A 63,575-nucleotide genomic window follows, 5' to 3' on the forward strand; every position below is an offset into this window, starting at 1 on the left:
ATTTATTGCATTTATACAGTGCATTTCATGGGATTTACAGTACTTAACAGTTACATGAGGTGATTTCCCTGAAACACGAGTAACATGTTACACCCAACTGGGTGATGCACGGCAGCTCCTGCATGCTCAGCTCCCATTATATGCATATGCAGTTACTGTAGCTAGACTTACCAGCACTGGGTCTATCATCTGACTAATTTCATGGCAGCATGCCCTCCTGGGCCCAAACATCTCATCCATTCCAGCTAACACTGGAAAACAGGTTTTATGACAAAAGTAGTTGAATGATAATACAGAAATAGTTTGGCAAAGATTATGGGACTTGGAACATATTCCATGGCTTGTTTTCTTTTTTAAACAATAATATAAAAGATATTTGTTGATGATGATGACTGATTATTTAAAGCACAAGTTTTGATCGGGAAAAGCGGCAGACATACAATGCTGGAGTCGGATGAGTCAGTGTATTACTGTCTGATTGGCCTGTCATACAAAATGAACCCATGTTTGTATTCCAAGGCAGCAAGAATATTCAGTGGAATTCACAGTGAGTAAATGTTACCATTACATCATCAGTCGGCTTCTTCATTCCCTTCACTCAGGCCGTGTTTTTAATTAACATTTTACAGTTAGCTTCTTAAATTGTGAATAAAAACTGCAGGGTTAATTGTTGCTACCTTGCATATGAGATAGCTAACTAGCTACCCAGCTGGCTATGTGACTTTTTTTTTCTTTATTTCACCTTTATTTCACCAGGTTTGTCCCATTGAGATTAAAATCTCTTTTACAAGAGAGACCTGGCCAAGAAAAGCAGCACATCAAGTTTCATACAAAACAAAACATCATAAGCATAAAAAATACACAAAAAGACGGAGGACAATTAGAAAGTGCAGAGTACAAGTGCAAAATTTTCAGCAAAAAACATCTGCAATTCCCAATAGACTCTGCTTCCAAACTCTTAACAATAGCTTTAAATTCGCTGAGCGTAACCAAGTCCTGAAGTTTCAACTCTTTTTTTCAGGCTATTCCAGGCAGAGGGTGCAGAATACATGAAGGCCTTCTTGCCAAACTCAGTGCGAACTTTAGGAGCAGCCAAAGGCAAAGAAGCTTCAGACCTTAACCTATAAGTGCCGTCACATTTTTGTGACATAAAACTACATAAATAAGAGGTACTGTAAGTTTTCCTAAAATGGTGTTATAGATAAAAACATTATAGATAAACCTCATAGATAAAAACATGCCAACTGCATAGCTAGCTGCAGTTTTGTAGCCATAACTCCACTGAGATATTGGTTTTTCACTTGGTCCAGAGGAATGTGGGCCTTCTGGCCCACTAACACCTCCAGCTGCAACCCAGCTTTCCCAAGAGGTCTTTTTACCGTTATTACTATTTTTTAAAGCACACATTTGAGAAAAGAAAGCAATATAAAAGACATACCAAAATCAGGTAAAACATGGTAAGCATTATTTGCTCAGTATTTGATATTTGTTCAAAATGGCTACAATTGCACAAATGTGAGTGGCACATAAACACAATGAAACATGGCACAACAAAATGTACTTAAATACAATTAGTAAAAACATTGGCATCAATTTACAAAGAATTATACACTGTAAACACACACATGCCAGTATGTATACTCTAAGAATAAAGTGCTGAAATGCTGGAGTATTAATTACTGCAGTGCTACAGTACAGAGTGGGAGTGCAAACAGGAAGTACAGTGGATATAAAAAGTCTACACACCCTTATGAAATTGCAGATTTTTGAAATGTAAAGACAGAAATAACAACATAAATGTACGACTCTTTCCATCTTTAATGTGACCTTCTGACAAACAAAAATCCAGAGAAAGAAAGAAGAGTTAATTATTAGGAAAAATAAAAAAAAAAACAAAAAACTACAACATCCTGATTGCATAAGTCTGCACACCCCGCCATACTAATACTTTGTGGGAGCAGGTTTTGCACTTAGCTATTACAGCAGCAAATTTTTGTGAATACGTCTCTATTATCTTCACACATCTAGACTTTGGGATTTTATCCCGCTCTCCTTTGCAAAAAAGTTCAAGTTCCTTCAAATTGCGAGGGGATCTCCTGTGTAAAGCTCTCTTTAGGTCATTCCACAGGTTTTCGATGAGGTCTGGGCTCTGACTGGGCCATTCCAAGACTTTGATTTTCCTTTTCTGAAGCCATGCCTTGGTCGACTTGGATGTGCGCTTTGGGTCATTGTCATGTTGGAATGTGAAATTCCTCTTCATCTTCAGCTTCCTGACAGAGGCCAGCAGGTTTTGTGCCAAAATATGTTGATATTTGGAGTTATTCATTATCCCATCTATCTTGACATGAGCCCCTGACCCAGCTGAAGAGAAGCAGCCCCAAAGCACGATACTACCACTATGCTTCAAAGTCGGTATGGTGTTCCTTGGATGACAAGCTTTATTGGCTTTGCGCCAAACATATCTTTAAGATTTAGGCCGAAAGGTTCAACCTTTGTCTCATCAGACCATAGCACATTTTCCCACATGGTTTGTGGTGACTGAATGAATCTTTGGCATAATTTAGACGGGCTTGGATGTTCCTTTTTGTAAGAAAGGGTTTCCGTCTTGCCACCTTACCCCATAGCCCAGCCATGTGCAGAATATGAAAGATGGTGGTCACATCCAGGGAGTGTCCGGTACCTGCCAGAAATTCCTGTAGCTCCTTCAGTGTTGCTGTTGGCCTCTTGGTAGCCTCCCTGATAGGTTTTCTCCTTGTCCCCTTCATCAGCTTTGGAGGGTCGTCCTGATCTTTGCAATGTCTCTGTGGTACCACATCTTCTCCACTTATTGATGATGGTTTTGACAGTGGTCTATGGTACATCCAGTTTCTTTGGCAACTCTTTACGGACCCAGTAGGATGCAACTCCAAACATTCAAGCAAATCCTACAGCAACAGCTGACTTTAATCTGGGTTTAACCAGAATCACTTTCATTGATGGCAGGTGTATGCTATTTACCTACAGGCATGATTTTGAATGTAACTTGTTAACTCTGAACACAGCTAGAGCCCCCATTATGAAAGGGTGTGCAGACTTATGCAGTCAGGGTGTTGTAGTTTTTTTTTTTTAAATGTTCCTAATAATTAACTATTTGTTTTTTTACAACAAACTTTTTGTTTGTTGTAAGATCACATTACAGATGGAAAAAGTCTGACATTTACATTGTTGTTACTTCTGTCTTTACATTTCAAAAACCTGAAATATCATAAGGGTGTGTAGACTTTTTATATCCACTGTATGTTCATTGAAGAATTTTAGGAGAACGGACTGGTGTATCCTGTATTAAATGACTGGAAAAGTGGAAATTGCTGGAACATTTTGGAATTTTTCCATCCTAAAAACTGCTTAATTTCCTCACAACCCAGGAGCATGATTGTATGCCATACATACACTTCTTTTATTAGGTTGGGTAAACTGAGAACTAGTTCTCTTTTACAGTGACAGCCTTGGGGAGGGAATTACTTTATCCGTTAACCTGAGTAATTATTAGATCGCCAAACTGAAAGAGCTTGAGGATGTTTTTGTGTGTCACGTTTTTTCTCCTAAGCACATGACATCAGGACTCTCTCAGGCCCTGTTTACACTTGGTTTTAAAATGCGTCTTGGGCGATCGGATCACAATTTGAAAGCCGAGACACATCGCCGTTTACACCTGTGTCTAACATGCATCTCCAAGGGGTCACCCTGCCTACGTCAGTCTCTGTCGCCAGATTTGCTTAGTACGGCCTAGCTAAGAAAACAAACATGTTTCAAAAACTAATATACATGTACAGGCTATTCCAACTGTTGACATTATCAGGACAAAGTCATTTGTGACTTGCAAAAGAGTGCAGGACAAGATGAAAAAGGAAGAATGTTAGAAAAGCATTTTTTCGAGCGTTGGCGTGCTGTCACCAAAACAACCACCACGTCCTGCATTGATGACGTATTTTCCTGTTACGTCCTTGTCGGGGACGCATTCAGGACGCAAAGATATGTGGTCAAATGAGTCCCAGACCACCTCAGAAAGTGGTTTGAGTGATCGGATCACAATGCGTCTTGGTGGTCATTTACTCTTTTATTTAGCGCTGTCCAGTTGCGATCCAATCGCATTCTAAAACCAAGTGTAAACGGGGCCTCAGTCTCTGTTTGTGGTCAGACCATACAAGCCATGAGGAGAAAAACCAAATAACTGAAATTTAGACTTCAAAGTTGCATCACTCTGACAGATGTGCATACAGTCAGAGTCACAAAACAGCAAAATGTAAAACAAATGTTTTCTCCTTGGGGATTTTCACATGCCAATATTAATATTTACCGTGGAACAAAGAAATGTTTACCTCTTTGACTAATCACATGAGGTTCTGAAATGGCTGGGGCAGGATTCATCTATAAACATGTCATCTGAGATATGTTCAAAGCAACGCCTGTGACCTTTAGAAGAAACTATTACATTTCCACTGACACTAACTAATTAGAATCTCCTAACAGCTGTTATAAAATGAGATTTCCTCTGATAGCAAACAGTTTCTGTGTACAGAGAGCTCATGAAAACACAGCTTGAAATGGTCTGATCCTTCATCTGGTTAAACCCATCTCAGCAGTCTGAGCTAACTGCACTGAAACCCAGTGCATTTGGCCGCAAATGGTACAGAGGAACACTATCGAACCAGTGACACTGCATGGCATGGTCATCAAGATGTCACAGTGATGGGTTTACACCTGAATTTCTGAACCAAAAGTTCCATCAGCAGAACCCTTAACTTTACATACTTACTTTTACGTACTTACATTTTAAATGACAAGATCTGCATAGCTGGACCAGGAAGGAGCTCAAAGGACATGGTCTCCATAGATTCCGGTAGGACTGGGTACCATTGAACACTGACAGCAGTGAATGTCAGTATGGCGGCTTCTTAGCCAGCTTTGTTTTCGTTGTCCATGTGCTCATGTTTACTGTTTTCCCCTGTGTTCCAGCCCTGCCCTGTTCTCTGCCCTGTCTCCGCCCACCTGTGCCTGATCACCTGCCTGCCTGCACACCTGCATCTCATCCCTTCATCTGACTCGCCCTATATATTCACTGTCTGCATGCTCTTTGCTAGTTCGTATCAGTCCTCCTGTTTCGCTACCAGCTGTTCTGTGTTCTGTTTTGCCTGCCCGTTTTGCGACCCTGCTTGTTTTTTTTCTTTACCTCGATTTTTGGATTCTGCTTTCGGATTGTTGTTCGCCGTGATTTCCCTGGTTTTTGACTTTGCCTGTTCTGACCTCGTTTTTGGACATTGATTTGGATTCATTAAACCCGTTTTTTCATCGTGCCTTCCTGTCTGCGCCTGAGTCTTTGCCTGAGCTCTGTGACAGTGAAATGCTACACACTCAGAGCAGAGCAGAATAGGGAGAGCTTGTAAATGGAGATCAGTGGAACGTGTTGCAGCAAACCGAGCATGGAGCATGCAAGCTATCAGGCAGACCCATATGGAGCTCCACCGCGCAGCGTCTGTGCCAGACCACAGACGCAGTGTGAAGAGCTGCAGTCGGCACCAAGCCTCATCTCACACCAGCTCTTCACACATGACCACATGGTAACAGTACAGCTGGGAGGGTGGGAGAGGGAGGCCTTGGGCAGTCAATGACTCACTAGTTCAAACTAATCATAGTGTTTCGCCAAGGAAGGCAAAGTATTGATTGGGTCGCATGAATCAGTGTTGGACAGCGCATGGTGGACACAGCCATTATGGGGTTCATGAAGCCTCACTTTCCTGTTTTTACAGGGAGGGGTTTCGTATTGAACTGAAACGGTCTTTGCTATTATCTTAAAGGTTTTTGTTTTTCTACAATAGCATTTGAACGCTGTTGGTAAGATCATGGTTCCTATTTGTGAAAAGAACAGTATTTCACAGAAACACAGGAACCAAGCGGTACAGGTACAGCTTTGTGTGTAAAATTCTGGATGGAACTGTGTTTTCAGGGTTCTTTAGCTGGTTACATTTTACATCTACATTTATTCATTTGACAGACGCTTTTATCCAAAGAGACTTACGGGTGAGGTACAATACAACACAAGCAAAAAACCATAGAGAGTCATATTAGAAGCACTGCATGACCATGTTTCAAAGTTTGGCCAGACAAGGTACAAACTAGCAGGTAAAGCTAACGAGTGCAGCAGGTAAAGCTAACGAGTCCCACTGGGCCTGGCCTGAGAAGGTCTTTCTGTTTCAATAAGCCTTCCAAACCTTTTTCAAAAAACAAGTTGCCTTTTAGAACATGTATTCTTAATATGTTTTTCACAATTCATTATGATTATAGTTTAAAGTGAAAATAAACACAAACTGATTAACTGTAAGAAGGAAATGACAAAAGACTGCATAAATCCAAAAATGAAAGTAAAGACTCACTTATGAAGAAGCTGAGGTTGGGGGTGTCCATGTGTATCTGTGGGATGGCTCTGTGGACTCAGTCATGGTGCAGCAGCAGGTTGTTGGACCGGCCTGTCCCCGGTGCCACTTGTGCAGTCTGATGGGCAGGGCCTTTCGCTGTCCCTGCCCGACTACATAAGGATCGGAGCAGCTGACGGGACCAGCCCTGGGGAAGGAGGCAGAGTGTGCATGCCACATCAAACGCCTCCACCTGATAGTTCAGCAGGTCCACCATCACCCCCACCCTCCTCACCCTCCTCCATCTTCCTGTGCATTATGGAGCCCTTCAGTAGCAGATGTTTGCCCTGAATTTTACCTGTAGGAAGTGCAGCATGCTATCAAGGTACAGAATACACTGTAAGAACTGTTCATTCTGGGTTTAAAGCATTTGAAGTCGAAATAGCTAATGAAAACCACACTTCACCTGACCTCCTCTTGCCATATAAAATCAGGAATCACAAGACATAAATCATGCAACTGATTTTAAGTAAGATGAAGGTTTTGACAACAAATCCATATTGCTGAGATGTATGCCCTTCTTTCTTGAATATGATTGCCTCCTTTTGTATAACTGTGTAGTCTGTATAATTGTATAATAATACTGTAATAATGGCATTACAATAAATGATATTAAGATTGCAAACTCTTGGGATGAAATTGCTATTGGGTCATTTGTTGTTCCAGGATTATTTTGGCCCCGTAAACAGGAAACATCATCTTCGTGCATTTAGTGAAAAGGATCTCTGTTATATCAGAAATACAATATCTATTCTAAATTCAATGTCCCATAAAATGGTGCTTCAAAAATGGTTACACCTAATGTAAAAAAATATAAATTCACATAAAATTTAGTATGAGGTAGTAAAGAAAACCCACGTCCACATGAGGCTGGCTGCATATGTAGTGTGACCTGCGCAGGGGGTTTTTACCTTGAGGGGGGAGACTTTACCTTGAGGGGGGAGAACGCTGAAAATGGCTCCTGCCTTTGGGGTGATGTTACAACACCCCCATTCTCTGCACCTGCGGCACAAACGCAAAGCTACAGCTGTTTGCGTTCGGCGGCCGGGAGATAAAAGGCAGCGCGGCGCCCACATGAACTCACCCACTGAGTCACAGACGGTAAAGACAAGCGCGAGGTGATCCGCAAATATTTGCATTTCGTCACCAATGAACTACAGTAGCACACAATCGGTGCTAATGCAATCTGACACTCTGTTCTCTGCCAGGGAAATGAAACCAAACTGACGTTGGAGCTTTTTACTCTCTGTCTCCCCCTACAGGAGAACACATATAACACACTAATAGACAGTATTCCCATACTGTATGCACCCTTTGCAGAAAGACATACAGTATCTGTGTCATATTTCTTGCTTAAGTGAATCTGATACACATGGACTGAACAGCCAAATGGCTGTTAAAAAACATCAAGCTGAAAAACAGAGGTAAAATAAAAACACACAGGAAAACACAGTGTCTGGTACCTATTCTTAAGAGCAACATTTTTTCATAATTTTAACTGAACCTAGAGCCTAAGAATGATCTATTAATGCAACATTACTTTAAACCATATTGTTTAAAGCATGACAAGCAATTGAAAAAGATAAATAAGTTGAAAAGTGCAGAATACCTACAATGGCACCTGAGACTATGTAGTTTTTTTTCTAACACCATTGCTAGACCACAACACACAACCACAGATATTCTATTAGGATTACATATTCAGCTCCTTCATTCAGTTCCATCCTCCATCTAGGAGCTTCCAGCTGGTAATGGGTGGTTTCCAGCGCTGCCTGCATTACTGTGCCCACTGTGGATGTTCTGTTTTGGACCACGCCGCATCAAGAATGTTCATAACCAACCAGCAAATCGGAACACTTGTAGCTTCAACAATGGCAGGAACAGAATTTTCAGTGAGATGTGCACCGAGTTGACTGTCAGGTCCATGAACACGGCTACATGAACAAGGAGACAGGAAGTCCAAAGATGGCACAGACATGCTGCCATGAACAAAAATCCCTCATTCTGTTCTGTTATGGTCACTGATACCTTCTATTCTATATACTGTTCTATACACCATGAGCCTTTGCCCCTCATATTTGATTGTCAAGGCTGGTGTGACGTCAGTCATGTTTTGTGATTTCTGCCCACCCAGGGTATGAACCCATCAGTAGCCACCTATAGTAACACCTTTTTCTGTGCAATTCTGGCATGGAAACACAATGTAACAACAGTCACCATCATCACCATGAACAAAATGTCGCAGGCTAAATCTGGTTTGTCAGCCATATCAAAGTGAAAATTATTGAAACCACATCATGATATCATGATCTGGCAGCCCTGAACTGTGTTAACTGAACCCACCCGTTCCTGGATCAGTCCATCTTGTCTCCATGTGAAGTCAGCTGACGGACACTCCTCTCCGCAGTCACCAGCTGAGGGACCACGCTTTACGGTGCTTGCAATGAGGGTGAAAACATGCGTCTGCAACTTCACACCCTGACAAATACCACAGCTGAGAGATTTCACATGGCAGATTCAGTTTTTACATGGTGAAATACAATGCTTCCATGCCGTCCCACAAATCAGCATGGCTAAGAGCCAGGTTAATACTATATTGTACCTTAAGTGGTGAACTTAAACACAGTTATTTAGTGTCTTGTTGTGGCATGACATCTCCTTAAAGGAATAGACTCCAAGGAAAAGCTTGCAGTGCATACAGAAGACATGTAGAAGAGAAAGGTACATTCTTATCAAGCAGAATGGAGTTGCATGAGGTTTCCCATCAAGGTACACTTAAATAACTGACCCAGGATCTGCTGACTCAATCTTAACCTTAACCCCAGTCCTAACGGGAAAAAAGCCAGAACTGATCTAGGGTCATTTCTTGGGGGCAGAGGTACACTAATCCATGTACGGGCCAAGCATTGTGTCTTTGCTGCTGGAACTGCACAGTTCATTTGACCCATTAGTTGAGCTTCACGTCCTTATCTCACCCTGATCAAACACAGCGTGGATTTAGACGGATTATTCTGTATCGATTTCCTTGTTCCACTTCGAGAAATCCCACGTCAGCATGGCTGCCACATCAATAATGTGACTTCCTTTGTCTTTCTCTTCCCTTTCTCTGTGTATATATTTGGAATTTTGAAAGGATAAGATGTGACATATTGTTTTCAAGGGAGTATTAATTGGGTAAGGGGCCATGCAGGTCGCTGGCTTGTTCCTCAAAGGGAACGGCTCTATTGCTCGAATATTGATATCAGAAAGAATGCCAATGAGCTTTAAAGCCCCCCTTTCTCTGACCCATGTCAAATCAAGAACATTCTCACAGGAAATGCCTGGTTTCAAAAAATAGCTGGATTTCAATAACGCCTGTGGTTGACGACTGACCTCAGCAGATCAGTCAATGGCAGCTATTGTTAAAGCCACCAGCTATTCAAAACAAACAGGCACTGTTACCTCTGGTGATTCTGTCAGCGCAGAGCGGCGTCTCGGCGCAGCTGTAACAACGGTGTCCTTGGAAGCCAGAATGCCTCCAAGTCTGAAAGGGACCTGGTTGAATGTGGAGTCAGAGAAAAGGCACTTCAATCCTTTAGACAAATAAGCATCTCAGAAACACTGGTAAATAGGGTAACATCCCAGGAGGGATAAGAGAGCCTTCCCCAAAGCACACAGCCACGGGTGCACTATATGGCCATACTTCTGATATTAGCTTATCAGACGTCCTTATGAAGGGTAGATTACATAGCGTACATTTCTGCATTTTATCCATTTATAGAGCTGGATATTTTACTGAGGCATTTTGGGTAAAACACCTTGCTTAGGGGTACAACAGCAGCACACCACCAGGTAATTGAACCTGCAAACTCTGGGTTTGAAGTCCAGCTTGCTAACAATCATGGCACATTGCTGACCTCAAAAACCTGTAAGATATGGTCATCTCAAAAGGCAGGAGTCCACTTGAGCTGCTCACCCAGCATGCTGTGGGTGGTGGCATTCCCCTCGTCCAATGTAATTGTGTACAGGAATCACATGAATCACACAATGTAATTGTGTACAGGAATCACATCTCATCCAGAGCGACTTCCAGCACAACAGAAGTGTATCCATTCAATTTAAATGAGCAACAGTATCAGACTAACAGCTAGTCTAACAAGGCTAGCAACACTCCCAGACTAGTGAAAGTGAGCATAACACTATTTGAGTCCTTCCACGAGTTAACTTGTGTAATCATGGTTCTTATGTAAACACGGCTCCTCCAATCATGTACTCTGACCTGTTTTCAATAGAGGATTCTTTCCATCGTCCAACCATTCACAGGCAGCATGGGGACCGTGGTTTGGGTTCTGTCATCACTAACACCATGGAAGTCACAAGGAATAAGCAGCTGTTTGCAGTAACTCCACTGCCCTCAAGAGGACAGGGCTGCTTTCCCCTCCTTCACTAGCGCTTGATATGTTGGTTTTCAAGCTGAACTGAGAAAGAAGCAAGCTGAGCAATTAACTGAAATACTTGACTAGGAAAACAGTAGGCCCAGTTCCAACTCCACCATCATGCACAGCAGCGCAGCTAACAATTTTAGGTCCTCTGAATGTTCACAAATTGTTAGCACAGATTGGTAAAACAGAAACCTTTTTCTTGGTGTTTCCCAAATGTTATTTGGAATGTTATTAGGGTTTTGAGGAGCATTCCCCTAACATTCCTCATTGAAGTTTTCATTACTCCCCATGAAGGTGTACCAAAAGGTATAGCAAATTCTGCTTGACCTTCCTTGCTGCGGGAAAGCCTTGCTAAAATTATTTTAAGGACGAGTCTTCTAAATGCTGTTTGCTTTCTCTGTAAAGATGCCAAAATGTACATTGTCTGTAAAACGGATTAAGAAAAAAAAACTGGTGCCGACAAACTTTGGATTTTTGGCTCAACTTTACATAAGAATGTAGCTAAGTTTATGTCTCCTGACGTTAGTTTAGATCTCGAAAGTTTATTTTATACGAATTGATTTGTAGTGATATTACATGAAACTCTATCACAGTTGAGTTTGCTAAAAAAAACGGACTTGGTTGTTTTTAGTTTTAATGGAAGCCATTTTATTAAGAATAAGAATGTTAGGAGAACCAGTCGGATACACACACATTTAGTAGAAACGAATAAAAATTCACACCACACACAGTTGTACGGATTAATGTCACTGAAGACGACCGCAGTAGTCAATTTGATGATATCACCGTTTACAGCAAACACGTTACAGCTGCAATATTCAAGCATTAAAATCAATTCTGAACGAAATTTCACCGAGGAACAAGGTCCAATGCATCCATAATTAAAAGCAAAAAAAAAAACATTTTTCAGGTTACTGCCAAATCTGGAGAATGCGCAGGTTTCAGGACTACGGTTCAGCGCGCACGCACTTAATACGCACCGGAACCCCCGACTCATTTAACAAAAAAGGGAAAAGATATGTTCGGAGTTTTAATGTTCTTAGATAATGAAGCTCCACTTAATCTGTAAAAACCATCCATCTAGGTTTCCCACTTCATCTGTTTCGAGGTAACGGTCACCGGTTTGAGTGAAGCGATTCGGTCGATAATCTCGGCTACCATATGATCAGCCGCAATGCTTTCTGGGATCTGTCTGATTAAACATGGCGGAATGTAACGTTGGACGAGAAAGAAAGGATAAAACTACTGGAAATGGAGTGTCTAATGCCGATCTCTTGTTACATCCTGAACTGCTGTCACGGGAATTCATTCAGCTGGTGTTACACGAGGTCAGAGGAATTGCAAATGTTTTTGGGTCGACGCTGGCTACTGCGATGGAGCCAAGAGCTAGCTAGCTTACGCACAGATCAATGACAGTTTTAACTATTTGAATGCCCCTGAAAGTTTACCTCTGAGTCTGTGTCGATCCACAGACATTGAAACTGGCAATCATCAGGCAAGAGATATTTGAATTTATCACCACAACTTTGCCAAAACTGCCTGAGCTAGAGAGTACCGTTAACGAGAACGAGCTAGCAAGCTATTGTTGCTAGCCACAGTAGTTCCACGTGAGAAACGTTCAAAATACGACCCATCAACTAGCTATCTACCATGCTTAACAGAGGGTCTTTAGCTAGCTAGACATGATGAACTAATCGTTGCTATGAAAACACGATTCAAAACGATTCATGTAGTCTAATACATTTGTTCACGTTTTGGATATCAACAACTAAATGCTAGTTTAATCGGAGCTAATTATGAATCATTTCCCATGATTTTTAGATTCTTTTCCAATCAAAATTGAAAATCAGATGTTTTTAGCCTGAAATTATCATACATTTTTAATGACCTTGTGTTAGGAAGCTGTTATTTTTTGAAACGGAAAAAAATTGAGGATCCACCTAATTCATGTCGAATACATTTGCTCATTAGGTGGGGACTTGTAAAGCTGTATAAAGATGTAGAATCCCAAAGATGCTTCATACTAGTATAAAAATGGTTATCATTCAGATTCTGTAAGAGTGTAGACGGTTGGAACGTCAGACAAATGTTCATTTTTAACACACTGTACGTCTGTATGGGGTAATCTGACTGACCATACTTGAGAAAACACAAGTGGCAGAGATGTCACTTTCTTACACATACCGTGCAGACACACATACACCTCTCTCTCTAACCCCCAAGCCTCTGTCTCCATGCTCTCCCTTCAGAAAAAGATTGGGGCGTCTGAAGGTGGGGAGGTCAGCCGAGACCAACTCACAGAGCTGTACCTGCATCACGTCATCCCCCTGCCACAGAGGGAGCTGCCCAACAGCCGCTGGGGCAGGAGGGTGGAGAGAACGAGGGCACGTCAGGGCTCAGGCCACGCCCACGCCCACAGGTGAGGCACCCACCTTTACTCTGCATAAATCAAGACATAACTGCCTACACAAATCAAACCTTTAGCACCTGGTGTGTGTTTCAAAATTACAAATGAGTAGCTCTTTGTCTTGCTGATGTTGCAGGGTAGCAGCGGTCGTTTTTCTTACATAAGCCTTTTGCAGTCTTGTGTTTTTGGGTCTGCATTGTAAGTTCTGCTGAGTCTAGCATTGGCATTACTTGTTCTGTTACAGTTCTGGTACTGACAACATGAGGAAGAGGCCTCTGATTGTGTTTGATGGGAGCTCGACCAAAACTGGCACCATCAAGCTGAAGAAACCGGACGGGGCCTCAGGGCCTGCGGGGACAGACCGCTTGAAGCCGCCCCCGTCCGGGACTCTCGAAAACCCCATACGTAAGCTGTCCAGTCCCACTTCGAACCCCTCCTCCGCCAGGACGCCGGTCAGCCCTCCGGGAGGGATGCCCAAGAGCCCCACGGGGAACGGGCGGACGGGGTCGCCAGCTTCGCCCACGTCGGGGACCGCAGCAGCGGCGGTCAAGTTGAAACGACATGCAGCAAACGAGGGAGAGCGCGACGGCTCGGTACGTCCTGGGAGATTCAGCTCAAGCTGCCAGATGTAGTCATTCATATGAAGTCTTTCCATTGTTGATATTCAGTAATATTACATTATAACCTTACACCATTGTCATTTAGCAGATGCTCTTATCCAGACTTACAATTTTATCCATTTGCACAGCTGGACATTTACCAAGGTAATTGTGTGTTAAGTACTTTGCTCAAGGGTACAACAGAAGTGCCCCAGCCAGAGGTCATCACCCTTGCAGTTACGAGCCCAGCTCCTTACCACTATGCCACACTGCTGCCCATGTTTAACAGATGCTCTTATCCAGAGCAACTCACAAGATCATCAAGACAAGATGGACAAAGCTCATATCAGGAGAGGAACAAGGACAAGGACATAGGTATAATAGTAATATAATAAAGCCTTGACCTGGAAACAATGCTGACAGTAACTCTGTTGAGCATTCCTATGTCACTTACAAATTACATATATGGTAACATTGCCATATATCAGACCTGGTGTCTTACGATGATCACTAAGTATGACATTATCTTATATTGCACTAATTTACACAAGATGCTTAAAATTTAATTAAAGAACAACATTACACACATTAATATTTGCTCAGTGTTTGGGGTTCAGATTTAGAAGCTAAGCCGAGGTGGGTTTGAGCTGGTGGGTTTTGGGCTGGTACCAGAAGATGGCAAGCATTTTCAAGGTTCTTACAGGTAACACATATCACCACAGGGAGTGCCAGTGAGGAATATAGGCGAGTTTTGGGATGTGCAGGTGTCCAGGTATTATAGTAAGGCAAAGAGGTACCAAAAATCTGTGTTTTATTGGATCTGCAGGACAGCACTGACATTTGTCAGTCTTAGGTAATGGCTTGTAATCCAGATAGGCCTCTATGAGGTAAGCAGTTATACAGGAAGCAGGCTGCTAGTCAGAGGAACAGGAAGACTGAATTAGGCATTACAGTGATGGGAGAATAACAATGGGCAGAAGTAAAACAGACTGAATTTATTTATTGTAAAGGCGTGATGGAAAGGGGCCAAACACTGATCCCAGGGGTACTCCTGCTGTTCTTCTACAAGAAGAGATTGAATATTTACATTTACATTCATTAATATGGCAGAGACTTTTATCCAGAGTGACTTAAAAACTACTTTCAAAAGAGTTAAGCAGGTGAACCTGCAGATACTGAAACATCAAACATTTGTTTAAATACAACGTGGTCACATGTTTTAGAGAAGGGAGGGGAACGGCACAATAGGTCTGGACACCAGCAGGGTCACAGGTGGACTATTTTGTGATGCATGCCTGTTTGAAGACGTCAGGGGAACAGCCAGAGGAAGAAGAGATACAGTATAAAACAGGGAGGAGACGGCAGAGAGCAGTTTGTGTGGGTTGGCAGCCGCAGCTTGGATTTTTACAGACGAAAAAAATGAGTTAGTTTAGCAGAACAAATGGAAGTTGAAGAGGTTTTTCCACCTCTTTGTTGATTTCTGTTTTGTTAAAATTGGCTACCCTCTACTACTGAACGTTTGCCCAATGGTTTTAGCATAAGAACAATGTGAAGTTGTGATGTAGTGGTTTGCAAAGTGGGTTTCTGGCCACATTTGTGGTATTTCAGGACCAGTAAGTAATTGCATTAGTGAAACTCCAGCTGTGTGAGTGGATGTGTAAAATGTACGGTATGAAGTGCTCTCTTCAGAAGGCTATTGATAATAGTTTCCTGCACTCAGGATTGATTTGGTATATAAAACATTAAATGTTTGGTAACATGGTTTCATTTCAGTTACATTTTTTAAAGTTGTGGCTTAAATACTGTGTAACATTTGCTGTTGATGTATTTAAACTTCACAGACGGGAATAACATGGTCAATGCATAGCAGTGAAACCATGACTGGTTTTATTAAAAGCACATTTGTGTACCAAGAGCAAGTCTCCTGTGTGCAGCTTCCATTCAGAACAGTGGCCAAACCTCGGTGGGCCCTGTTCCCATCCCTGCCATTGTTTTAGCTGAGTGTGGTGGAGGGAAATCTAACAAACCTGTACATAAACAGGGTCATGGGCTGCAGTTGCTTTGTGGATCCCTTATTAGCACACTCTAGTGGTTACTCAAAGGTATTGTCTCTGTTTTGGTGGAGTCGCTTACCTGGTAGAGTGAGTGAAAGTTTGAGAGAGACAGCTGATCCCAGGCCTGTTTACTTGCTGGCAAAATGTATTATTTTTTGAAGGTTTCAAAGTAACATTCTTTGATAACATCTGTGTGTTTCTGCAGGGAGAGCTCAGATCTCCGGAGGTGAAGAAGAAGATTCAGCACGTGACCTGGCCGTGACCTATGGTGTCCCTATAGCAGCAAAGAGGGAGTGGCCCCTGGGAGGGCGGGAACAGTGGGGCACCTGTTTGTACTTCATGCGTACACACGCCGTACCCAGGAGTCTCGTGCCTGGAAGCCCCACCCCCATCCAGAAACCGAGCTTGGGCCCTACTCCGAAGAGCACTCCTCCTGCCCCCTCATCATCACCAAAACCCTGTGGAACCTTCAAGTGCCCTTACAGCCCTGAGTCCTGCCCCTCTCTTCCAGAACCTTCCTTGATCTCAGAGGCAGGAAGTGACTGACGTGGTAGCCAAGCGCTGTTCTTGTGCGATGTCTTTGTGTGTAAACCCTGAATTGAAGTGAAGGCCATACTGATTTTACTCTTCTTTTAAGCCCCCACCTTCCTCACCCCAGCTCAGTGTCCTGTGGTCACAGACTTCCTTTAAAGGTGCATTAAAATGGTTCTTTGTAGTTGGATTCTAACTTTGTGACAGTAGTTGTACTACAGTAGCAAGAAAATCCAAAATTTGCTGTATATCTGCCAAATTACTGAGAGGGTTTTGGAAGCAGAATGTGAATTTTAGGACTGAGAGCTCAGATACAGTTGTCACTGAGGTGTAGATCTGGCTTGGCATTTAAGGACAAGAGTCTGAGCTCACAAGGTGTTACTGTTTGGAGACACCGTTATAATTGGTGAGGGGGAACGACTGCTGACGGAAAGCTTGCTGACCATGGCTGCCGTAAGGTTTCACCAAACACGTCAAATAAATACCATTTGGTGAAGGAATCTCTCGTGAGTAAACGTCGGTAAATGTGTCTCGGCAGAATGTGCACCTCTCCGATATCCTGAAAAAAACCCCACATGCTCCTCCATGCTGTGAACCGTCTTCCAGGGCAGTCGCTGCAGGCCTGCTTCTGCAAATGTGTGAAAAGTCAGTGTAGGAAATGTGTGCATGCCAATGCTCGTAACACACAGGTGCTGTGGACTGCAGCTGCAAGCGATAGGTTGCTGTAATGGGACTCTCATTCATTAATGATTGTTGTTTGAATTGTTATTGGTGTGAAAGGGGACTTGTAGCATTGCTTATTTTTACAGTTAAACAGAAAAGCGTCACCCTGTATGAAATGTGAGTGTGTGTATATGGTGAAATAAATGGAGTTTGACAATTTTGTGTTCCGTATGTTCCTGCATGTTAAGCAAATTAGGCATTTACTGTATAAACCCCCTAGGGGGTGCCAGAGACCCACTTATGAAGGTAACACATCTGTTATCTTTTAAAGAATTTTGTTTTTTGTGGGTCATTCTGCAAGAAATTTGTTTATTGCCGATTTAAAGCTAGTTCATTTTTTTTTTAGTTACATAGTGTTACATCTCAAATTCTGTAACATCATAGAATTATTCCAGCTTTGGTTTTATTCTTTCTCATTGATATTGATGTACTGTACACAGTAGCATAATTCATTGATTCTAATTTTCATGCCTGCGAAGGGGCACATATTTCTTTGTAGTTAGTATTTCCTCAGAGCTTGAGATTGATACAGTGCTTGCAGACAGAGGGAGGGGAGTTTGATTTTTAAATGCTCAATACAGGAAGCCAGAGGTCATCAGAGTATCAAATCATGTGTATCATTGAAATGTTTCTGATCAAGCTCATCCAAGACGATGAATAACACAGAAGTTTGCAGTCAGAGGAATTTGATCTGTTAGGAGACATAGTAAAGGTTCAAATGTAGCGTGGGGGCAGGTCAAGGATCTTAATGGAAATTGGTTAAATCTGTTGAAACGTTGTAGCTGCAAGTGATCCGGTATTTGTTTTAGTTCGTAAAAAAAAAAAAAAAAAAGATATTCTTGAGTTTTTTACAGATATGAAAAGGGCACTGTTGTTTATGAAATGTAGCACTGGTATTGGTGGGAAAATATCTGTGGGATTAGGTGGCGGAAATAGAGCTTGACGTGAGCAGCCCACGCTCCCTCAGTCGCTGGGCCAGCCAGGAGAGACGTGTTTCCTCATTAATCTACAACGGGGTCTTTCAAAAAATATCTCAGACCTGCACCGACACAGGAAATTCCTCGAGCTTCAAGTGTCATCCCTCTCTAGAAGTGCACATGAAGCATTCACATTTGGAAAAGAGATGAGAGTCAGATTGTCGTGTCCAGTAAGATCATACATAATATACCACAGCAGTCAAATGAATGATTTATTTGTCATCCTCTCATCAGACTTCCAAACTTATATTTTATGCACTCATATTTGTGTTTTTGGAAGAAATATGCACCATCCATGAGAGCCAGGGCTCTGTCATTTATATCCAGCGGTCACGTTTCACTATCAAGCCCAATGCACAGAACGTAGTGTGGACCAGTCATCTCTAACCCTTTCAGTTAAAGAAGCATGGAAAAATTGAGCTACCACATGATGTCTTAACCGGAAGGAGAGCTTTCAAGAGTCCCTGCCTGCAGATGATAGTATGCGACTGTGTGGCTGTTCTGTAGCATTCATCCTAATCTCAGATGTCACATATCTGGCTCCTGGCCTTCATTCCTCAGATGTCTTTAATAGCTTAATGAGTGAAATTCAGTAAACCTAATATAGTTGTTACTCACACACTTACAGATACTTTGCTGGGTACATATTTAGTTCACATTTCAAAAAAATCTCTGTGTAGTGGTACTGATTTGTGTCAAATGCAATTAATCAGAGGAGCCAGAGCGAGGAGTGGTTTGAAGCACACCCAGGAGGCACAGCATCCATTGGTTCAAGTTCAGTTTAAACTCCTTTGAGATCCAATCAAATGTGGAAAAACCCTCATAATTCAGACCAAGAAATAAATCTTTAGTTTTCAAAACTGGCCTTTGAAATGGAGACTAACTGGATGAATGGATTGGAATGCAATTTCATTAGTGAGTTGTTTAGCAGACACTCTGATACAGAGGACACAGCATACAGTGTACAGTTTTTACATCATCCATTTGTGCTGTCTGGGTTAAGTAGCCTGCCCAAGGGTACCACAGTGGTTCCCCTCCAGGGAATGAAAGTTGCAGCCTTCAGATTACCACCTTACCACTGTACTGTACATCACAAGCTGTGTTTGAGACAGAGGAAGGAGGAGATAAAGAACAGATGCTCATGTACAGTTTATTGTTACTTTTACACACAACGTGTCACCACATTTTGCTTCAATACAGCTAAAATAGGCAGTTTCACATACTGTTAGTCACAATGTGTGTTAGCTTACATTTTAAACCTTATCATAACTTAGCCATAGCTTAGAGAGTAAGTTGAGATGTTGTGCTTTTTCATAAATGACTTCAAAAACTGAATAAAAACATATTTTTGTATATATTTTCTTTAAATCTTCTTTTTATATAATATATGTAAGAGATTGTATTGCATGTTTTCAATTCATGCTTAACACTTCAAATACATTTGAAAAATACCATAAGTCAGTGCATGCATCATAACCGTATAGCATTAAAAAGGTTTATGAATCAATCTAAAAATGCATATATCTCAGTCCAAAAGCATTTGCAGTTAGTAGGAGTAGTCTGTGGTAGAATAACGGCTATTAGTGTGCCTTGTGCTTTGATTCGGTTCATCGTCTTCCTCGTGCCCACCACACGCCGGGTGCCAGCCGCCCTCGCCCCGTTTTTGTTACGCTTCACATGTCCTTGCCGCATTCGGGGCACAGGATGTCGTCCCTCTCCGTCAGGAAGCCCCGCCCCACCAGGGACACGGAGCACTTCTTGCAGTTGAAGCAGTCGTTGTGCCACTGGCGCTCCTCGAACGAAATGTACTTGCTCCCGCCCAGACCTGCAGGGGGCGCAATGAACAGTCGAGGCATTCAGGCACGGAGGCGTGGGGCAGTCATGGCGAGGGCACGTGGCTCATAAGCAGTAAAGTAATGAAGTAACACAAAAGAGGGTCTGTTGTTAAAAGCATTGTTGCCAGAGAGAGCTAGCATGAGAATGACCTGTAGAAAAGCAGCAAGACACAATATTCTTGGGTGGGAGGCACATATCACAGCTATTATATCCCCGGTGTGTGCTGTGCTATTTGGCCTGAATGAATCCGAGTATGTGTCTGATACACAGTGAGTGTGAATGCAAGCCAATGTAGCGTGTCTGTATAATGAGTTAATAGAAATAGTCAAAGATACAATTGAGCTGGACTCTGTCTCATCTCTAAGGCTGGCGGATGAGACTGTTACATTCTGGATTTTTGGATGCATGATTTAGGGAGCAGCATAGCCGTGGAGTCGTTCCTGTCGCCCTTGCCTCCACATTATCCCTGGGGTATCGAAGAAGAATTCTATTCTCAAGTTTGAGAATTCCTCAAGAAAACCTCACCTCACAGTCCAAAGCCAGCATAGACAGATAGAACCTTTTTGATGCTTTGAAGGAAACTTTAGTCCCAGGGGCACACTAGAGACTTTCTGCAAGCTGTGTTCCTCCACTACTGAGATGTTTAAAGCTCCTGTAAGCAACAGGCAGTGGTGATGATGCTACTCATAGTAGGTCATGGGGTCTCATCACAAATTGCAGCTTGTTATTGTCCGTTTTCATTCACCATAAGCCTAGTTCCAAGACACAGATTAAGAATGGAACTTCCCATAAGAAGACTGGCATACCTGCAGCGCATGGACAAACAACCTACATGGCACTTGTTTACAGGTCTGGGATCAATCTTGGCGTGGTTTGTCCCGCGTTGATTGGGTTAGAGTGGGGGGGAGAATGGATTGGCATGGGCCGCCGTGCATGCGTGGGTGTGTTCTCACCGCTGATGGGGGTGGTGCAGGAGGCGCACTTCTTGGCGTACAGGTTGCAGTAGCAGTTGAGGCAGTAGGCGAAGTCGTCGCGGGAGGTGAAGCGCTGGCCGGACAGCTGCTGCTTACACCCGGTGCACAGGAAGCAGTCCTTGTGCCAGGGCTGGTCATGGTAGGTCACCCCGCCTGTGGTGATGGGCTGATTGTGGGGAGAGGAATGAGGAAGGGGGGGAGAGAGGGAGAGATAGGGAGAGAGGTAAAGACAGGGAGAGAAGGAAGTGGTCAGCTATCTCAAAACGCACATTTCTCGGATCTTTTCATGCCCAGCCCATGTGCAAGTATCGCTGTGCTTGGATTGATGACTCTGATTGGTTGCAACTTTATTCCTTATGTACCCATATTATAGAATCGTACTCCTCCTATGTCTTTATTATAGAGCCTTATTCTTTCCTTATTCCTTCTTTATCCTTATCAGAGAACCTTATTCGTATTACAATATTCAAATGATCAACTCATTATGAACTCCTGAAGCTGCTTAATAACAAACTGATCATTTAAATCAGTTGTGTTGGAACAGGGAGAGATCTAAAACATGCAGGACAAGGGGTCCTCCAGGAAAGGTTTGGGAAATGCTGCCCTAGTCGATACTCTAATTTGCCTGTATGCTTATTAACTTTCCTATAGCCTTATTATAGGGCCTTATTTCTTATATCATTATCATAAGACCTCATTCTCCCTAGTATGATTAATGCAGGACCAACCTTCTTGCAGTGCACACACTGCATGGCGAACTGCTTCTCGTAGCAGGGCACGCAGTAATTGTAGTTGTCCTTGGGGATGAAGCTCTTGGTGCCGATTGGCTGCTGGCAGCGCTGGCAGGTGAAGCAGGTCTCATGCCAGCTATTCCCCTTGTGCTCCATCTTCCTGGAGCCTGATGGAATGGGGGAGAGCGAGAGAGAGAGAGAGAGGATGAAGAGACTGAAGTGCAGACAAAGTTACTGGAAATCCAGTAAGCACATGCATTTGATTCATTATCATGGAATGAAAGGGGAGGAGCACTCTCTGTACACTAACAGGCACATGCCTTGAACATCATGAAACCACAAGCTCCCCCAATCCATTCACAATCCCCAACTACTCACCCCCCCCCCCCCCCCCCCCCCCCAAACGCTTACAAACCAGAACTTCATGCACAGTATGCACACCAGACCTGATATAAACACACAGTAGACAGGACTGCACTGTTTTAAGGTATGGCTTTGATTTACATCTTAAGCCAATAAGTGGAGCAGACCTTCGGTATAAAGTTTCAGAGACAAGAAGCCCTACAGCCCAATAAGGTCATGGGTACAGAGTGCCCCATGTGTACAAGGCCACCAAAAACACACTAGAACAGTCATGTATGCACGTACATTGAATTATGTAATATGCACAAATTCGGCTTTGGTGTGGCTAGAACATTGTGCTTCTCCCTTCAAATAAGGCTGCTTTATGTGTGTCTTTATTTGATTATGCCCTATTTTTAGTGTAGCGTTTCTCAACATGGGACCAATACACACAATCCACAACAACATCCTTGAAGAGAAGAGAACTTCCACACCGGCAGTCAGTCGAAATTAAAAAGTAATGTTGCATCCCATTACAGTCAGTGGCATTTGAATACATCGCCCCCTACTGCTGCCAGGAAGATTTCTCCCTGATATGTGATTGCCTGTTTTGGTTTGGTATCCTTTTAATCACCTTACGATTTCCACCAAACAGGGTTAAGTAATTCCATCAATGCTGGTGAATCTACTCACCCAGATACTGCTGGTGAGTGAGTTTAGTAATGACACACAATGCCGAAATGGCAGCTGCCATAAACAAATTATCGCTGGCGAGCTTTGGTATGGGAACTGTGGCTGTCTGCGGTCCGGATGTCCTGGACGAAGCGGTCCTTTCACACGAGCTGGGTAAATTGGTAAATGAGTTATAAGTGATAAATCACGCGCCTAGCAGCAGCCGTTTCAGCGGCCCCAGGACAGAAACAGTACTGTTTCAGCCTTACTAATGCTCTAATTTAGCACGGCGCAGGCTAACTGAGGTGAACGGGAGGTCTAAGGGACACAAGTGTATGAGAACACAATGCTTGCACTATGCTGTCCCTCAGACTGTCTTTCCCAGAGTCAACTGTTTTTAGGCATTTTTTGGATCATTCATACCCAATTTTTAAGGCCAAGGGCCTCCACACAAAAAGGTGAAATGAGTTACTAAATACATACATCAACAAATAAGGAATTCAACAGTGGCTTGCCATGCCGTACCTAACACACTGGGCACACCAGTGTAGTCGTGTTGTGTGTAGATATGGCACTAACGAGTTAATGTGATTGCATGATGGTATGCAAACGTATGAATCTGAGCTTGTAACGGTGCATGCTGCCTTGGAGCTTAGAGCTGTGGGGATAGACTGTGATAACGGCCATCCATCTCACTGGCATGAATGTTCAGGAAGCAACGATATGGCTATACTCTCTCTGGACTGGCCAGGTTCACTCACCCGGCATGATGGTCTTCTTGCAGTCATGGCACTTGGAGGAGTACTCGTTGGAGTAGCACTCAGTACACAGCAGCTGCTCGTCCTTGGTGGAGAAGGGCTTGTCCACCAGGGAGCGCTTGCACTGGAAGCAGTGGAAGCAATCTTCATGCCAGTGGCGGTCCTTATAGGACAGGTCCTGGAGAGGAGGGGAGACAAATACTTCACCCACTGCCTCCCTCACCACCTCATGAAAGGAAGAGGGAGTGCATTTCAGTCCCTGGGGGTTAAGTCAGTGCCCGTCTCAAAACCACAAGGCCCCATGGAAGACAAAAGCCCAATGCAGATACCATGCTGGGACAGCATAACTACCACTGATGGTGAGGCTGAAGGAGGACCCAATTCCTGGGCTGTTGCCAAGGTCTACTTAACCACCCTATGACTTTCCACCCAAAGAGCGCTCTGGCCTCTGGCTTGGGAGACATATATGCTCTTTCTTGACTCTAAGAGGTGACATTGCACTTGAGGCAGTATGCCAAACAACCTGCTTCTCCAGGGTCTGGACAATGTGTACTACATTGTGGCATGTATATGTGAGCAAACTCTAATACTTGTCTCTTGCTTGCCAGCAGTGAAGGTAGTGATCATCTATGTCTTTCTGGCATTGAGGAGGTTCCTATTATGATACATGGCAGCCTATGTATATGTAATTGTATAATAGATCAGATCAGTAAAGAAGCTCGAAGCACTAACTAAACCATTGCCCAGAAGTCAGATGCAGTTGAGGTTGAATAGCTGTGCTAAAGAGGTGGCCATCCTTGACATGTGGGAGCCAAAGATCAAGGACAAAGGGGACCAATGCGGTCTGTTGGCGTCACCCAAGCATTGATGTCTCCGCTGGGGGAGATCAGTAGATCAAAGGGACTAATGAACCATGTAATATGACACTAATTCCCACAATGCTGGATGGAGCGCTCTACGTGTAGTGGAGCTAACCTGGGCCTGATGCGTGCGATGAAAAGCTTTGACTGTTTGGAGGATGTAGTTATTTGTGGCTTCTGATAGACCATTTCACAAAGCATCATGAGAGCCGTTGCTAATGACCTGTCCGTCTAGTACGATGGTCCTGTCACACAGTCGGCACCAGGGCCTGATTGATTTGAGCGTGTGCCCGTCGCCCTGCATATAGCCTCGCCTCTTGTGGAAACCGACTCTCTTTCGCTGGAAATAAATGGTGGCTGTGGCCTCCACATCTCAGCTGTGGCCTCCACATCTCAACTAGGGCCACCAGCACATGACTGCAGTCATCAGAACAGATCCTAGGTCATTTGCTCAGAGCTGAGCTTACTGGCACAGAGCCCCTGGTAAGGTCATCAGCAAAGAGGTCAGGAGCAGTCATTCACATTCTGATCTCTGCACTTTATTTTACAAGATCTGACAGTATTCCTAATTAGTTGCTATCCTAATTAGGTGCATTCCTAATTAGCTGCAACTTCCCTTGTGCCAAAGGGAAGACTGCTCACTTAAAGCCATTCGCACAGCTCTGATCACATCTCACCCACTCCAGCCTGTCCCGAGGGTTTGGGCAGGGACGCCACTGGGTATCTACACACTTCTCGTCAGAATGAACACTGTGCCGAGCTGGCTGCTTTGTCAGCTGGGTATCAGAATAAGAATGCCACCATTGATCTCTCACAGGTGGTGACAGTTGAGTGTTTTTAAATGTTGGCTGACCCTGTCGCAGTTGCCTCGGAGATAAAGAGGACCCGCGGTAAAAATAGCAGGCATCACCCAGGCAGCGATGACAAATAGTGCAACCTCTGCTATGACCACCATCATGTTACCCCTTCCATTATGAATTTTCGATAATATTATTATAATGTGAATGACACAAAAAACCCGCTCGACAACATCGCTCTGCTACATCTGGACGCCTCGCTCCTCTCACCAACAGAACGAAAGGCCCACGCTCCTCTCAACGTCATTTTTCCATCATCACCCCCCAGTGGTGGAATGAACTCCCCACCCCCCTGAGAACAACTCCTTCAACCCTTCAGACGTGGGTTGAAGACACACCTCTTCAGACTCTACCTGGACTGACACCCCTGCCATTTGACCTTGTAAATTTAAGATTCTTGGCTCGTACTTGTAGCACTATCTCTTATGTTGTATTTGTAGCACGTTTTTGGCCTAGGTAGTGTAGCAGCACTTTATTGTCCCAGTGACTGAATTAGGTATATGTAACCTTAGATCAGATTAGTTCTGTCTCACTACACTGACCTTGTGCTCAGCATCCAGCACCATCTGCATTGTATGACCTGTACACATCTTGCCCTTGTGCCTGTTGTTTGCCCACTGTATGCACTTTTGTACATCGCTTTGGATAAAAGTGTCTGCTAAATGAATAAATGTAAATGTAAAATGCCAGGTACAGAGTCAACAAACAAGTCATCTTCTGTACTTCAACACCGAATACTGTTATCTCTGAGGCCCTGCGGTGTGATTGTGTGAGCGATAAACGGCAGACAGGAGGTCACATGACTGGCCCGTCAGCGGTGCCCAGGGGTGCTCACCCTGCTGTTGCAGCCAATGGGCTTCTTGCATTCCTCACAGGTGTTGGAATAGAGGCTCTCGTAGCACTTGATGCAGTACGGGTTCTCCTCCCGCAGCACGTACTTCTTCCCGAACAGGGACTCTTTGCAGTAGTGGCAGTCGTAGCGCTCCGTCATTTTGGCCCAGGGTGGTCCGTCCCGCCGTGCCCTGCCGGTGGGAAGAGGGAAAGCTGACCTGGTGAGCCTTTACTTCCAGCCTGCAGCCGCAGCTAATGAAGTTAGAGGCGGAGTAACAGCTTGAAGTATTCACAAAACCCAGCGACTCCAGGGAAATCTTCGGTCAAAAAACATTGACGCTTTTAGTTTTTTTGATGTCCACATTGAATTCAAAATAGTGCTTTAGTCTAATCAAATACAGCCTCTGAAATGCCTTTACGAGTTCAGGGGACGGGGTTTGGAATGCTCAGACACAACACAGATTACACCAGGTAAACTGCAGCAAAAACATGGGGACAAAACAATCTGATTTTGCCAGACATTCTTAACACAACAGATAAACAAGTAAAGCCCACAACATATAAAGCATGGAATTTCTGCCTGCCTCATAATGGTTTAATTAAAGCCGTATTGACTGAAACATTCCTTTAGAAAAAAACAAAGGTGCTCGAGACCCAGGAGCCGAGCCCCGTTTGGGTGAGAAATGGCTTTTTTCAGTCTTAATAGAATGTATTTTGTGAAAGAAATTGTTTTCCTTTAAACCTTATTTTATTATTGTCATTTGTATTTGGCTGAATCATGTCCCTGCACCCCCAAAAGTTGCTACAGCATCCGCCTTTAAAGCATTATGTGTGTGAATCTTTGTTTTAAAACCTAATAAAAAGTTGTTAACAAAAGAAATGGCCTGTGTCTGTAACATTATTCCTCCCAGCCCTGCGGTAAGTTCAGGCACTGAGCGGGAGATCAGCGGAGTATTTATAACCCTCCTGCACAGAATGCAGGCATCCATCAGGGATCCTCCTATCAGTCATGCTTTCAGAGCCTGCCGCTGCCACGAGCCATGCCACATTCCAGCCATGGCGACATCGCTCCATAGCAACCCGGGCATCGCCCTGCCCTCGCCCAGTGTGGCACTGCAGCGGCAGTCCGTAACGAGGGCGGCAGAGCCGGGTGTGCTCGCCCGTGAAACTAACGAGGGACCGGACGCACTTCTCAAATCGGCGTCGCCGCAAGGTGCGGCGCGGTCCGAATATCTGTGTTCATTATCGCAGCGGAGGATGAAACACAGTAGGCGGTAGGAGAGGGGATGGCATGCCATATCAGTCACCATACTCACGCGGTGCAGCTGTTCTGTGTCTCCCAATGCTAAGCCGCGGTTATCCCTCGCATCGGTCTGTCCAGGCTAGACGCTGTATCCCCGAACCCCTGGGAGAGCTGTCCCTCCCCCACACCCCCCCCCTGCCCCCTGTAGTGTCCCCTTCGTCCCGCACACGTGCCCAGAGGCTCCGCGGTCCAGGGCAGAGCTCACGCCGAATGGTGCAAGAGGCTCAGCTGTAGTGAAAGAACCCCTTTCATGGTTTGACCATATAAGGAGGTAAAAGAGCTGGATAACCTCTCTCTCTCTCTGCCTTTCCATCTCTCCCTTTGTCTCTCTCTCTCCCTGTTTCTCTCTATCTCTCCCTTTGTCTCTCTCCTTCCCTCTCAGTTTCTCCCTCTCTCTCTCATTTCCTTCATCTCTTCCCCCCCTCGCTCTCTCTTTTTGGCAGCACGAACAGATTTTTCCAGTGGTTTATTTATCAGTTTCTCACTCTCACTTCTGTTTCTCCTGACAAAAATGCCAAAGCCTGGCAATCTTTCCCCACATTTCCTCCTTCCCTCTCTCTCTCTCTCTCTCTCTCACAGTTGCTCTATCTCTCCTCCTCTCTTTCATGCACATACAAGCAATATGAAAAGAAAATTGCCTTTATTAAATATACCTTAGGACACAAGACAGGACATCATGTTCACATGCATTAACACAGACTAATGTGGCCCATGTAGCCCATGTATTAACCAGTCCATGACAAGGGAAAGACTACCAATACTCTGACCTGTCACCTCAAAAGCAGGTCACATAGGTCAAATAGGTCTGGCAGTCCAGGTTAATATATTGATTCATTGTGTACAATGTCTGGCCTGTTGTATAGAAAGAGCTATCTGTCCCAAGTTTGGCCCTGTGGAGATCAGGGAATAAATGAAAGATAAATCTCTCTCTTTACTCCTTAGGCTGAATGTCACATTATTGCCCAGTGATATCATTTGCAATCTTTAATAAGTGTGTATACACAGTAGTGCCTGTAGCAACACTAGACACAGCTCTCCTGTAAGTGGGCTTGGAGTAGGAATGTTTGCTTGGCTGTCAGACAACAATATCAGAACACAGGAAAGTTCTATGAACACATGAGCATGTTACTTCCCAGCCTGCAGTCTCTGCCAATCAGATGTGCTGGCCTTCTCAAGCCAGCGGCTCTGGTTTTGAATGTGTTGACAATCCACTCAGGATTGGTGAGGGTCTCAGTGAACTTGGACCCATCTGTCTGTCTCTCTCTAAAAGATCACCAAGGACTGTTCTCTAAGAGTTCACTGGTTTGCCCACTGAATTACAAAGTTACAAATTACACAATTACAAAGTTGATTTATGAATATATTGTGCATCTAATCAAATACTTTCAAAGGGTTTGTTTCTCATAACTCCACTCAAGGTTCTTTCATTGCTGAAAGAGTGAAGAACATATGCTGTAAGCTGAGACTTTAGGGATGGTAGTTCTCCCTAAGCCTCTGCAAAATCTGTTTCACTTTTGCTCTCCCACATCAAACTGGGATTCACCAAAATCCTAAAATGAAAAAGAAACACCAAAAAACTAGTAAAAAAGGGAGACAGCTCTTGGCTGCATGGTTTTGTATGCTTGCTTTTATGTTCTGGCTGACTCATTAAAATAATTTGGGAAGAGAAGCAGACCCCTCTTTCACAACTCTATGGCATTGAGGGATTTCTTCTGAGCAAAGAGTTCTGGGAAGTGGAGTCCCTCAGGGAGTGATGTTGGGACTTCTCCTTTTCCTTATTTATATAAAATACCTTGATAAGGACATTGGAAGCAACATATTTGAATTTGCAAAGGACATTTAGCTCAGAGATGAAGTTAACAGGTGGAAACTACTGAAGTTATTCCAGATGAAGTAAATAGGATCTATAACTGGGAAACCCCTGGCAAAAGATGTTTAACATCATAAAGTGTTATTATTATTATTATTATTATTATTATTATTATTATAAGGCAGAACTACTTTATGGGAGGTACAATGTTGGAATGTGAAACATGAGAAAGAGTTGGATGTAATATTTGATAGAAATCTATATGGATCTAGACATTGTGCCAATAGGTCATATTTGCCTTAGGCAAATATGTTCCTGGAATAAACAGTACTGATTACACCTCATAGGAGGTTATTTTGAAGTAATATAATGTATTCCGTTAGATCACAATCACTGCGTACAGTTCTAGGCTCTACATTATAAGAAGGGTACATCAGCCCTTGAAAAAGTACAGAGAAGGGCAACAAGACTTGTTCCAGGTATCAAATGAAGAGATATGAGAGACTCTTGCAGGGTTGACATAGACTTGACACAGTCCCGAATGGCCTGATCCTGTCATTAAACCTATGTTCTTAAACTAATCAACTAATAATGTTCTTATGTTTTTTTTTATAAGGGTACCCAACCACTGCTCCTCTCTCCCACCCTAAACACAATTAGGTTGTAATGAACAGTGCTGAGGGCCATCTCAGTCAAGATCTCAAACTCCCTTGTCCAGGCTGAGATCTCAATGTCTCTTATAATTCCCAAATAGTAACTCTTTAGTAAACAATATGATTGAATTACGGTTGTTTCTCTGAACAGCATTAATGTCCATTTTTCCTGTCAGACAGAAATCAGGGCCGTTAGTTGGTTTGAAGGGAATGTTTAATCATTTAAAATTGCAATTTGATTACTGTGTTATAACTGTGTTTCAACTACAAAATGAATGGGTGCTTTCAGCTCATAATCCTGTCAAATAATTGGATAATGGTCAGAAATGTTGAGAATGGAGACAATCAGACCTATGAAGGCCTTTCCTCATGGAAGACTTTGCCTGAAAAAGATCAATATAAGTCTGTGACTATTCATTTTAACACAAAGTTTGGGAGGAACACAAGAGCTTGTGCTCACTCTCTGCTGGTCAGAGACACAGAAACATGAAACTTTGGCTTTTGGTTTAACTGCACGCTTGTGGTGTTGTCTTAAATCTGGAGACACACACATGTATATGTATATGACTAAAAAAATCTACAGTAGGCGGGTTTCTACATTCAAGTCTAACAGAGCGATCAGGACATCTGACAAGAAGATGGGGAAGATGGGAAATTTCACAGAACATCTTATCAGTGGTATACAGCAACCATCTTCCAGCTCACAGTGTCTACTTTATACATTGTGTTTGCAAGTCTATAGATAGTTCTCAAAAGCTACTGCAACACATTACATGGAAATGCTGAGCATTGCTGGGGTGGCTATGTGCCCTCCCTGTGTGCTACACTGCAGAGCATGTGCACATTTGTGAAGTTCGTCTGTCATCGATTTCCTCTCAGGTGCCAAAAGTGCATTGCGTGAACGGTAGGGTGTCTGCCGTTTTCCACAGGCAGATGTCCGGAGAGCTCCTGTGCTCTGTCAGCAGTGGTTTGGATATTAAAGTACCTTTTGCCTTCAGGTGGCCTCTTACTCTGGATCAACCTGTCAGTTTTGACACAGAATTTGTTTTAGGTTTCAGCTGGTATATTGTTTTCTCTCAATTTGGAATTCCCAATTCTGTCCTGAAATGCTGCCCCTATTGCTGCAACCCCTACTGTCATTGTAGGAGGGCGCAGACAAACACTCGTTCTTCTCTGAAACACGTGATGCCAGTCATCACTTCTCTACACACTGCAGCTCCCATACTAAGCTTGTGCAGACTAGAGCTGGAGGAGAACACTTCATACGCTGCTTTATGCAGGAAGAACTGCAGGTGCATGATTGACCAGCGGGGTCACTGATGTGCAGTGGAGCAGACTCCTACCCTCTCCTATATCGCTTGATGGTCAAGCCAATTTGTTCCACCGCTGTGGACTCTCTGTCATTGTCAGCTGAAGACCCAGCTGGGATCAAACCTGGGCCGTAGTGCGCAAACCTTGCACTTTTACTGGTTGAGCCACTCAGGAGCCCGGCTGGGATGTTTGAATGCCTGAGAATTATGTAACAAAAAGCTGTGACATGGGATGTCTGGCGCGCAGAAGGGTCTGAAAGTGAATTCTTTGTTCTGTGCTGAAGCATTTCTGTGAATTTCCTCCATAAAGACTGGATGCACTTTTCCACAGCTGACACTAAGTTCAGCAAAACTGGGCTGTGATTCACGATCACGATTTCCAAGTCTTCCAACCGTAGTGTTCAGCTCCCTCTAAAAAGGTGAACTTGTGGTGAAAGAATGTGGCTTCATAAAGCACACTCTCATGTGACATAAATCATATCAAGCAATCAAATGACTGTCCATAGCAAACACTGTGAGTCTCACTCACTGCCTGCTAATAAGAACATGGTACACTGGCTTCAGAGAGGCAGACCACTGTTCAGCAGAGCACTACAGAAACAGTCAACTTAAAAAGATGAGATGGCATGGCCAATTCATCTGCTGGTCAGGTAACCGCCAAATCGGATTCCCCAGGACTGAAACAGCTGAAACAGCTACAGTGAGACACACTGCAGTTGAGCGTGTCCCAAGTCACACCCGTGTGGGTGGCAACTGCACCCTCTCAATTCAACGGCTGTCCCAGTGGAGCTGGTCCAGCTCTTGTCCCCGCGGTGTCTCTCAACGCCTCGACAGATGCTCTCTGGTTGACCTGTGAGCCGCCACGACGCACAACACTAATTAAAGACAATGAGCTTTGCCCAGAGGCAGGCTGGCTACCCCCAGGAGAGCCACAGGTGGCTTCATGCCCACCACACCCAAACCAATAGCCTTACCCACCCCAGGACCACTGGCCCCCTCCAACAAGTGTCTCTTGACCAAGCCTTCACACACCCCCACCCCCCAGCTTCTGACACCCACACATACTGGATAAAGGATAAAGACAAAGATAACTATTCCAATTTTGCACACACCCCCTGTCTCCTTAACCCAACCTGACCCACCTAAATGCTGATTAGAGGTACATGCGCAAGCTCCACATGCAACGCCTTTCAAGTGAACCAAGTTCTACCCTTCTATTGTTTTAAAATGACCATCCTGCAAATTGTAGGCGTGGTTTTGTGGAGACTCTATTCTGAGTGAACACTGGACTGGACAGAAGATCACAACCACTCAAAAAGAAGTAGTTCCTTCATATCATGTACTGCATGACTCATTATCAATCCATCAATCAAGATATGTGTATCATAGCGCATTTGTACGATTGTGGTATCACTAACTGAGGTTCAGTATTACCTAGAGTACAGTGAAAACAGAGTACTTTGAGTACAATAGAGTACATTAAAAAACAATAGAGAAACTACAAATTTTGACCACAGGAAACATTGATCAAGAAACACTAGAACTGCATGACAGATGTTCCATAGTCTGATTCAAATGGTGATCATGGATTATAAGGTATATCCATAATTAGGAATTCGTATTTGACTTGGCATTTCTATCAATGTGGACAGCAACTGATTTTTGCTTCAACAATCATACCATTTTAAAATACTTTTTAAAAATTTTCTTAAAGTCTCTGATTAATATTTAAAACACTCCAATTTTTTAAATATTACAGTGATATTGAAAATGAATTTATCAATGTTGATGAAATCATAAAAAATGTCTTACTTTCTGATATGCGTTTTTAAATTATTCACAATTTCATGATAATACCAAACCACTTTGCACAAATATAATCAATTCACAAATTGAGAATCAGCGACTGTAAAATATAACTCATCTGACATCAGTGAGCACAGAAAATGTAAGTATTATTACCCCTTAAAGAAGTCATGCAGGCTGAAATAAAACAAGCTTTCAGTCGAAGTTTTGCAGACTGGGTACTTCAGCTGTCATGCCAGGAGAGGGTTGCGACAGAGAAGATGGGTAAAACAGACGACACGAGAGAGGAAGGAGATGGAGAAGGGAGAGAGGAGTGGAGGACAGACGGGAAAAGAAAAGGGAGAAAAGGAGAGGAGGACGGGGAGAAAAGATGAGAGGAAAGTGCAGGCATGAGGTGATGTAAAAGTGGAGGGATGAGAGACAGGGGAGGAGAGGAGGAGAGATAGGAGAGAGTGAGAAGGGAGAGGTAAGCAGACAGATGTCTGGGTAGACAGAGGAGGATCAGTCTGGAGATGAATGACTCTTACCTTGCTGGCCCGCCTGCTCAGACAGACTGAAGGCGGAGGGAGAGGGAGAGGGAGAGTTGTAGTCACTACTTTATTGGATTACTCCACCTATGGAAGGGCTGATTGGAGCAGTCAGGACAGGTCGGCCACTCTTTATCAAGATGAGCTATAAATACTGCATCTCCAAAGAGCCACCCAAGATAAACTCCTCTTTCACCAACCAGCCAGTGCCCTTTTAAGGCTTCGTATTGTAGTGCAGCACGCACCCACACACACACACAACCACACACACACTCAGACATGCGCATGTGTGGACACACACACACACACACAGGAGTCACACACACCCATGTGTGCATGCACGTATTTAGACACACACACACGCACACCCTACCCCAGCCTAACCACTACCCCTCCCACTCAAGTGCTACCCCATGACAAGGTCAGCAAATCTGAGAAAGAAATGAGTGGCATCACCTTGTGTGATCAAGCAGCATCAAAGTCTAGCTTCACTGCCTGCCTCATTCCCTATTCGTGCTGCACTTATTTTTCTTCAAATCATGTCAGAAGGAATGAAAGCGAGTGACAGAGAGAAAGAGAGAGACAGAGAAATATAAAGAAAAAGAAAAAGAGAGTGAGAGATGAAGAGAAAGAAAAGTAGAGAGAGAAAAAGACAAAGATGGAGAGAGAAAGAGAGATAGTGAGAGAAAGATGGAGAGATAGAAGGAAAAAGTGAGAGATGAAGAGTAATAGAAAAAGAGATAGAGAGGAGGAGAGAGACAGAGAGACAAAGGGAGGTAAAGAGAGAGCGTTGGAGAGAATGCACTGTGGTGACCCGTTAGGAGCCCTTTATCTGCAGCTCCTGGAAACGGGATCAGAGGGCAGGAGATATCGGCGTGGATCCTGTTACTCACGCCTCTCTCTGTGAGAGGTGTGAAGACAGCGCTCTGCGCACAGAAGGGGGCACAGGGCCCGGTCTGGCTGATAAAGAGGTGAAGGGCAGCGGTGCGGCAGGGAGGTAAGGAGCAGGTCCCCCGGCCGAAACCCTGCAGGGTCGGTCCCCATTCGGGGCAGTTCCCGGTGCACCCCTGAGGGGCTAGACCCCAAGGCTTCATCACGTACCCAGCTGTATACATTTTCAACATGCAAACTATCTGAGCTCGATAAGGTCACCAGTCAAGCAGACAGGTAAATGTAATATAATACAAGTAATAATTCCATCCCCGACCTGCAGAGCTCGAGTGTGTGGAGAAGCAGGCTTTGGGTGTGTGTCCGGGCCTGAGATCTCACAGGGGGCGGCAGCTTCGGCACTGCACTCAAAATTAGATCAAGCTCAGTTGTTGATGATGCTTGTGTCACAATTTTGTGCCTGTATGCATAGGAAACTCGATTAACTTTAAAAAGCACAAGTAAACAACTGGCTCTGCCACTGCCTACTGGACTTCAACAGGATTCAATCAAGGCTGAAAACCCATAAGGCAAACAAATGCATAAAAACTTTACATATGTTTTATATACTTACTGTTAGGGACTCATATACATATACAGCCTTTTTATTTATTTCTTCTTGGACTGTGCTATTGAATATATTTATAGTGGTATTACGATACAATCAAAGTGAGCATGAGCATGAACACCAAAAACCGATTAAAAGGTGTGTTCAGGAGAGCTTTGTGCAGTCCCGAGTGCCTCCTTTATGACATTGCATGCAGAGAGGGATGAGGGCCAGGAGCATGTGTCACCTATGCGTCTCGCATAGTGTCTCACTCTGAGCAAGTGATGGAACATCATGGAACCAATCACAGAGTTTTACCATGGAGACCAAAGTCTTTTGATTGGCTCATTGAAATCTGTGGTTGGGAGCATGTGCCAGCTCTGCCAATTAAGGGGTTCATGAAGCTTTGCTCTCCCTTTACTTCAGCCTAGGTGTGTAGGAAACAGGCGCCAGGTGTCCTCTAGCACGTGCTACTTGTGGCCTGGTGTGAAGTGCTCCGCTCGGTGGTGTCCACCATCTTTCCTGTCCTACCCACTCAGCGCCTCTATGCGGGCATTGTTTAGAGTCCTCTACAGCAGCTTATTTCCAGCACTGCAATAACATCAACACACTCCCACAATCCGGATGATACAACATCACGCTGATGATTGAGAGTAACCCACGGCATGCCTAGAAGGCGCGGTCCACCCCCAGGATAAGTGGAAGAGGTTTTTATTAAATTAGAATGGAATGTGTGTGAATGCTTAGCCCGAAATACTCAAGCCTGGACGCACTTCAAAAAACTGTGATCTCAAGTGACGCAGTGCGTGGCTTTTATTTGAACACATTAGCAACACAAAGCGGTGTTTTCCCACCGAGAGAGGAGGCTACACTATGTGCAAAGAGGAAAGGCACAACAAATGGTGTCTAGAATAACATCTGTCTGCTGAGCCTCATAAGACACAACATCCATGGTGCGAGAGGTCACAAGATGGTTTCTAGCGCATCCCAGAATCCCTCAATTCCACTGTGTCCCAGCACCCCCCCCCCCCAATCCTGTACACCCCATCTCTCCACCACCATCTGCACTTCTTCTTTCCCTCAGCTTCCTGTCTCTTTGTTTACGCAGAACAAAAAGGCAGAGGAAAGAGGCGTGGAATTCAAGTTCAGGAATTGCTCCCCATCTTGTCACTTTTTTTATGAGATCCAATAATAAATGGTTTGTTTTTTGTACTTTCTGGATTCTTGGAAAGATTGGATCTCTCACTGGGGCGCAGGATATGATTAATATGCAAGTTTGTTTTTTAAAAAGAACAAAGTTCCTTTAGGACGATGTATAATGTACGATTTTGAAAAAAAAAAAAAAAAAAACACATACAAAAATTCTGATTGGCCTGAATGGTCACTTAGACTGCAGAGGTCCTAACCTTGACTTTTCTTTGAAAAAATGCATTAAAACATTTCTGCATTGAAGAGTTTACCCTCCAGAGACTCCAGATGCAGAGCGGAATATCATCTGGTGTTATGCAATGTGGACAAGGACCGGCTCCTTTGTGATCCTCTGGGCTGGGGCCTGGGAGGTATGCTGTGGGTTAAATGTCAGGCTGCGTCGCTCTGTGGAATACGTCCGGGGATTCAGAGACCCCCCTCTCGCCCTCTCTGGAGGAGTGTGACGGACGCTGCCCAGGCCAGGCGCTGAGAGACGGCTCATTAGGTTTTCTTGGAACATTCTGGCACTGGATTCCGATTGCTCCGTGACGGAGCAAGGTCGCCTCGACCGCGTCTCCCCGCTGAGCCGTGTTCGCAGGAGAGAGGCACCCAACCGGGAGGGGAAGGGCTACTCTCCAAATGCAGATTACAGGGAGGTGTGAAGGGGTTCAGAAACATATTTGTCACAGTGAACAGTCATTGGATTGCTCTCATGTACCTGGCTTGGTTGAATTGTAGGACAGAATGGAAAGTAGTCAGTCCCCTCAATGAGAAAGTCTTTATCTATGTATCTTTGCGAGAGAAAGAGAGAGATATAAGAAAGTAGGTGCTCTGCAAACATCCTGTTTGAAAACACTTTCTCTAAGGAGAAGGACAGAGGGTACTGAAATTCAGAGAGAGCACAGTTCCCACTCCATCCTTCCAGGTGGCCCCCTCCACCTCCCTTCACCCCCTGTTCCCTGGGTGCTCAGATCAGGGCATGAGTGATGCAACAATTCTCCACCACCAACACCATCCGCATACAGCCACCTTTCAGAATGCAAAACCCTGGATGGCAAACTCCTATTGGTGGGTCAAGTTTTTCAGATGACGCCAGAAGATGGGAACACCTCCTCACGACTGTGACAGATGAGACGAACCGGCAGACAGACAGGGCGTTTAGGGCAGCTGTCGACTCCAGGCTTTCCGCAAAGAGGCCGGGTTCATGTGTCACACTTAGAAGCAAATGCATTTTCTGACCAGGCCACAGAGGGGAGTCGGGGGGCAGAGAGCTGCATGTATCTTCAATTAAGACAGGATTTCCACAGACTGAATTACAGCGGGATTAATCGCTGTGGAAACGGCCACTCTTGCTTCAGCTGCTGCATTTGTCCAGGAACCAGCAGGAACTCAGAGCCTCAAAGAGTCCTGTCAATTCCGCACTCCCTGTGTCAACCAGATTTGCTCCATGGATGGAAAAAATGTTGACGAAAACATTGGACAAGCGCCGAAGAAGTGTTGATTCCGTGTGAGGAGGGGGTGACATTGGGCTGTTATTATTACAAAATATGCCTAAATTCACCGCTCATATCTGCAAATGAATGTGTGCATTAAAGACAATGTTTTAAAATGATGTAATTTCACTATATGCTCTACAATATCTTTCCAAAATTAGTAACATCATTATACATGAAATACTTAAAGCTGCACTAAAGTGAAGGAAGTATATTCATTGCTAATAGAATCTAAAATTCTAAAATCTAAACATGTAACTCATAAGTGAAACTACTTATGATAACACACTTCACCTACATATCCTTAATACAGCACGCTGATTGGATTTGAAAACAACTGAAACTGTAGTCCCAGTTGCCTACCAAATCATATCACTAATTCCTAAATTAAAAAATGTATATATCAACATAGGTATCACCATGCCATTTGAAATATCTTCTTCTTAAAGGGAATGTGATATTTATTTTATCAAGGAACTTGTCAAGATGAGGATGCCATTTGAGAGTACACTGAATGAAATGCCTCACTCACACAGGCATGTTGTATCATCCTGGGGAGGGAAATTGAAGTCAGATGAGGTTTATTTTTCCTGGAGACTCTGTGTGCTTTTCATGAGCTACAGCCCAGGAGCAGAGTGATTCTTGGGTAATTTTGGATCTAATTTGATTTCCTTGTTCCTTGTTCCCAGATCCATCACCCCACCCCCAAGTCTCACCCATCCCCTCCTCCCCCTCCTCTTCACTTTTTGGCTGATTGCTGGGGTTTGTTCCACATGGGCCTCATGACAGACCCTAAATTTAGCCCCCATTTCAAGGGACACTTTAGGTACCTTACACATGCAGTGCTCAGAAATACACCAACAAACCAGCATTTCCCACACAAACCATAGTGACAGGACAGGGTGACTTTGTTCTACAATGCTGTTGTAGAAATCTTCAGTTACACAGTAATATAACAATGAAAATGGCAGTTTAAAAAGTTTAAAAAAAGTTTTAAAAATTGACTACAGTACAGGGCCTGGGGTCAGTCCCATAGTGGCAGTGGTTGTGGAATATCAGCCAGACAGAGAGGGTCCCTTGCACAGTCCAAATGCACCGGTGCTGGACGTGAGCAAGGCTGTGGGTCGGCCATTCTTTCTGCCAATGGAAAAGACCCCCAGATAATGAGTGCAGCTGTCAGGTTTGCCGTTACAGAGGAGCTGCTAAAACCCGGCTCTTCCCAGCGTCGCATAAATGGGCAGGGAGAAAGGTCAGGCCAGATCCTCTGCCCTGTCATCATGCAGTAAATTATTTACCTTGGCCGAACCTTCGGGCTGGGCTGGGACGTCCCGGCCCGAGGTGCTCCCTCAACAAAAACCCCAGATGCAGACAAGAATGAAAAACAGATCACTGGTGGGATTTGCGCTAAATAATCCACAGCATGGCAACATTACATATTTCATCTTTACAATATTAACCATTGAGAATGCAACAGAGTAGCAGAATTCTTTTGTAGAATCCCAACAATTTGACAGGGAAGCCCATACTTCACTAATAACTAAAAGTAGCTAAACAAACACATGAAAATAAAGAAAATGTAGAGAATGTAGAGAAATAGCTCTTTAATATGACATCAAATTTGTATATTTGCTGCCAAAATGCCCACTATGTGCTAGCAGGGTAGCCAATCATCTTTAAATGCTGGACTCAACATACAATGTTCCATTTTGGCTAGCCATTTTTATGCTTTTGATTTTGTAAGGAACAGTTAGCAAGCATTCTGGTTATCTTCATCATCAAACCTAGATGAAGCTTGCTAGCTAGATTATAAATATTAGCAAAATCCAATAAAAACAGATATGTGCCTCATCATATTCCTTCCTCATCTTGCCTCATCAGGCATCCTTATCTCACTCCTCTGTAGTGTCATTGGATTCTCAATCAACATTGCAACCATTACCACGTTACCATAGGCAAATATGCCATTTCAATCTGGCATCATAGAAAGCCCAATATCTCAGAAACTTCAAATTAGCCAATGTGCAGGTTCTGCCCCTTCTAATCATATATTCTCTCAGTTCAGCATCTGAAAGAGAAGTGTGTATTTTCCATATAACATATTTAACCCATATTGATGTTTGATTGTATGATTGTTTGTTAAGATACACTGATTTGCGCTGAGGCAAAAGCAGTTTGTAAACAGGTCACCACCTGTTGGGAGCTGGAAAAGCTACTATGATGCCACCATATGCTGGTCTGGTTAGCTGCCACACCTTAGCACCCAATAAGGGAGAACCTAGACGCCACACCGCGACACCTCAGTTTCACCTTCCTCTTCACCAGGAAGGCCGGCGATAAAATCAGACCCTGTAATTTAAGACCTCATTGTGCCCCTAATCTCTAAATCCCAGTGAATATTAGCCGGATAGCTCAGCGACTTCGTACCCCACCGCAGCTGTCTTTTATTTTGGTGTGTGGAGCTGCCTGTCACTGAGAGAGTGCATGCCGGCCTCTCTCTGACGCAGCCTTCCTGGATTCTGCTCCAGAGCTCCCTAAAGCTGCCCGGTGACAGTTGTCTGTGGTGGGATGGAGGTGGGTGGGGGGGTCTCCCTGGGGAGGTCCCTAATAGGAGCTGCCTGGCACCTTAGCCCCCCCTCCACACACACACACACACACACTACTTCCAACATCCCAAGCATTGCCCCATTGCTAGAGCCACAAGTTGTTTTGGCTAGCCAATTGTTTCACTTGTGGTTTTGTCCTCTGCCCATGCATTGCGGACCAAGATAACTTTTCACTCCGCACTGAGATCAATTATTCAATTGCTTTTGACTTCAGAAACTCAATTAGTTATATGAGATTAGAAAGCACTTGCGTCACATTGTTGATAGCTGGCAATTTGTTGCTCTTTACTTGACAGTGAGATGTGTCCTTTGGTGAGATCGCTAATCTATTCTATTCAATGACATAATAATTAGGACTTCCTAAGCCGTTCAGCTGCATTCGCATGCATGGTTTTGGCTCACCCTCTCTGGTGAGTACTTGAGTGTACCAACCTGTCATGGAATGAATAAAGTAAAAACTGGTAAACAAATGAATGCATTCTAAATAAGGACATTTGGGTAAAACTGGATGATTATGAGAACTGTGTGATTTCTTAATCTTGAGTATTTTCTCTAGGCCTACTTAAGAACAATTTAGGTGGTATGTTATAATACTATTATAATTATATAATAAATTGTAGCCCACATAAAATGTATAATTATAGTATAGATACATATCATATACTTTTGTTTATTTTAAAAGCAAATTCATGGGCTTATCTGACAAACAAAACACAGCATCCAAGGAGCAAATATTGAAAGCTAAATGTGCTGTTGAAAGCAAGACAATGAAACGATGTTCAGAATATGTAACTTTTCACACTGAAATATTGCCTGACATGCCACAACAAAATTAACAAAATGAACGAGGATTTCATGAAATCTTAACATGAAGCCAAAACATAATGGTATATGACATCACATCACATATTTTCAACTTTTGGGCATCTGCATAAGCAGGGCACCGTTCTCTAAGATAAGAGCAATTTATCAGAAAGAAAGGTTTACATGGGATTTACATAAAATGACACATTGCAAGTTAACTTGTGATAGCATTGCAGTGTGCTACATTAGACGATGTGTTTAATAAGTTTTAAAAAGCAACCAAGCTAGAGGGAAGTAAGGAGTACACACACAAAATACAAGACATTCATGTGGGGAATGGATTGTGTAAGCACTGTTTAACAAACCTTGCAGTGCTTATTTCATCTGCTTTACTGCTAACGAGGCCGCCAAAAGTAGATTCCAAACAAATGGATTCCAGGCTAAAACTCATTGGAAATGGGGCAGGATGACAAGCTTACAGTGAAGAGGAAATACACCTGGATATGCTGCCCGAACTGTCATGAGTTTAATACTCCCACAAACAAGAAGGCTCATCTCTTTCCCACTGAGAAATCATTGTGAAGCCTCAAAAGGTTACTTGGTATTGTCCCTTGATTCCTGTGAGTGGTTTCTGGCCAAGAGGGTAGATGAAGGACCACTGTTACCATGCTTTGGGGCCCATATGAATTTTATTACATGCTGTTTAGTCTGTGTGTTTTTCCACCAATTCTGCAGTCCTGTTTGGATCACCTTTTGATCAAATCCCTACTGATGTATTGTAACTATTCCATTCTTTTTCTCAATAATTTTCATGTGGATGTTACTCTCTAGCCCCACAAGATCAAACAAAATTTGAGAAGATGTTGATCAAGTTGAAGGTAACAGCTTTGGCTTAACACCAATATCCTCCTGAACAATCGAGCAGGTAACATTTTCCCTGGGATTTTTCCCACCTGAACATTCCTGCCAGTACGGAACAGACCTTGGAAAAGGGTGGAGCTTGAGTGCTTTGGTGTTGTTGACCCCTTTAAGGAAATAAAAAGATTGCATGCCCTCCCAAAATATTCATGTGTATCCATTGCAGGTCCTACTTCATCCCACTTAATGCTAACGTGGTGGTGAGGGGTGCAGCATTCCCTTCTGAATTTTGAGCAGGCGTCATACAGTGTCAGGGAAGGCATGAGGTCAAACTCGCCCATGCAAAGAAAGGAACAGATAAGACTGACTCTCTTTGTGCTCCCATCCCACTCTACCACTGGTCCTTCTGTTTCGTGCAAATGCTTGAATTTCATGGGACATGCTGTTGAGGAGTTAATATGGACATTGACCCCCTACTCCAATTTCTGAAGCTGCATGCCTTAATGACTGACTATCTTTTCCCTGTTTTTCCTTTGTCTCAAAGAAATGGCACTGTAAATGTACAGTACATGGCTTGTAGGGCTGTACTCTAAAGTTGAAAGTGGAATAAAATTGGAATATAATGGAAGATAGGGTTTGTTAAATGTAAAGACCCCCCTTTGAGTAATGGCTTACAGCAGAGCAATGACACAACTCATTTTAAGAAGAATCAGGCAATGCATCAGTAATGTTTATCTTCCTAATTCTGACAGGACAGCTGAGGGATGCAGACAGCTGTCACAGTGAGATGGAACAGTGACAGAGGCTACAGCCCCCTCACCAAAAGCCATCGTGACGATAAGAGAAGGGAATCCTGGCGTGACAGTGATCGGTTCCTTTATCGAATGTCTTGGCTGCGGCATGACGGGTCCCTCACCTGCTATTTTTGGGGGTTGGGGGGAGCGACCATTTTAGCAGCACTCCATTTGCTTGAGAAGGGTCATTCAGTCAGGTTCCCAGAATGGTTCCAGTTGTCTTAATTGAGAAATTTCACACACTCTCATTGGGAACAAAATATCCATTACAGGCCAGATGGGTTTAGACTTGAATGACTTGAGCATCCTTTTTAAGGTAAACGTGATGCATCAGATTTAGTTATTTCAGCCAATTATTTCGGCAGAACAAAGGGAGATTGTGATTCTTGCCTTGTCTCTTGAGCAAACAAGAACAACATTTGAAAAATGAATGTTACAACAAACAGCTGATACCAATATTGCTGATGATTGGTGTAGAGATGTTACCTTGATAACAACAGATTCTTGTTCTGAGGTCAGCTTTTATGACCATATGTGACCTGTGCCTTATTTTGGGGCATCAGTTATACCATTGGTTATACTGTATGTAATTCAATTACACAGGCAGTTACGAATGAAATCCTGAATTCCGAATACTCAGTATGGACAGATGACCATGAAAACCAATTTGAAATACTGTATCAGAGGCGATCACAAGCTAAACCATTTAAGATAAGAACCAAGATTACAGACTACAAAAATGACATTAAACATCACCCCCCTGACCACAGGCCACTCATTAAAATAGGGAGACACAAACTAAAATGTGAGACTCATTAACCCTGTTGTTCTAATCCTCCTGGTTAGAACATGATCTGTAGCGCATGACAATGGTTAATACATTTACGCAATTAACCAAAACAGCTTTAACACTGACCACATCTGAATTTTACACCAAAAGAAAAGCCATAGACAAAGATAAGGTTCATAACCTTAACTACAACCTTAGTACAGATAATGCGGTGAAGTTATTTTATGTGGAACATAACAGAACAACAGTAGAAAATTTCCCTCCTTTTATGCAATGGCTGAGCTCGGACAAAAAGCCTGTATTCACTGAAAGCAGCACAGTGCTGCCAGCGGTGCTGTCGAGGAACACATACCCCTGTGTGACTGCGACTATCGTCTGGCAGATGTTCAGAGGGAACATAATCACATTACCTCACAAAAAATGGCTTATTCTCTCACCTTAAGTATTCTTAAATACGAATGTAAACAACTACTTTTCCGAGGTGCATCTGTATCGTGTTCTTGTGTGGCTCCAATTTCCCTCCAGCACAATGTTCCTCTGTCAAGGAACTTGATATAAGATTGAAAAAGAATCTTCTATATGTACATATTGCATGTGATACATACAATATCAATTGTGATATATAGTTATGTGACATGACTTTATTGGAAGAATCCTTTCATGAGCAAATATTGCACTGGGGCCTAAGTTGGACATAGATATATTGTTTGGGGGGGCTGGGCAGCCCAGGGCAAAACTGTTATGCTTGAGATATACAGAAGTCATCCCCATATCATCATGCATAGTTTAATTAAAATAATATGTAGCATAAAATAAATACACATTTATACTCCCATAGTTATGGCTGGGGGAATCTCTCATGATCACTTATTCATATAAACTGCATGTATTGTGCTTTAATGCAGTTCATTTTCATTAACTGATGTATAAACTCATGCAAAAATTACACATGCCCTGACCACAGTGTTATTGGAATCAGTCATTTGCACGATTCCTTCAAAACTTGGATCAAGTACACATTATGCAAACGAACTGATGTGGAGACAGCAGGTCAGACACATTTAGAGGAGGTTCACTAAGGCAGGTTAGACAGTTAGCAAACAAAGGCCCTGTTTAAAACCTAAAGAGTGCAAACACACTTCTATTCCTGAGCAAAACAGTAATGCTTAAGCCACCCTTTGCAGTTAACGCTGCTGGCTGGTTTGTTTATTGCTCATTTTCACCATCAGGTTCCTTCACAAGAAAAGGGAATAAATCTGCAGTTTATTTACATTCATACTGACCTGTATGGCTTTTTTTTTTTTTTTCAAAACTGATGTCCATCAGACTGCTGTGGAGTCCTTTGATAAAAAAAAAAGTATCACCATGATAGCATTGCCTTTCACAACAGTATGATTCGAATTACGATGAGAGACAGAGTTCCATTCCATCAAAATTGAAGGTCTTATAATTTGCTCCCTTCCTTTATGCGATCCTAATTTCGGAATCACTAGTTGTGCAGTAGGATCATTTCACCGCAACGGTTTCTGCACTTGTACAAGACCGCTGAAGCAAGACAAATGCAATCATCTGATACCCCACAGCCAGCGGCTATCCTTCTCACTGCAAGTCACACAGTGCACCACAGTGAAGTAGGCGTCAACTGCAGGATAGGTGCTACTCCACCGTTTCAGAAATAGATATGAAGCTTAGCCTGCACTCAAAATGAGCACCCTGCTGACTGAGCCACTCTAGAGCTGGAGATCAGTTTTTAACTCTAAACCGTTTTTCATGACAGCTGATTTTACGTGACATGAGCAGAGGCCACACGGCTAATCGAAGGGATATGAATTAGCCGTGAATTGCTGATGCTAATTTAAATAAGCATGGGTATTAAGCACAGAAAACTCTTCAAGAGCAGGTACAGAATAATTATCACATAAGTAACTAAGAGGTGGCAAGGGAGAGGTGTACTATATGAAAATGTAGCTCCTGGGTAACTTTAAGAGGGTCAATCCTAAATAAACATTCACAGATGGTTGCATAACACTGAACACTGACCCTCTCTGATTCCAATGACCAATTTAAGATTAAGTTGCTTTACTGACTCGACATTTAAATTGGCAAGCAATCCCTAATTCAAGGTGTCAGTGTAAATTAGCAGTAGCCACCTTCTTGGACAACACTGGCGTCTTGTGTCAACACTACGAAGTATTTGCACTCAGGAGAACCACCGAGAACTATCCGGATCCACTGCCCTTAGCTCCTAACAAGGACAGTGGTCAGATATCCTGGACTTAGTATCACCTCCCATCAATGTGGACTCTGTCAGGGTCCAGAAAATCAACCAAAATATGTACAGTATGCCCATGTCACATGGCTCTCTCCTCCTTCCATACATGAACATACCTCTGTAAGAACTGTGAGCTCTGGACCAGGTTAATAGGAATAAAGCTTCATTAAACTCATAAAAGTCGTATTACTGTACTGCAACCTAATCATCCTGTTTGTGAATTAAATCTACCTTACCGATTTACCTGAATGTGGTTGGGGGGGGGGGGGGGGGGGTCAACCTCATGACACAGAGTTGGATGACCATCTTGTGGGTTTAAAGAATTTGTGTTGTGGTCTGCCACTAGAACAATTGTGGTCAAGTTAGGTCTAGTAAGGATTAATCCCATGATATCATTAAATGTTTAAGTCAGAAAAGAGAAAGTGTGATTGACCCTAGAGTGCAGCCAATGGTGTCCTGACAAGGACTTAATGATAATTTACTTGTAAATTTTCAGAAACCTCCTCCTTGTACTTCTCTGCCTTCACAGCCCTCTTTAACTGTTCAGTATGTGTAATCTACTTTGAGTCAGCATAACTCAGATGTCTCTATGGGGACATCTCTCTACAGGGAGAAAGCACCTTTCATTTTCTGTCTGATACATAATTCAATTTCAACAGCATCCTGGGGTAAGGGGCCTGCTGTTTTCTGATTTAGGGTGGGTCACTGGTGCAACAGGAGATTCATTTTACTGTCGTCTGCTACGTTCAACTGCTTTAATCAATGCAGACCTGTGTGTTACAACATTTCAAAGATCACAGTGTCAAAACAAACCATTTCACTCCACATACGCAATTAGCTTTTTTGCCATAACAATGATCTCATTTATTTATTTATTTATCTTTCCTCTCTCCCTCCTTCCTATCTTCTCTCTCCTCCCTTGTTCCCTGACCCCATTTGTAGTGTCTTCAAGCCAGGGTTTTTCCTCCAAAGGATTCTGTTGCTTCATTTATGAGTTATCTAATGTTATCACCCAAGTCCTCACAGGACCTCAGAGCTGCTACTCGACACGGTGCGTCCATGGTCCCCCCAGGGCCCTAATATGGGTTTTGGAGTAACTGAAACTAAGTGAACACAGTCTGAGCTGGGAAAAGGATGTTCTGTCAAACATCAGTTCCAGGTAAAGTAAACTCAGCGACTCATTATTCCGACTGAGCATTCACTCTGGTATAGCTAAGACAGACCACGCTAGCTTGCACCATATGGCATTTGCAAGGTTCAGTTGTTTTTTTGTCTGATTCCCTGTTGTACTTCACATTTCACAAACAAAGAAATGGCAGAAGATGTTAATATTAATATTATCGGATATTATAAATAGCGTTAACACAAATGGTAAAGCTTGTTATTAAAGTATTTGTAAATATAAGCAGATAGTCTACTAATTACCTTGCTTGTCACCAGATAAACAGTAGCCAGCTCAGTGTTACAATAGCTTAAGTGATTGGTATTAAAACAGCTAGCTTGTTAAGTAAAACAAACACAAATAAATGAATCTGCCCTAACTAAACTAAAGGTTTTCAGTATACTTTAGATCTTGTTTAAAGAAAGCAAACAGGTAGCTCACTGTGAGAAAAGATGAATTTGTTATACACAAAAATGTGAATTAAAAATAGTACAATAATGGAAGACCGGAAAAAAGAAACTGGAAGTGTACTGTCAATGCCCGCGGCAACCAAACAGAGTCAACACACCCTTGGTGTTCAGGTAACCGAACACCAAGCGAACTAGAGGCCGTCATGCTGATGTAAAACTAAACTTGTTCTAATAGATATAAGACCTCTACACAAAGATACCATATCATCATTCCTCCTCTTCTCAAAAACTGTTTGTTTGTCTTGGTTTCTTTTTCTTTTTGGCTGTGTACACAGAGATGCCGATACTTTCCATTTGCGTAAAAGCCAGTGTTCCCTTCTGGCCACAGCAATGCAGAGACATGGCCGATAATTAAGACCCCGCCCTCGGGGGGTATCCTGATGGATGATGGGGTCAGACCTGTAAGATGACCTCTAGATGACGAGTTGGGTTTCTTGGCATTAGGGGCTTCCCTCTGCTGCATGGCGCAAAGATGCCTGCTCCCAGTACAAGGCCATCTCCATCCGGGACCTGGTCCAAACTTCTCTGGAGCCAAACTTAGGGGGTACGAGGGGTGAAGACAGGAAGCGCTGATGGTTGAACTGGACAGGTGCACAAAGGCGCCTAGGTCCCTCGGTGGAGGGAGGCAGGGGGTTACTTAAGAAAACATTTAGCAGCATTCTATGCCAGCAGCCCTCTTTATATACTTCTTCTGTATCTGACTGCCTCATGCACCAGAGGGAACCCAAAGCATTTTGATGATGAGGAAAAACAGCTACAATATTTCTGTAATGAAATATTTGTGTGCCTCTTTGTGACTCTCATACTGTGCTGTATTGTATGCAGTCATACTTGAATTTTTAAACGTGTTTGTTTTTTTCTTCTTGTTCTTGGAAAGCTACGAGACAGATACGGCCATTTGTGTACTACATTCTCAGTATAATTAAGGTTATTCTTGAGAATGTACCATTTTGCTGGAAATTCTTCAGTCAGATCTTACCCAATTACAAAATTCAATTTCATCATTAGCCTAATTTCTCTCAGCCCCTCGCAAATGAGCAATTCACAGAATTTCGAAGTAAGACTAATTGCAAACGGAACGTAGGATCCGGTTATGCATCTCCAGAGCGTGGTTCTAGCTGACAGCACAGCACAAGAACACCCAGCGCTAAGAGCCTCCCACCCCTTCTACAATAAAATTCATTTTCACTCGGTAACTGACTCTGTCCTTCTCCATAATGCAATTGCTGCCAGTAATTTCAGATATGAGGCAAGAGGGATGAGGATGGAATCTGAGCTTTTTATTTTTCTCATTGACAAAATTGGCATCTCACATAAACGCCTTCATCTGGAAATTCTGCAGTCAATTTGATTTCTTTGGAGCTAAGATACAGAGAAGAGCACTAATGCAGTGTCAAGAAGGATTTGCAGGTGATTCACCAAAAAAAATTCAGCCGCAGTCTTATTAAGGGATATTGTGAATGTCCCAAACATTTGTACACCTTCCACTTCCACTTCCACCTTCCTTTTATATTTACTTTATTAAGAAAATAGAAAGCTTAGAAGGAAGGATTTCAGTATGCATTACATCTGGGTTGATGGGTTTATCCACCTGACATCACGGTATTAACTGTGCCAGTCAAGAAAAACATTAATGCACTAACCATAACAACAATGAAACATTGCTGTATTAACTGTGCCAACCAATAAACATCACTGTCCTTGCTGTCCCAACCGCAAAACATTGCTGTCATACTCTTCCAACTACGTAACATCGCTGTACTAAGTGTCCCAACCACCACACATCACTGTGCTAAGTGCCCCAACATCACAGTACTAACGGTTTCATCCACAATACATTGCGTACTAGCTGCCCCAACAACCACACTTCACTGTACTATGTCCCTGCTGCCAAACACCACTGTTCTAGCTGTGCCAATACATCATACAGTATATGCCTTGTGAATATAAGACCTATGTGCTACCGTATATCCTAAAATGACTTGCAGAGGGTGTGGTGCTCTGACTTGCACTGTCTGTGTGGACGGTGAGGGTAGCTTCCTCGGACCAGCTGTCCGAGCGTGGGTGGGTCAGCGGCCCCTAGCCCAGCATCCAGCGTGTCACTCAGCATGGCCATCATGCGCCGCGGGCCAGGGAGCTCTCAGGGAAGCCTGCTGATTGAACAAGGGGGCACGGGAATGAGGCGTTGACACAGTCTGATTAGCTGCCAAAATATAATGAATTAACCCTGGTGCCAGTAGAATAATGCTGAGCTGAGGCCCTGAGGTCACCACAGCATTACCCGTGTGAGGCGTGGGGCAGGAACGGTCAAGGTCAAGGAGGTCGTTTTGGGGGGAAACTGGCCAACATGTAGGCCGTGGATTCAAATGAAAGCGACATTACAATGTACGCCCCATTGCCACCAAACCACCATTGCTGTGTGTTCGTGTGTGCGCATGTCGCGTGTACACGCATGTGTATGTGCCATTCTGATGCTACCAAATCCAAATGTAATGGTCTGCATTTCAGGTGATTTACCTACTGCTCAATTGCCATTGACCTCAGAACATCTTTAGATTTGAGCCTGTTTCGTGAGTCCCATACCTGCCTGTCACAAAGTTTTTCTGGAAAGACATCAGAAGGAATACTCTACAGATTTGCTTCCTAGAGATGTATGAAGAGGATGTTGTGCTTCTCTTATTCTTATTTTGAAGAGAATGGCAAATGATGGAGTTATTGAGAGTTATTGGTATTCTGTTTTTTGCATGGAGATAAATGTTTCCCTTTACAGCTCCCTCCAGTGGCAAAATAAGGTATGACAAAATTTCCTCACAGTTTGGAAAGCAGTTTTGTAGCTCTAAGTCTGATTTTTTTTTTTTTTTTTTTTTACATTTTCTGGGGATGCTGTTTTTATCCATGCCTGGAAAGAGAACCAGAGACTTTATTGGACATGCATAATCATGTTCAAACACATAAGGCTCATCATGTCATCCTCTAGCACCATCTATATCAGAAATGTACATGGCGCTAGGACGCTGTTGTTTTTAACTGTGCATCTGCATGTCTCTACATCTCTACATCAATATGGAATCTCATCACATTCACAGACGTTGGAGAGTCTGCGCTAGTTGTGCCAAACGACGCGAAATACTTCGATTAACAGAGTCTCGTTATGTTTCAGGTCATCAGGCGGCACGAAATGAGAAATGCAGAGAAATATGAAATTACCTTTATATCTTAAAGGTATCTTATAAAAATCTATTGTGCTTCCGCATTTTAACCTTGACAGGCGTTATGTGGGACTCCTTGAACAATCAGACCGAGGGTCAAGTTGAACATGTCCAAAGAAGGTACGACTGTACAGCCCAGCGTAGTGGCAACGATATTTTAAAACATCAGAAAGACCAGTTTTCTAAAACGAATATTAAATATTACATACGACAGTAAGTACACTTATACAACTTAGAAGTTAAGAAAAGAGAAGATAATTTTTGGAAACTCTTTTAGGTGCGCATACATAAAAACTACGTCTCCCACAGTTCTCAGCGAAGAGGACGTTTGAGTTCGTAGTTCAAGGAAGCTCATACGTAGAATGTGTGAGACAGCGAAGTAGCCCATGTTGTAGACACGCAGTTTTGATTATAGACTTTAAAATGTCTATATTTCACGACGAAGTAGAAATAGAAGATTTTGAATATGACGAGGAAACGGAGACATACTATTTTCCCTGCCCTTGTGGAGACAGATTCGCCATAACCAAAGTAAGTAGCAGGACAGCGAGCTATGTAGTTTTTTTGCTGACAACCGGTTAGTGGGTGTGGATAATTAACTAGCTAGCCGGCAAAGAAGCTCACATTATTCTGTATTTTATATTGTCAGATAAGGTTAGTCAAGTGTTACGTAGTTAGGTTGCACACAAGCTGTCTCGGTGCGCTAGCTATTTAGCTATCAAGCTGGCTAACCCAATTGTAGCCAGTAGCTGGCTAACGTTAGCACATTCCATGTGAATATCTATTATGACCCAGCTGTGATTCGTTTCTTGTATGTTTCATACAGGAGGACTTGGAGAATGGTGAAGAAGTAGCCACCTGCCCGAGCTGTTCACTAATTGTGAAAGTGATTTATGACAAGGTGTGTAATGTCAGCGTCAGAAGTGAGCAATCATCATCAGTTCCTTACATTCGGGGAGTATAAAATAGTTGTAACTACTCAGGGATGTGATAGAGTCATGTTCTATTCTCGATGATCCCCATATTTAAGAAGAACGTTTACTTAAGGCAAAATCCTGTATTTAAGCTCTCACAAAGCAGAAGTGCTGTATCTGAATTGAGTTCGACTCTTAAATTTGGTAATTTGGCTAACTCGGCCCCCTTCATTCATGGATGTCTTCAGATGTAACTAGTGACAGTGGAGAATAGCATGATTGTATCTGTATCTGAGGTAATAAGAGGTTGTTCTTTGGGAGGTATGTTCCGTGAAGACGCACTTTTATGTTCTAAAATTAGACTTGGCCCTCAACAAACATTGTCCCCGTAGGCGAAAGGCGTCATGGAAAGACAAGGTTATCACACAATCGCATTTGGAAAGTAACGCTACTTGGTGCTTGTCGAGAGTTGCTGGTCACACATTACAGCAGAGCACTGCCAAGAGTAGGGTGGCCAGGGGGTTGCGTGCTTGCTGCTTATCAGTTGTTGTATGGATGCGATAAACTAGGAGGCTTTTGGATTTGAGTTAAAAATCTTAGAGTCCTGGGCCTTAAACGGATCCAGGCGGTTTTTAAGGTTATTGGCCATTTTGATAATGTGTTGCTGGCATGCTCTTCTGATGTCTGTCCTTAGCCGTCATCCATTGGCAATTCAGTACTTGACATTGTGCATTGAATTCTTTGATTTCTTGGGCAGGGTTCGTTCATGGGCCAATATCTCTAGTCTTTTGGACTGGCATTAATGGCTCAATCAGATGTTAGCATTTCCCTCTGTACAGTAAACCCCACAAGAGCACGTAGAAATTAATAATATTTAATCACGCAATGATGTAAATAAGACTTGACTCTTGCGTGCTAGCCCAGTTTAAACAGCACCGCTAAGCTGTGATGATGATTCCTTTTAGTTCAAGTTCAAGTTTGTCATGTGCATACAAGTACAGAGTACCATAAGCAATGAAATAAAATGTGCCCTGGCGCTCTCTCAGCCCAATATCAATAAATAACAATAAATACCAATAAATAGCAATAAAAGTACAATAAATAAAACAAAAAAAAAGACTAAAACCATAGATCAGACCTCAGCCCTCCTTCTAACTGAACTGTTGTTCAGGAGCCTTATTGCCTGAGGGTAAAAACTGTCCCTGAAGCGGGAGGTCCACGCTGTGATGCTCTGTAAGCGCTTCCCCGAAGGGAGATAAGAGAAAAAACTGTGAGCGGGGTGACTTGTGTCCTGCATAATGCATATTGCCTTCTTGGTGCAGCGTTTGATGTAAATGTCCTGTATTGGTGGTAATGGTGATCCGATGACTTTAGATGCTGTTTTTACTGTCCTCATCAGGACTGTATGATCATGTGATGTAATGTTGCCAAACCACACCAATAAGCTTCCTGTCAAAAGACTTTTATTAACTTTTACTGTTGCACAATAGAGGGTTTTTGTGGACAAGCCATATTTTTTGAGACACTTCAGAAAATAGTCCCTGGTGTGCTTTCTTGATGACACAGCTGATGTGAAGAGACCAGGAGAGAGAGTCAGAAATATGAATGCCTAAGAACTTAAAGCTATTAACAATTTCCACAGGAGTGTTATTTATGGGAACAGGTGTGTGCACTGATTTACTTCTCCTGAAGTCAATAATGAGCTCCTTAGTTTTCTCCACATTATACATACATATTCTTCACATGATTCCTTTTATTAACAGGATCAATTCATGTGTGGAGAAATAATTGAAGCACTGGCGACAGAAGTGGAGCTCTTGAAGACCTGACTGGAAGCCCCCACAAAACAGCAAGACCGCTGTCTTGTGACAGCTTTGCACACTGTGACTCAATCAAGCAACGCTACAAAAAATTAAATGAGCTCATTCTGCTCTCCTGGACATCAAGAAGGAATTGCTCATCCCTGCAGAGGTGTTCCTGAGCGAATTTAGTTTTTCAGGTTTTTTAAGTGCTATTTATTAAATATCATTTTTATTATTCTAATAAAGAATCTCTTATTCATTTCAATTCAATTGTATTTGTATAGCGCTTTTTACAACACAGGTTGTCATAAAGCAACTTTACATTGTTACCAGGCCTTATGTGGATTAATCCTGGAGATTAAAATCGGTTGAATTACCTTTGTTTTCATGTAGTTGTGTTGTAAGACCAGCAGGGGGAGCCAGAAAATAACATTTAAAACCGTTTGGGTGGAGTGAAAATGAAGCAGGCTTTCCACTCCACCCAGCAAACTAGGCCGTGAGCCCAGGCAGTTCACCGGGTGTTTTATGACTGAACGGCCACAGGTGTTAAGAGATTACTTCTTATTGTGCGTGCTTGCGGAAGTGTATCTACCTTAACAAGTTTACACAGCAACCCTGGAGAGAATGAGTGTACATTTCTGCCTTGATAAATATTAGTTGTGCATAAAGGAACATGCAAACCAAAACAGACCAAGGCCTTTTTGCCCCTCAGGACACAGCACATTCAGTAAAAAGCATTTCCAACAAAGCCAGTCCATTTGTGACAGAAAGTGTGAAAAACAACCTCCAATAATGTCATGGTCTTGGCAGTATTTGTACAGCAACCTTCAGTGCAGTTTAGTTCTATACCATTTATCCTGTGTATTTCAGAAACAGAAGAAATGCTATTACCATGCTATGCGTATGCTGTCATACAAACTTATGCATACCATTTTTGTTGGAGTTTGTTGGACTACATCCTATGAGACAAACCCTCCAAAATTTCCCCAGGGGAGACTTCTTTTTTAAAATTTCAAGAAACTGCTTTATTTTTTAAGAAGAGGAAAATAAAGTTAATTTCAGAGGAAACTGGATGGCAGTGGAAGCCCATAGTTTGTAGAGTTGTTAGTTATTAACAGCTGAAGCAGAGAAAAGCCTAAAACAGACTCTGCTGGTCTAGGGGTGAAAATTCTTTTAGTGGTGAACAGTTCAAACTACTATTCCAAACAAAGATCATCCTTTAATATACTGCTTCAGGCTTGACTGCATGCAAAAGATAAACACACTCTATAATAAATGTGTCAGGAAATAGAAAATTGAAGGCAGTGGTACAGCATCTTGAGAATGATGCTTCAGGAACCCCATAATGGATGGGGCTATCATGTGCTGTGAATCACTCAACCATTTTGAACCAATTAAAATGCTCTTCTCTCCACAATAAAGTAATACGATTGGCTGTAATGTGAGGCATAGACAGTACATGAAGCCACACTCTCCCATCATTACCTCTGGGTGTACAGCTGGACCATTAGCGTGCGCACTAGTGTAGTGTAGTTACTTAATGCAAAAGCTCTGCCCGTTCTGGGGTTCACAAAGCCTCATACTTCTAGTTCTAATGCACAAAAATACAACACTGTCAGCAGCACTTGCTGTAGATGATTGGAGCTCAATCAAAGACTATCATAAGTGCCAGCCTCACAGCTCTCGCAGCTGGTTTTTTGGTACTACTTTAAAAGGCTTTTATTTGTAGCTAAATTTAGTTGTGTTTGTTCTATTTACGATGATGAGTGCTGACAGGAGATTTGAAGAAAGGAACAGTGCTCAAATGCTTTGAACCAATCTTCTTGTGAGCAGTACACACTTGTTGAGAATGTTGAGTGCCCCTGTGATATTTGTTACCTGCTGATGTCACATGATCAGTAGGCAGCTCCTCACTGTGTCTGTGTTTTTATTGGGTCTTTTCTGTTTTACATGCTAGTGTAACTATGCAAAGTGTCTGATGTTAAACAAGTAAATGGACTCTGGTGACATTCCCAAGGCCTGGAGGCTGTCCAATGTGAGGCCCACTCAGCCTTCAGGGGACAAAGCTTCGAAGAAAGAGCTGGACAAAAGCTGTAAGAGTTTGGGCTGACCAGTCAATGCATGCTGATGTACCTGGTTCTTCAACTGTCCGCACGGTCAGGTAATGGTCCAAACTAACCCCGTGCTGTGAGAAGGACAGCTTCAATAGGCCTGACTTGGCCACAGCAGTCTGACTCGACTTGTGGTTGCCACAGTGGTCAAACTGACGAAGCTTTACTCATATCGCCTCACTGAGTGAATAACTGGCGCGTGCCACCTCTACTGCTCACCATTTCCAACGAGGTGGAGATGATGTTCTGCAGATTCTATGCCCCTCATTGGATACATGTGGTATCCAAGCCCTGCCTAATTTTGTGTGATCAACAAATCTGATGAACATGATATATATTTCTGGCTATGAATCAGCTTGGAGACTGTGCTGCAGTCAGATCTGTCATTACACACCCTCTAAACACACTCAGGGTTGTAGGCCCTGTCTAATCTGTAGGGTCTTGTACTACACAGACAGTTTTTCATAATGTCCCTGACACAATTCCTGGCATAGACTAATGCTGGAGTGACACACACATCTCCAACAACACTAAGATGCCACATTGGCCCCCTGCAATAGATCCAGCTGCTACAGTAGATTTTACTGTTGTTCAACACAGCTCCTACAGTAGATCTTAGTCCCACTCATCATGCAGCTCCTACAGTGCATTTTACTGCTGATCCGCACAGCTCCTATAGTGCATTTTAGTCCTTATCCACACACATCTCCTACAGTAGATTTTAGTCCTGCTCAACACACAGGTCTTACAGTAGATTTTGGTCTTGCTCAACATACAGGTCTTTAGTAAATTTTAATACTGCTCCACACACAGCTCCTACCATAGATTTTAGTTCCGCTCTACACATAGCTCCCACAGTGGACGTCTGTTTCTATCCTGGATGAAGATGTCAGACAGGCCTTGTAGGGTTGTGGGTTTTACCTGATCGGCCAGGTCAGGAAACAAACGATTCTCTAGGAAACGAGCAAAGCCTCAATTAATTATCATCAATTATCCCATTAGGCCAGGCGTAATTCAGAAAAATGTGCAGTGCTCAAATCCACTAATGGCCTCATACATCAATTACCTTTGACACTGATGGGGCACTAAGCCTCTGAAAGAAACATGAGGAACATTAATTTTAGACAGAAAATGGAACAGCGAATCATCTCTCACAGAGTTAAATTTCCTTTTGTTTTGACTCTTGTTTTTTTTTTATTTAACTCTGGCTCACTGCAAAGTGTTTTATTATTCCCATTGATTTTGCTTACTGGCTTTGAGTCATTGCTCAGTTTGCATACGCGCTGATACTAAACGTGGTAGGTAACATAATTACCGCCCAAAGACTACTTTCAAGCCTGGAAATGTGGCAGGAAACGAGGGAGCTTAATTGATGCTGTAATTTCTCAGGGAACAGGTTCGCGCTACAGTGAGCCTGAAAGGATTCGATGGATACAAAAGGTAGAAATGTGCGTGAGGGTAGGCTTGCTTAATGTCGCTCCATTTGTTTCAGCAGAGCCGAGACGGGATTAACAAGCCGTCTCGGAGCGGGACTGGCTCCCACACGTGGCTCGCATTCTCTGAACTGCAGCGAGACAGATTTTTTCCTGCATTAGTAATGCTCCCTGTTAAAAATTAACAAGTCGACGCTCGGGAACGAAACGCGTCAAGATGGTCCAGACAGAGCCCGGTCCCCGGTGAGGCCATTACCCAGAGTGCATTACGCTCACCGTGCCCCTTGGCTGCAGGCCGGGGGCTGGTCAGAGTAAATTCTTACTTTTTAACCTTTTTGTTCTGAACTGGTTCTGATCCACACTTGAGTCCCACCTGCCTCCTGGTCCTCACTTGGTCCAGCACAGGTCATATGAACTGAAGAACGTGTGAATTCCTTCTCCTCTTGTCATCTCACAGTTAAAATACTAACCTGGGGGCCTTGCCTTCGCTGGAAGACCCAGCATGCGTTTAATAGATAATGCATCATTTACATCCAAGTCAGAGAATGCATGCTCCTAGCATTAGAGATTTGCATATGGGGTTTATTATTAACAAGGGTGGGGGAGACACCTTCAGTCTCATGGATCTATGTGCAAGGTGCAAGGAGATTTCCTGTGCAAGACTTTCTATAGTGCTTATCCCAGCCGTGGTCCAGGGTAATCTCTCTGTAGGATTGGTGTTATTCTAACTGAGCTGCAATAAGGACGTTTGATCAGCAGTGGCTGATTTTGAGTGCATCTGGGTTAGAACAGTCTCCTGCTTGAAGTCCATGGAAGACACGAGCTATCTCGAACCAATGAGTTAGATTTTACGTGCATTTCTCGATCTGTTTTCCATTGCTTGAGCCTCTAAATTTGGAAATGTAGTAATAATACAGATTATCTTGAAGGCAGTTAAGATTAAGTCATTGTTCAATTAACACACTTCTATAGGGCTTAGAGCAATTATTGAATTTATTAAGCTTTATTAATTGAGTTTCCTCCAATGATTCCTCTATTTGTAGCCCGGAATGGGCAGATATGGGCAAAATAATAAAGATAATCATTTTTATTTTTCATTTTGATTATGTTAGCGCATGTCTTCAGTAACTTGTTTATTGTAGCAGATAATAGTCAAGCATCAGATTACATCAGAGCAATGAAAGCACATGTCTGCATGTAGGAGGGATTCTGTTTACAGATAGTCCATGCCTTCTACTCTTACTAGATCCGGGGTTACTCTTAATTCTCATTTTGGTTCATTTTAGTTCCACACTTTAATCATGGGAGGTCTACTGCATCCGCGTCTCTGACGATTTTTAGGGAGAATGGGACAGCCTTCAGAATCTGACACCATAGTTAGCTCGCCTCTGCGAAAATGTTATATCCTCCGGCGAGATAGGTTGCAGCAGCGTGCCAAGGAGTTAATTAGCCTTGTGCATAACACTACAAAGTGCACAGGAGAGAAAGACTTGAACTTAAGTCTGTGGTTCGTTGACATTCACCAGGAGATTTCCTGCTACAAAGAAGAGTCCTTCATTTCTTTGTAGCATGTCTATATGACTATAGATTTCATAGATTTCAGCCATATGCAGTAAATCAAATGGGCTGGCAAGTGATTCCAGTTTACTACGAATGTTCTTTCAAAATTCAAACCAGCTAGACCAATAAATGATGCATGTCCTTTGAGCATGCATTACATATTCCTGCAAATCAATGAAAATAATAACATAAAATCAATGTTAATAATAGAAAAATTTGTGAGTTAATGATTGAAAGTTATATTATCCTTGATACAATAAGATATGTTTACTTGCAGGGCTCAAAGGTAGTGAAGGCAGTCTCTCCGGTTAAGGTCCTTAGCCCTTGTTCTATGTAAGGGTTGTGCCAGTAACCGGAGAACTGGAATGGCAGGTCTTAAGGGTTCTGTGTCTGAACCATGAATGCTGTGAAAAGCCACACAATGTAGTGCTGACTGACTGTGTCTGGAGAAAGAGAGCGAGAGAAAGACATCTGAATAATTAATATCTGTATGACCTCAGATGGCCAGTGGTAGTGCAGAGTGGCACTTCCGTTTAAGGAGAGAGAGATGGAGGAAAAGACAGGGCTTGGGGAGAGAGAGAGGGAAAGAAGGGAAAAGACAGGGATGGGGAGAGAGGGAGAAAAACAGGGATAAGGGAGAGAGAGGGAGGAAAAGACAGGGTTGGGGAAGAGACAGACAGAGACAGAGAGAAAAGACAGATGAGAGAGGGAGGGGGAGAGGAAAATACAGATGGGGGAGAGAGAGAGAGGGGAAAAGATACTGATGGGGGAGAGAGGGAGAGAAAAAAAGGGAGGAAGGGATTACAAAGGCCTCCTTTCTGGAAGCCCAGTCAGACAGAGGGAGACTGAAATATGCCCAGCGTTTCGCTGTGGGGAAAATGCCAAGACATGCAGATTAGCGAGCGTTCCCCGTCACTTCTCGCTGCCTCTGCCTCTCCTGGCAGGCGACGCGCGCTGCTGTCCTTCAGCTGATATTGAGGGGGGGGGGCCCCCGTCTGTTCACCGAGGCTGGGGCTAACGTGCCGCGTGCAGTCAATACGGTTAACTGCATCCTCCCGCTGCGCGGCCCGGGCGGCCGATGGGCGTCCGCTATCGCCTCAGCGCTGAGCAGAACCTGTCTACAGAGAGGAGAGAGGGGAACAGAGAGTGAGCACGCACACGTGCACACCAGTTACTGAAGGGAGAGCGAGGGGGAGAGTACACTCTGTGCTGCAAAAACGGGATGTTATAAATAGTTTTGGATTGTTCACTGCAATTTTTGTGTGCATACCTTCTGTAAAGTGACATTTTAACATACCGTTGTCAGTGATCGACTTTACTTATCTTTCGTTGTTTTTGTAAAAACATCATCATTGTATTATTTCTTTATTAGTCTTTATTTTTTTTGTTTTTCACCTTGTGTGTATGTCTGCACAGGTATCTGTATGCTTATATCTGGGTTTTGTTTCTTTAATTATACTTAGCTAGTAACATTCCAGACTCAGCATGACTGCTTTGGCAACACTGTTTTTGGTTTGTCCTGCCAATAAAGCACAGATGAAATTAATTGAAATGAGAAAGATAGAGTGAAGGGAAGATACACAGAAAGACAGACAGATGAGAGAGAAAGAGAGAAAGAGAAAAAGGGAGCGGGGGAGAGAAAGAGAGAACTTGGTCTAGTGTAGGCATACATACATATTCCCGTGAGGCCTTTCTCTGGCCATCACTTATCTACCTCCCCTAATTAATCTAATAATATCTCTGACTGTAATCAATACATGCTCATGGGGAGAATCAGCCACATGTTATGCTACCCAGACTGGCTTTGGTTTGATTAAGTGTTTCACATAGTAATAATAATAATAATAATGATAATAATAATAATAATAATGTGATGCTGTTTTATGATATCTGCTGACTTATAAAACTGATTGCATGTATATTATATTTTAGAGTCTGAGAACAAAAGTTTATGAATTCATTATTTTTTCCAGGACATGAGGTTACATCCCTCTCACCACAAAGAGTGTAACTATGTCTAGGTCATATTGAATTTTTTTTTTGTTATATTACTATTAATATTGCTAGAATCAATCAACAGCCGGATAGGTTTGACCTTGGTTTCATTCCATTGGTTGCTCCTGAACGCACGGTCCTTTGTTGTCACGGTAAACTCGCCTCCCTTTCATGTTTATCTGTCACTGTAATTGTTTGAACAAGTTCTGCTCCCAGAAAAAATACAAATAAAATCCCCATATAAGGAAACAGGGCAGGGGGATATTGAAGTGCTGATGTCATGCCTCGCTGTTTGAATTGACTGTCAAAGACAACATCACCCTCAGCCACAGTAGTCTGGACACACCTTTCCATTCAGGCTGAATGAACCGCCTGAGTGAATTTCCTTCAATCTATTTAAAAAAGTCAATACCTTCCCACCAGCGTGCAAAGTGCATTCCGACCGTTGAATTTCAGATGCTTTCAGCCATTCCTGCATGTCTTGCAGAACAGTCTATCATCTCCATCTCCGTCCGGAGAATATGTTGCCGTATAAAGGATTGCTGCAAACATTTTCAGGGGCGCATTCAATTTGGATGAGTCACTGAGCATTTGCACAAACAAGGCAAAGCGATAAAATTTAATACACATGAAAATCCTACTATTTCCTGAGTGGGAACGCACAGCTCTAAGAAAACAGTGTGTGTTTCATAGCACACTGATTCCTATCAGGCTGGGGTGTACAAATGAACAGCTGAGACGCGGTAGACAGCTGCGTGAGGTAATGCCTTGAGAACTCGATCTAGTTCGGAACAGCTGGACTGTAATGACATCACAGTTCTGATTGACATCCAAATGCACGGGCCCATTAAAGAGTGCAGGGCCCGCTTTCCTTGGTGGTGTGGGTGGGGGGGGTTGAGGGATTTAACAGAATGCACGTCCTATCCTGACATGCAGACATGAGATATTAACAAACCCACTCATTCAGGCTGAGGTACATCCATTGCTTAAATGCCGCTGGGTCTCAAGTTAAGTAAAGCACATCATTAGTCTGTCTGACTAAAATTGTACAGAAATTAATTTTGAGGCCAAAGTGGCCGTGTCTCAGCTGATATTTGAGCCCATGGCCCACTAAACACAAGTGTTGTGTGAGCACGATTTTATGCAATTGTAACTTGCACTGAACAGTGCTTGACAGAAATCTCCAGATGTGAGGACAGTCTCAGGAAATGTGAAAATTGATACCTGATCAGGAAGACAGGCATTAACCACAAGCAGAGCTGTACTGTATGAGGCTCTGCTGGATGTTGCTGTTGGCTCAGAGCTAGGCGACAGCCTGCATATCAGCTTCAGCCCAAGGCTGTGGTACGATCCATGAACAAAAATCCTCATACCATACACTGATTTACTGTGATCAACATTGCCAACTCCTTTCTCCCTTCCACATTTATCTCCTCGGTTTTAGCACTGACACCGAAGGAGGCAGTGTAGTCATTCAGCTTGCCAATTCATTGCCCACACTTGTAAGTGGGCCACAACCGCATATTCAGAGATCTCAAGGTGAGCTGTGGTCTCTTTTAATAAACTAATGCTCTCTCAAGAGTTTAGAGTGCATGCATTGCATTCCCAAAGCCAATACCTGTTTTATATCTTGCAAGTGGTACTTTCACACCATGATAAACATAAATTGGGAGAGAAAAATAATGCATATGGAAATATTTGAACTTATGAGGTCTGAACATGAGAGCAAAAGGGCACAGTCTTAATTTATGGGTAAGCCATCTGGTCATGCTTGCAGGATGGGCTCACACCAGCTAATGGAAAACCTCCAGAAACCTGGACTGAATAAGCCAGCCTGGGTTCACCTCTATAATGGGAAAGGGGTACACTTAGCCAGACTGGTTCCAGCTCTACAGTGGAAACGGGGTCCAAAAGGTCTGCCTGGTTTCTGCTCTACTGCCGAAATGGTTTCGGGCATGGAAACGGCCATATGGTCTCTCTGGAACTCCTAACCAGACTTCTGACTCATAAATTGTGAATTCAGATCTAGACTCCTTTTTGCACCTATACTATTGGGGAGGACTTTCAGAAATACAAACGCAAGCCCTTCAGAGAGGGGAAAGGAACTGGCAGGTCGATTAAAACAAACCGCTGAAGCAACAGGGAAGAGACAACAGCGCGGTCTGCACCAATAGCTGAGTCACTGCTCTGAGGGAGGTGATAGCAGAGGGTGCAATGAGCATATGTGCTTATGCACAATGTGATGAATCTACAGGGGTACGAATACCTGAATCCACAAAGCACGCTGATGCCTTCATGCAGGATGTATTGCTCGTGGCGAGAAGACACAAACCTGAAACATTTATAACTTTCTCTCCTTGGTTTGCCGGAGCCCCGAGCAGTTCTTGTGCCACTTTTAGCTTTTCCTCATATCCTTCACTCACATAGCACTCTCATGTGCTGGCGAGAGCATTTTTGCCTTTGCCCGCATTGTGTGACTTCTTCACTGTCTTAGAAGCTAGTACGACTACAAGTTCAGGACAGCAGATATGCTCGGACTCTCCTGAATGACATCAGTCTTTGACCTTGATCTTCGCAAAAATGGATATGCTGTAGTTTTGGATCAGAGGTCTTTGCTAGACTGTCCAACAGTTACATGGTACAGAGCCTTGGCTGAAATAAGTGGCACATGGGGGCGAAGGTTATCTCTTTTTCTGTCAAAGAGAATCAAGTGGTCGATTTACAATACCCACCCAGGACAGAATGGTGGTCTGTAGCCATTGTTCCAAACCTGTTTGTTTTAATGTTGGATGCCACAGTGGTCACCATTGTTAATAATGACCTTAGTGATGCCATTGGGGTCAGAACTAATAGCTTTGGAAATATTTACAGCTTTAGTTGCTTTAGTTGGTTTATTCACTAACTAACCGTGTGGAAAATGGTACCCGCATCATTATCAGCACGGTGCGTTCGATAGAAACATGCCCTGGCGCGTGGAGCCATGCAGGCTTCATCCAACCTGAGGCTGTGATCCAATATTTTTATTTACATTAGAGCAATGTAATACATATTGGCACAAGTCCACTTACATTTTGTCGACCTGCGCTGTGAACTCTTCATGGGAGCTCGTACAAATAGAGCTAATAACGCAACGTTTGGGCAGAAAAATATACATTACGATAGTAGTAAAAACTGTGATAAAAAATCAGCCAGGTGCTACTGATGTGCAACCG

General features: G+C 43.2%; 3 protein-coding genes across 5 annotated transcripts; 2 read left to right on the top strand and 1 right to left on the bottom strand.

Annotated features, from left to right (window-relative positions):
* Positions 1–12,066: 12,066 nt before the first annotated feature.
* c11h2orf49 (chromosome 11 C2orf49 homolog) lies at positions 12,067–16,581 on the top strand. Its single transcript, XM_036541303.1, has 4 exons — positions 12,067–12,198; positions 13,120–13,289; positions 13,522–13,870; positions 16,136–16,581. Exons 1-4 carry the CDS (start codon positions 12,073–12,075, stop codon positions 16,190–16,192), a joined length of 702 nt encoding a protein of 233 aa, XP_036397196.1. The 5' UTR covers positions 12,067–12,072; the 3' UTR covers positions 16,193–16,581.
* Positions 16,582–19,636: 3,055 nt separating this feature from the next.
* Positions 19,637–33,578, bottom strand: LOC118785569 (four and a half LIM domains protein 2-like). 3 transcript variants are annotated; one of them, XM_036540333.1, is made up of 6 exons: positions 33,432–33,578; positions 26,027–26,213; positions 23,478–23,652; positions 21,700–21,869; positions 20,951–21,137; positions 19,637–19,986 (listed from the first exon to the last, which is right to left on the bottom strand). In XM_036540333.1, the coding sequence occupies exons 2-6, from the start codon at positions 26,180–26,182 to the stop codon at positions 19,835–19,837; spliced, it is 840 nt and encodes a 279-aa protein (XP_036396226.1). In that variant the 5' UTR covers positions 26,183–26,213; positions 33,432–33,578; the 3' UTR covers positions 19,637–19,834. The 3 variants fall into 3 exon arrangements, with proteins under 3 accessions (XP_036396226.1, XP_036396228.1, XP_036396227.1); XM_036540335.1 differs by having other exon boundaries at positions 26,027–26,235; XM_036540334.1 differs by lacking the exon at positions 33,432–33,578 and adding an exon at positions 27,339–27,454.
* Positions 33,579–50,918: 17,340 nt separating this feature from the next.
* Positions 50,919–53,504, top strand: dph3 (diphthamide biosynthesis 3). Its single transcript, XM_036541357.1, has 3 exons — positions 50,919–51,079; positions 51,375–51,449; positions 53,226–53,504. The coding sequence occupies exons 1-3, from the start codon at positions 50,972–50,974 to the stop codon at positions 53,289–53,291; spliced, it is 249 nt and encodes an 82-aa protein (XP_036397250.1). The 5' UTR covers positions 50,919–50,971; the 3' UTR covers positions 53,292–53,504.
* The last annotated feature ends 10,071 nt before the right edge of the window (positions 53,505–63,575 follow it).

Source organism: Megalops cyprinoides, chromosome 11, assembly GCF_013368585.1.
Source record: "Megalops cyprinoides isolate fMegCyp1 chromosome 11, fMegCyp1.pri, whole genome shotgun sequence".
Classification (NCBI taxonomy): domain Eukaryota; kingdom Metazoa; phylum Chordata; class Actinopteri; order Elopiformes; family Megalopidae; genus Megalops; species Megalops cyprinoides.

Coding starts and splice junctions, on each gene's coding strand:
- LOC118785569 (XM_036540333.1), bottom strand. CDS start 26,182: ATGACGGAGCGCTACGACTGCCACTACTGCAAAGAGTCCCTGTTCGGG. Junction 21,870..23,477: donor CAAGAAGACCATCATGCCGG/GTGAGTGAACCT, acceptor CCATTCCATCAG/GCTCCAGGAAGATGGAGCAC. Junction 21,138..21,699: donor AGTGTGTGCACTGCAAGAAG/GTTGGTCCTGCA, acceptor CCCCACAATCAG/CCCATCACCACAGGCGGGGT.
- c11h2orf49 (XM_036541303.1), top strand. CDS start 12,073: ATGGCGGAATGTAACGTTGGACGAGAAAGAAAGGATAAAACTACTGGA. Junction 13,290..13,521: donor GGCCACGCCCACGCCCACAG/GTGAGGCACCCA, acceptor GTTCTGTTACAG/TTCTGGTACTGACAACATGA. Junction 13,871..16,135: donor AGGGAGAGCGCGACGGCTCG/GTACGTCCTGGG, acceptor GTGTTTCTGCAG/GGAGAGCTCAGATCTCCGGA.
- dph3 (XM_036541357.1), top strand. CDS start 50,972: ATGTCTATATTTCACGACGAAGTAGAAATAGAAGATTTTGAATATGAC. Junction 51,080..51,374: donor ACAGATTCGCCATAACCAAA/GTAAGTAGCAGG, acceptor TGTTTCATACAG/GAGGACTTGGAGAATGGTGA. Junction 51,450..53,225: donor TGAAAGTGATTTATGACAAG/GTGTGTAATGTC, acceptor TTTTATTAACAG/GATCAATTCATGTGTGGAGA.